This window comes from Nestor notabilis, unplaced genomic scaffold (assembly GCF_000696875.1).
Source record: "Nestor notabilis isolate BGI_N333 unplaced genomic scaffold, ASM69687v1 scaffold23476, whole genome shotgun sequence".
NCBI classification, from domain to species: Eukaryota; Metazoa; Chordata; class Aves; order Psittaciformes; family Psittacidae; genus Nestor; species Nestor notabilis.
Window position 1 is genome coordinate 1 of NW_009933646.1, and position 58,370 is coordinate 58,370.

At 38.5% G+C, this 58,370-nt stretch overlaps 1 protein-coding gene across 1 annotated transcript; it reads right to left on the reverse strand.

Moving 5' to 3' along the window:
- Positions 1 to 8,077: 8,077 nt before the first annotated feature.
- Positions 8,078 to 57,956, reverse strand: TAF1B (TATA box binding protein (TBP)-associated factor, RNA polymerase I, B, 63kDa; the record flags this gene model as incomplete). The annotated part of the gene is made up of 15 exons (XM_010016987.1): positions 8,078 to 8,243; positions 12,483 to 12,708; positions 14,918 to 14,988; positions 15,409 to 15,499; positions 15,839 to 15,844; positions 18,272 to 18,318; positions 18,638 to 18,815; positions 20,956 to 21,103; positions 43,201 to 43,300; positions 49,798 to 49,954; positions 54,177 to 54,309; positions 54,928 to 55,023; positions 55,316 to 55,413; positions 57,278 to 57,365; positions 57,858 to 57,956. Coding segments are annotated over 15 exons (1,704 nt in total), but the record flags the coding sequence as incomplete, so codon positions are not given.
- Between the last annotated feature and the right edge of the window lie 414 nt (positions 57,957 to 58,370).

The window sequence follows — 58,370 nt, forward strand, 5'->3', positions numbered from 1 at the left end:
GGGGACCGGGCACAGCGCGAGTAAGGGGCGAGTAAAACCTGTCGGGGAAGGTGGTCCCCCGCGGCTGGGGGCTCTCTGGGACGGCAGCGCGCCACGCTGTCAAAAGGCCGCTTTTACGGGGTGAAAAACAACACAAAACACCTTTTCTGTCCGGTTGCACCCATCCCCCGGCACGTGTTCACGGGACTAAGGCTACGGCCCGAGGTGGGACACGCGGGAAGCGCCCGGGCAGCTTTTTCGCACTATTAAAAGAGTTTCCCATCTCCCTCTCCCATCTCATACAAACTTATTCCTCCTGTACTAGCCCCATTTTTAAGAAAACGAAACAAGGCACATGAATTTACACCGCATTGAGTGCCATAGTACAGTAGACACTAGCATCATTACATGCCTCACAGGTGAACCCGGGTGTGCAGAGAAAGGGAGGTTTACGATGGAGTTACTGCTGGCAATATATCTAAATCCTCTGATTTAACAGCAGCAACATTACAAATACACCAGATATATCCAAAGTGACATGGATGAATTTGAATCAGAAAGCTCTTAAGTTTCTCCTTGAGAAATAAGGGTGGGAGGTTGCTTGTTTAAGTAACAAGTTGAATCCAACCCATACAGCAACAATGCTATCTATCGTATGTCAAGATGCTTCAGATGATAGCTACTGTAATTTAAAAGTATGCACACTAATAAGAGGTCTCTCCTTCTAGGTCAGAATCTCTTCCCTATTTGTACAGGATATACTCCAATGCAAAATTATAGAAGGACAATTCAAGCAGTCAACTGAAGGAAATACGAAACTGAAGGGAAAAAACTTTCACTAAGGGTCTAATCCTGAAAGTTGCTTAATATCCTCTGACTGGATTACAACTAGCATTCTAGAAACAAAATGTTTGTTTGGATCTGCAGACATTGCCACTAGGATGGCAAAAGATAAATATTACCAAAGTAGGATCCTGCTCTACAATGTGAAATGAACTGATGTAAACTGTTCTTTACGATGTGCAATAAAAGGTATTCTGTATTTTTAACCCTTTTTAAAATTCTAATTTGATATTACATAGAAGAAAATTTCTTATCTGCTCTCACATATGAAAAAACACTGTCATCTGATAAAGATGTCATTTTTCCAAACAAGTGTAACTTTCTCTGTTTCCAATACAAATAATAAAACCAGCTCAAAATCTCAAGTACTGGGAAGGATTGGTAAATTCTTGGGTGTTATTCACTGTGCTTCACACTCCCTGCTGCTGTTCGTAGAATCCTGGGATGTGCAGACACAATCGCTGCTTTTTGGCACATGTGCATACTTTCCATTAACAATAAAATAGAATACTCCCCTGTAGCTGTAAGTGACCCAGATGCAGCAGCTCAGTCACATGTTTACATTGCACCCAAACTGCTACCATCTTAATGATGTGCCACACTTGGTACTTCCACTTCACTAGAGTTCGCCATGATTTTGTTTCAAGTAAATCAAGGCTGTTGCCTCTGCAAAGGGGGATGGCTTTTCCTAATAGCCTGATCCGCTGATGAAAACTTAAGTTACCGACATAGCAATCGCTTCCACATTCAAGAGACAATGATATAAACACCGGATTGTGACACCACTGACTAATCTGCTGGTCACAATCTAGACTCTGTAACACCACTGGTAGGTGTATTTCTGTAATGTCACCAACTGGGTTGCATCATTGCTGAATAAAATCAGGCAAGAAGCACAAAAGGATTTAGCAGAGCTTTGGCCTGGGCATAAAGCCATGCCAGCCTGGTGCGGCAGCGCCCTGGCAGGTCTCCCCTTGCCCTGTGCTGACTGGCGTTCCCTCCAAATTCTTCCTTCGCTCGGCCCTTTCACCTCAATCTCACTGCTCCCCTCCACCTCTCATGCCCTTCCCTTTACTTTTGCCTCTGCCTTGGTCCTGCTGTCAGTGTTCTCCTTACCTTCTTCACTTACTTGTCTCCCTCTCAAAACATACTAGGAACTGCGCTGAAGTTACATGCGATCTGCAACTATGTGGCCAAGCACTGTCTCAGCATGCTTGTACCTCTTCCTAGTCCTATCTTTTGACATCGCTGTCTGGAGAAACTGAGATTTATTCTGGACAAGGAGTAGCTACTGTGATGACTTACCTAACAAATAAGGCTTTAAAATCTCATACATCTTATCATCTACATGCACTGGCCATTCACGCCTGTGCAATAAACAAGTTGCATCAAGTTTGTAGCAGTACTTCTGATGTCACAAAACGCAGCAGGGAGTCAAAACAAGATACTTTCTAACTAACCTGAACCCCTAAGATGCAATGGCCCTGAAGCAGAGCTTGCTGTGAGGAGCAGTGAATCTTCTGTACTCTCCATTACACAGCACACCAGGCAAGCTTTGCTTTTCCCCAACAGGCCCTTGGTCACTAACGACAGAGCTGGAAAAGTAAGCACGAAGCTGATCACTGACCCTCACAGAATAAGCCTGAAGTCATCAAAAGGGTGGAAAACCAGAGAAAAGCCCATGAAGATGTTCATGAACTCACTAGAGGAAGTGAGGTGAAAGCAGGCACAGTGGAAAGAAAGACAAGTGACAGTGGGAAAGGAAGCTGGAAAGAGAAGATGGAAAAAGCTGGGGGGGAGGGAGGGGAGGTAAAGAAATAAATGAAAGCACAACATGTGAAATATGGAACAGAAAAGTTAAAGAAACAGTTTGCTTTTCACTTCAGTCATGTGTAATCTTGCAGGCATTTTTAAAAATTATTTTAAAATTTATTTTAAAATCAAAATTCCCTTTTGATTCTGTATTTAGCCCTGAAGATAATGTAGACATTGTTCAGAGCATACAGACTATTCAGGGGCAGGAGATGCAGCTCCATCAGCCTGGGTACTCTCCAAAATCACTACAGTGTAAATTAATCAATCTTGCAGCAGCCTATATATTAAAGTTATCCTGAAGCCTGGAATTTTATCGACAAGATCTTTAGCAGGTTATCCAGCCTCGCTGAACATTTGTTTTGTCGACTCAGTATTGTGCTTCCTCTGGTTTGACTCGTGTGCACACAGGTCCCGCCACGCAGGCTGACAGCGATGTAGCAAGAGGACAGCGTGTGCAGCTTTTTCACTGCATGCTGTTCTCCACCTAATCCGCTTTGCTCCGCAGCACAGAAACCACCCCGTTGCCCAGTTAGGAGTTAGCAGCGCCACGGAGCTCATAGCGACGCAGCATGACGTACTGTGCAGATGAGATCCAGGGCCAGGTGGATGGCTTCACACCCTACCATCAGAGGAAACTGCAAGTGGTGGTCACAGGGCCACAGTCAAGGTCCTGCTCAGCAGCACAGGAACCAGCCTGCCTGCAGAAGTGAAGCCTGCCCAGCTGGTGGGGAGCTGATGGCTCACCAGGAACTCAGTAGCTCTCGAAGTCTTGACTTTGAGAGCTGGGGCACTTGGATATTGTTTAAGAATGCTCTTTTCTTCCCTGCACTTGTAAAGTGGCAGCATCTTCACCCTTCTCTTTTGCCCCAGCCTCTCTACTGCACCACTAGAGCAGCCCTGTCAGAGGCATGCAATGCTCCGTCAGGCCGCTATTGCAGGTGTCCTCCATGGAAAGGTGGTACAGAAGCATCCCAGGATCCAGAGCAAGCTATCAGATCACAACACAGGCACTAACACATGAGGTGGCATTCTCATGAGGCAATGGTGGAGTCTGCAATTAATGAGTAAAGCCACTGCTAGGACACAACAGGGTGGTCTATAAGCACAGAGTACTTCTACAATACAGAGCAGCTATGTGAGATTATCAAGTGGAATGTGCTTATATTTTCTTTTAGAACTCTCTGATGAACTGCCGGAGGCAGAATGTAGGTACTGAGGATTGGCAAAGAGTGTTCTGGCTCTGGAAATGCTGCCATTAGCAGTTGTACAAGGGTAGCTATAACCTCTCATGAGAACACAAGTATTCATCATCTCCTGCTCTGCCAATCCTTACTCACTTTCTTGTTCACTATTTCTAGCACAAGCAGCACTGAGGAAAGCTCTTTTACAAACCTGTTTCAACATCTTGGCATCCCCTTTATGCTCTCTCCCCCTCATCTAACTGACCAGGAACAAAGGAGCTTCACAGGTGAGAAGCAAAAAGACCAGTAACTGCAGAGGAAATACCGTAAAGCAAGCATTCTGCATTGTGTGCAGTGACGTGGGGAAAGGACATGGGGAAAGGGCAAATGAACCAGGGAGCGGACACTTTCCTTGGGGACTTAACATTTTCAAACCTCACCTCTCCCAAAAGCCCAGTGGGTTCTGGCTCTTTTGCTCCCAGCCCTGCAAAAGCATCCTCTTGACAACTTACTATAAATATCCCAAAATAATTTTTCAGGACCATCAGCAAAAGTCTTGTTTGTCCATAAAGGGAGAAAAGTAATTCTGAGGAAGGGTTTTTGAGCTTTCCAAAAAGTTGTTAGAAAGTGAGTTACTCATTGCATTGCCTGTAACATTGCATGAAGCTTTCTCAAATCTTCTAAACATGATTGTTTCAGAGGTCATGCTAAAAATGGGTTAGGAAATATATAACTGCAGTGGAGCCCATACAACACAGTATGCCCAATAAATTAGACTAGCGTTGCTTGCAGGCATTGGGCTTTGCTGATTCTCATTCTCTGGTTAAATCAGGTTCAGGGCCTTCTCTCTGTGTAAGAGGTTAAGGAGAAAGTCAAACACCTCTCCTTCATGTCTGGAAAATTGTAAAAGCTTTAAAAAGAAAAATATACTTTACTGAGACTATTGAGAATGCAGACACACTGAGGTAGCGTAGAACCAGTAAGGTAAAATATTCTGCTGAAGGCTGTACCTTTCAAAAGAAAAAAAAAGGAGACATCTGTCATATTTTCACATATATATATATTCATATATATATATTCATGGCCAGGTTGGATGGGGCTTTGAGCAACCTGGTCTAGTGGAAAGTTCCCTGCCCATGGCAGGGGGTTGGAACTAGATGAGCTTTAAGGTCCCTTCCAACCAAAGCTATTCTGTGATTCTGATTTCTCCACTGAAACAACAGAAAGGTTGCATTATTTGGGAGAATTGATAAATCAAGGTTACTTTTGCACTCTTAAAGATAGAGAAAAGCACTGTGTTAAAATATAACACACAAACTAGAAAAAAAGCCTAAATTCACTTCAGAAGGCACATCTGGGTCTCAAAATAACTGATTTGCTATTGTCCAAGTTAATAATAATTTACCTATTATAAGTCTTCTCAACATATATGGCTTTAAAAGTTTAATTTAAAATAACCCACTTGTCTTTATCTATATACTTAAGAACTCACTCAACTTTTAGAGTAAGAAACAAAACAAACCGAGTCTCTTTACTTAAAATTTCCATGGGAAGAAGTACAAAAAAGTAGCTGTCAATCAGAAAGCTGAGCTTTACCTGGACATTTTTAGCAAATAGTTACAGAAAGGAGCTGTAACTTGGAAGTAGATAGAGGAGGTGGTTGGAAGGGCTGGGCTGTGGCAGACACCCTACCCTTCAGCTATCCGCCAGTAGCTGTCTGTTCAACCAGCGCAGCTCCACCTCAGGGTTATATTAACTGGACTCAAAGTAGTTGTCCCAAGATAGCTCAACTACACTTCACTGAAGATAAGGCACTCTTGTGGCTCGTCAGCTTCTTCAACATCATTACCCCAACATAAGTGTTGATTGATTAAACTGGATAGAACTAACATTAAGTATTTTAGGGGCACACCCTTTACTTTTAAATCTGACTCTTAACCTATGTGTCCAGAAGGCACATGGCTCTTGATGATTAACTGCAAGCTTTATTCCAGTTTATTAAAGTACAGCCTTAATTTATTCTAACATCTAAGGGAGCTTTGTTACTTTTGTAACAATGTAACAATGAGCACAGTATTTTTAATTTATGAAGCTCAGATTTTACTACTACAGTAGTTTTAAAGGAAAGGTATACCTATAATTAAGTGCATAAGTCTTTCAAATAAAGACTTTTGAATTAAATGAATCCTTTAAGTATAACGAAGTGTCTTTTAGATAGTTAATTCAAACCTTTAACAGATATTACAGTAAAAAGAATGAGACACTTCCAGTCGCTTGAGCAAGCACTGTGACACTGTGTATTACCCTTCTGTATATTTTTAAGTCAAACACCCATCTAGAACAAGAACAGTGAGTAATTTTGCCAAATATTTACAAAGTTTAGCCATTCACTCAGGTGAGGTCAAACATAATAGATAATGGCTAATTTTAAAACACAAACACCAGACACAACATGAGCTTCAAATTGTATATTCCCAGTCCATTAATGTAAACGTCAGTTCAAGACACATCTCAGAAGTCTCAGGTATGGAGGCACAACATAGCGATAGATTTTACTAAACTGTACCCACTTACGAAATCCCTAGCACATCCAACAAGCAGCAAGAGAGAAGCAAAGGAAGTCTGCTTTTTCTTTTTCCACCATCAAGCACAGTTGAGCTCTGTATGGATAAAACTGTGCCTTCTCATCTGCACTTTACAATCACTTTTTAGGAACATTGCTCGAAATCCCTGTTCTACAATAATGATATAAAATATCTGAAAAAGTAAAAACTTTCACCCAAACTGTCTTTTCTGCCACCTTATATCAGGACACCATGCTTACTTACCTCCTGCCTCTACTGAGCAGGCAAAGCCTCCTGGTTTGTCAGCATTTTGAAGTAACTACGACAACTTATCTTTAATAGTCTTGTCCACTCTGCCTGTGCTTGGCATACTACTTTATCACTTTGTTCCAGACAGGTAGAGCAGCACATCTCTCCTATCACTCACCTGTTCCAAATTTTTAGACAATGGCTTCATGTATTGAACTGCAATAGATTTTAAGCACTTCCATTATACTCCGAGACTACACACTGAGCTGATTACCCTCCCACATTGCATCTCACTGAAGCCTTTGCTCAGGAAGGAAGACATTAGTCTTTGTAAAGTCTGCAGGCACCATTTTTCTTGTCTGTAATAATGCTTAGAAACAGCTACTGATCAAATGGATTTGGCAGCTTCTGTACTCTGTCCATACTGACGGCTGGAGTTGCTGAATTTTATTTCATTCAACAGAAAGCAGCATTATTCATCTGGGTATCTACTCAACATCTCTGTTCAACATATACATATCTTATGGTGTCTTTAATGTAGTGGCAGCACCCAACTTCATTTACACATTTTCTGGGACAGTTTAAAAGCACAGTGCATAAATAATACTGAGCATGAGAAACTGATAGAATGTCTGAGGTGCAAGCTGCTGAAGATGCTGAATTACAAAGCGGTCAGAAGAAATTTAAATGACAATAGCTTTGCAAAAGAAGAATGACAGGAGGACCTGGCAGATACCGTTGCACAAGAAAGAGGATGGGCAGTTCCAGGTATAAAAGCAGCTGCAGAATCTGTGACACCTGGAGTAAAACACGATCCTGAATGAGAGGCTCAGGCATATCAAGAGACTGGGAGACATGCATGGAGATGTAGAAAGTAGTGCCAGAGGTGCTCCAGAACAGCATGTTTAGAAACAAGGACTAAAAAACCTCACTGCAGTGAAAACATCAACCAACTGCTCCTTTTATTTGTTAACACACTATTTCAAAACAAAGTAAACATGACTTTCTAGAAATATATTTGCTGTCATACAACAGTAGGTAAAAAAAATAGGTACCTTAATTGCAAAGTCTCAGAATGTAATTAGATGCCAGCGTGCTGTCCGGTACACTCGAAGCATGTATAACTATGCCAAAAAACATGGTAATTTCATAGCTTCCTGTTGGCTCTGATGCAAAGTGAGGAAATAAATTGCAATAAACAGTTTCCTTGGTAACTTTCCCAGCTGGAAACCAGCAACTTCAATTATAGATAAAATGTCACTACAAGTAAAGTACAGCAGTAGGTCTCAGCAGTACAATCTCAACAAAAAATTTGCAGGCAGGCAGAAGGATCAGTTCCACCTTAGATGCAATATCATGGTTTGGGATCAAACCAACTAATTTACATGGTTTTAATAATGTTATTTTTAGGCCTCTTTATTTCCTTAGGCCTGTGCTGTATTTTGGCTTTTTATAGAGTTTTTTATTAAAAAGTTTGTGTTCTATCACACACACCTCGTCATGGATATAAGAAGGCTGTATCCTCAGAAGAAAGGAGAATAACCTTAGTACAAAATGGTAACTCTGGGGAAAGTCCTCTTCTCTGGAGTAATGAGCCAGATGACCACATGATCTGAAAAGAAAGGGGGGAAAAAAAGAAAGCTCCCTAAATTACAAGTACATTTAGTTAGTATTTCTCTAGCATTTCTATATTCAATTTTAATGAGAGGAAAACTACATTTTACAAATAGCATAAATCACAATTCTGGTCTTCAAAATCAATTCTTTGGTGGCACCCACTCCTGCAAAACCCTGAAGGACAGGACCAGACCAAGACATGTTCAGGGACGGTGCAGACATGGTAAGAAGGAAAAAACTGTATAGCTTCTTGCACTGTGAATCAGTATCATAACCAATACAGTCTTTGTCTTTCAGGACTAAATTGAACCACTGTTCATCCTACCAGCTTTTAGCAAAAGTAGCAAAATGGTTCCATTACCCTATTTTTAAAATTTGTAAGACTATCCAATGCAGACACCCCAGGCTCTGTTCTCTACTCCTTGCCCACACTCTCTGTAGGGTCCTCTCTCCTCTTGCTGATGCTATGCCATGGGTTTATAACCCATCATTTCTTGTCCATTTCCTTTTTAGTCCTAAATATAAATTACCTGCCTAGAACAAGAAAGAAAAGCGAAGTTCACGTCAATGGAGTAACATAGGAAAACACTGGGGCAAACATTGACCAGGTCAACAGAAAGTAGTGCGTGCTATAGCAGTCCTCTGCTTAATTATTTCGTAGCTTTCATGGTGAAAATGTTAATGAAAATGATGAAGTGATTTTATTGATGGAGTATATAATGGTAATAGCAGACTGAACTTGCTGGTAGCAGGTGTCAGACTGAACAAATGATGCTACAGAAGACAGATTGCAGGGAGACCTCTGTAAATGTTAAGTTCAGCAACTTAGGTTGGAAAAAACATCCTGTTCTGGGTTAACCTCAATTTTTTGTTAAAAGTGGTAAGTTTAAAATAGTAAAAAATCCAGCTGCTTCAATTTTGTTTTAAAGTCTTTTACATTGATACAGGGAATCAGTTGTTACTCCCCATAAATTGTATGCATCTTCTAGCTTACTAGGTATTGTATCGCCCTGGGATGTGGAGAAGCAGGGTTTAAAATTTCCCCTCTGTCTGATTCAGAGCAGCGGTCTTAAATATTCACCAGAACAAGGACTGGAATCTCTCTGACCCAATTTACGAGCAAGTGTGCTAATTACCAGACTATAGAGTTATTTGCTCGCTCCCCCTGGCTCAACACGCATTTACATTTTACCTCAAACTGGAGGAAGAGACAGACCCATCCTGCAGTGCCATGTGAGCTGCACTTCGGGGAACAGAGTCTTTGTTTGAAGCCTCCTGAAGTCTGGCAGATTGGAAATCTGAAACTAGGTCTCTCATGCCGTACATCCCTACCTCACAATCCCTGAAAGCTGCCAGCGACTCATTACAGAAACAAAATGAAACGAGACATTTCAGCAGCACCAGAACAAACCAGCTGTCCCCACAACTCAATGCACTGGCTGAATTCAAGCTTCATCGAGAAATTTTGGGTTGAACCAAATCTGCTTTTTTTTGGCTAATATGAATTAAGATACTTTGCTATGCCCTAATCAACCCTGAGATTCAGAAATTACAGCTCTTATGGCAATTTAGGTGTCAAATCTCAGTTTTCACTGGCGGGCAGATTAGTGATATTGTGTATTCTGGGGCAAATGCATGATTACATTGACATTGTAAAGCGCTTATTAACTGGAGATACACTTTTCGCAAGAGTACCTAAGCCTTTTTGCCCCATTTGGTGCTATTTTTGTGCTATTTACACTAAAAGCATCTCTGAAGAACTAAAAAAAAAAAAAAAAAAAAAAAGAATCCTGGTGATTTTAAATTTAGATGTACTAAAGGAAATCCATTTTTCTTAACATTTTTTACACACTGTAATACCTAATCATATATAGACTCATAATTCAGGTTGGAAAAGACCTTTAAGATCAAGTCCAACCATAAAACTCCTATCACCTGAAGACTTCTACACCACATCAATTTAGAATCCAGTCCAGCTTTAGCTGAAAGTTTTAAAATAAAAGAAAATGTAAAAGCATTTCACCAACCATATTTCACTGATCTCAGGTTTGCCCACACTGAAATCATACTTTAGCCCCAGGATTAAAGCATTTCAGTAGTCCCAGTTAGACCATGATGATTTTTAGAGACAGAGAATTTGTAAGTTTTGTTTTCAGTTCTATTATACATATACACACTTGCATACAATAAACCCTCATATTTAAGGGAGTAGATGTTGTTTTCCAAAGTTAAGTAAGTGTCAGATGTATAATTAACTACTTGCATTGCAAATGATATAATGGGAAATTTAACCGGTAAGAATTTTAATTCAAATCTTGTTTCATGAAGGCTATGACAGTTTGCCATTAACATTTTAATATATTACATATGAAAATGTAGGCTTAAAAACAGACTTTGCATGAAAGATTATTCACACAAACATACACCGAAATATCCACTCATTCAGTGTGTGCATAAGATTTACGCAAATTTGTGGTAAAAGGATTATTACCTCTCCTCCCTTCAAAAAAAAAAAAAAGTTCTTATTCATACAAAAGAATGAGTCCATACAACCAAAGCTCTTGTAATATAACACTGTGCTTACATTATTCCAACCCATTTCTGTCACGGTGGATATGTGAAAGGTAATGTGAAAAGGAAAATAAAGATAAGCAAATAAATCCACTGAAAGACAGAAAAGACTGCATAAATGTAAAGCGAGTTATTTTCAAGGGGCATATTTAATGTTTCAAAAATCACAAACGTACTGCTAAGACTCTGTAGAGGCTACTGCTCTCTTGAGCATGCCATTCAGAAGTATAAACAGATAAAGATTTAAGATGTTGTTCAATGCACTAATGAAATCTCATTTCACACTAATGTGACTTGACCTCCTTTCCAGAAAAAACCCTCCAAATGCATACATGAGAAATTCAGGAGAATCCAAGCCAAGTTCATATCTTTCACCTCAACGGTACATTCCTCATCTGGATTACAGTTTCGTGATACAACCAGTGGCACAACCAAAATCTGGTGCATGACCCAGAAGCCATATCTACATTACCCAGGGAGTTCAGATACTTCCTATTCCTTGGAGTAAACGCTGCTGAACTCCTACGGTCACTCAGCAGGGCTTTTACCCTCTGTCTCTGGCCATGGTCATAGAATCACAGAACAGTTTGGGTTGGAAGGGACCTTAAAGATCATCTAGTTCCAATCCCCAGCCATGGGCAAGGACACCTTCCACTAGACCAGGTTGCTCAAAGCCCTGTCCAACCTGGCCTTGAACACTGCCAGGGATGGTCCTCTGCCAGCACCCACCAAGTAGAAAACTCACCAATTTTTGCAGATTTATCACAAGAGGAGAAAGTATTAAAGGAAGAACAAGAAGTTCAACACAAACCAGACAGATACTTAAACATCCATCTAACTTTGTACAAGGCTGGATTAGCAGGGATATCATTCTCCTTTAAAGAAAACAATTTTAGTAACAAATAGAATTACTATTTTGATATAACCTTAATCGAAAAAAAAATCCCTTTCACTTGCGAAGGCAGGATTTGGGAACAGTTCTCTACTAAAGACAAACACTAAACTTCCTTAATAGCACAAAATGGTTTATTTTTCCCATGTTTCTTCTTTTACTTTTCCAGTGAAAGAAATTTTATCTTTTACTTTTGTGCTTCCAAAAAGTACAACTGTTGATTGCTGCTATGCTTAGATGAAATAGTGGTAAAGTCCTCACTTGCAATTACTTTTTAAAAAAGTATTCTGGAGACATTAATTGCTTATTTGAACTTTCATTTTGATTAAGGCCACCACAACAGCAGCATAGTGATTTAGAAAATTAGCTTCCTATGCCTTTTTGGGGACCAGGGAGGAGAGGAATGGAGCTGTTTTCCCATTCCCTGGAGGGTTGTGGCGCAAGTTTTGCCTAAAATACTATCAAGAAGGAAGCAAAGTGAGTACTTGTATCTAGCTGCTACTCTCGCCATGTGACTCTTGTTGCTGGCTTTGTCTCATGTCTCTTATCAAAAGCTCACTTTGATCACTCTTCACATTACAATTTGTCTACTACCAATCCAAGACTAACCATTCCACACACAACCCTTTCTACGAATGACTTTAACTATATATGAATACATACATAGCTGTGTACACACCCCGTATTTGTCATTTGTAAAAAATACATACATGCCACTTTATTTGCAGGAGAACTTTCCAAAGTGTATTTAACAAAAATCTGAATACTTACTTCTCAGTGCATAGTTTAACTGTACACTGCCAATAGTCAGGGTTCATGGGTTTAAGTAAACCACATTTTTCTTGCAAAACTCCCTTCAGGCTATGCCCGTGAAAACAACTCCCATCTGTGTTTTCTTCTGACCAACTTAACTGAAAACTTGAAGGATTTGGCTTTTCAGCAGGTCGCAGGGAACCAGACAGCTTGCCAAACTGATTTTGTAAGTTCACAACCATTTCTGTACAAATAGAAACAAAAGAAAAAAACAACTCACCAAGGCAAAAGTATTAAGTGTTAGAATACTGCTGAGATGCGATTAATACACTAAAACAGGGTATTCGTGCCTTTTTTCCTTTTGATTTCTTTTTTCTTTAGACCTCTGTGTGGAATACTGAGAAACCTTGAAGGGCTGTATATTCTTTCCCCATTCTATTTAAAATTCACCTCTGTCACATGTTTTAGCAAAAGATAGTGGAAGAGGATTCAAAATGCCATGTCTTTCATACATAATGATTTTAATACTGGGGCACTCCAAAAGCATTCCCCCAATTAAGACCTGTAAAATCTAATTGATACTGCTGGTATTTTTATGCTGATAGGCACCAGGATGCCTTTTGCTATATTTCCTTGATTGTATGCTGTCTCTCAGACTGACTAAGGTTGTTTGAGTAGTTTTCTGTGTATCAGAATTAAGGAAGCCTGGTTTCATACACATACAGATTTAAGGTTAAACTTTTCATAGTGCAATTTTTTACTGGGAAAAAAAACCCAAAACGAACAAACAAAACACAAAACCCCAACCAATCAAAAAAACAAAATGAAAAACCCCCAACCAACCAAAATCCCAAAACCAACACACCCCACTACACCTTTCCCTGCTGCTAGTGAAAGAGTGACAAACTTTCCTAAGTCACTGAGGCTAAGAAGGGAAAGAAGTTATGATGATAGATCAGCACATACAGTATGACTGCCTAAGCCTTGTTTCCCTAAGATAAAAAGCAGGTTAAAAACCACTGTTATTGGAACTTCATCTTCGTTTTATGACTTGTATCTGAATAAACTCATTGATAAACTGGAAAAATAAAAAAGGCAGAAAAGACATCCTAAATTATTCCAAGGACTTGTAAGCTTACCTTTTAAGAGGATACTAAAATCTACCATCAAAAACAAAGGCTGAGGAATGTTTCTGAAAACCTGTATCTGGCACGTGAGTGTTCTTTCTAAAGCACTCTTCGTTTCTATTATCTGAAATTTGTTTTAAGATGAATCTTGCCCATTTACAATGACAATATGTGATATTCCTGCTCACAAAAACCAGTAGTAAAACTCCATAATCTAAATGATCCTCTTCTAGCCTGAAGAGAAGCAGAGCCAGAAAAGGAATCTAGAGTGGCACAGAAATGGGGAACAATGAATCATTTTTCACTTTTTCTTATAAATGCAGGAATTAAAGGGCATCTGAGTAAATTATCAGCTTGAAATAAACAAACCTAAAGACATTTTACCATGGAACATGACTTGAACTTGACACCCGCCAAATTTTGAAGATTAAGAATATTCAAAAAACCCAACTGTATCCTTGAAAGAAAAATCCAACATGAGTTATTCAAACCAAATAGGATTATACAACTTATTTAGAAGTCCCTTAGCAAATCACTTCCAGAAAATGGAAGAGTATAAAGGGATAAAGGGGAAAATATCATTTGCCGCACTTAACGTATCTCCCCAGATAGCTGCTGCTTACTAGATACTGTTAAATATAGAATGAAGAACTCCGGAACTGATTTGGTTGAGTAAAATTCTGGTTTTCCATATTTCCACAGATAAGCAGGGGTTTGGTCATTTTTTCTGCTTGTTTTTATGTCAGAGTAAACCCCAGTAATTTCTCCCAAGTACTTCTAGAGCTACTAAAATAAAGTAGATGTACTTGCATCCTGACCACATATCGCTAGCTATTCAAGTAAAGTCATGTCCAGACAAGTCTTCCTCACTTTCTATAGAAGACTGCAAGAAGGAGAAGAAGAGGGACATGCAAGGTCTAGCAAAGGACATACTGGGATATCCATAATAATGGATATGAGAAAGTAAGGGAGAAAAGGGACAGGAAAGCTCCAGAATAGCAATAACAATTCACAAAGCTCACAGCTATAAAAGGGCAGCTGACAAACCAGTGAAGGTGGGGACAGACTACTCATTTTGAGATGTGGTTCAGTAGGTCATTAGGAAGACTGGCAAAGGCAGTTTCAGTTAGGCATGAGGAAAAAGTCTCTTTGAAGAATTCCAGCCACAGGTTGTAAACAGTAGTACAGTAATTGTACCCAGAGATGAAAGAGAGAAGAGAAAGTATTTTAAGATGTAAATGTTATCAGTCAGGGCTGCAGATTTTCTGTGGTGGGAAAAGTTAGAGCATATTTCTGCATTGCTGGGAAGAAGCAAAATTTACTCACGTCTTCTCTTAAGAACTTTAGATTTTTTCTTGGCTGAATAAAACAGTGGCTTTTCACATCTCCACAAATACCTACCAGTAAGAGACATTAAGAATTGTTAAGAAAGAAAGCGGAGCAAATAAGTAAAAGAATAGCAATTTCTTACAAATACTGCTAGAGCTATTAAATTGAAATCAAAATAATCTAATGGTTAGTGCTATTAAAAGCTGCTGCCCCCCAACACATCTAGAAAGTCTTTTTTTCAGAGTAGACAAACTGAGTGTTCAGCTGCATAAGCTACTTGTCACAGAAAGTGAGCATTTAATTAATATGCTGAATAAACACCATGAGTGTAAATAGAAATTTAAGATAGGGATTAATCACTCTATTCACCCAAGCTTGGTGGATGAGAATGTGGAGCAAAGTCCTAACCTTTTTAATTTCTGTGGGGGTCAGGATTTAATGTAGAACTGTCTACCTTAAAAAAGAAAAAGTACTTAAAAACCTCTTACTTGGCTCTTTCTTCATCTAATTTCTTTTGCTTCGCATCCAAGGAACATTTTATCACCTTGTACCACTTTTTGAACTCAAAATATGGGACACCTGAATAAAACATACACATTTTATGTTGGGAGGAAGTGAAAGAAATGTGTAGTTCGCAGAAGGTGGTCTCCACGCAGTTAGACTGTGTGCTTTCTGCCTGTTAACAAACCTATCCTGGATTTGATGTGCTCAAACAAAACATACTTGATCTAACAATTCTGTAAGAAAGAAATGCAGCAAAAGAACAACTTGTCATGAGAAGTTCAAAGAAGCCCCTTAGCTTAGAATAGGTGTCATAGATTTAGTGTAATTAAAGCCTTTTCCCTCCTTTCTGAAAATTAAGCCTAGAAACTACCTCATTTCTACCAAATGAACGAGATCTCCACAGTATGAAGTTGCCTTCACCTGTTTGAAAGCTGACTTCAAGTGATCAATGAAACTATACATCAAACTTAGGCTTAAAGAAATAAGATCTAAACAAGCTCAGATGTAAAATTTCCAACATATCTCCCCACTGTTTCTTCTACTACCTGTGACACCATACAGGGCTGGAAAGATAAACTGAACAACTGTATTCACTTTGTGTCAGCCTCCCATGTTTTTGAGCACAGGAAAGTCACCCATTGATAGGTGAACCAACATTCGCCAGCACATGCAAAACCATTAAGGCATATGGTATTCTAGCAGCACACTTATCCTCAATGCTCCGAAGAGGCACAGGGCTGAAGTAAACCAACTGGATACAGCACCAAGAATTCCAAATAGAACTACGGTGTAGATTTATATATTTAAAATATAATCAACTCTTATTACCTGTGGGTGGATTATGTGCATTGTGAATTAACTGGGTTTTGCATTTCCCCATCACCCCAGCTGCAGTGCATGTGATGCTTGCATCACGCTTAGCTTTGCCAGCTAGCTGTTTGAACTGTTTTAAAGGTGAATATACTGTTCTTATAATCAAGCTTATAGATGTTTTGTATTGTCTGCATTTTTGCTATTTGGGTTATCCTGCCAAAGGTTGTCTAAGATGCTAGAAATTTAGATGAACTCAAAAAACAACAGACAAATGAAGGGAGGAAAGACCCTTAAGTAGTTCTTAAAATTCAAAGGTGTGGATGCAACTTCTTTTATGAACTCCCTAAACCCAGAGGTTACAGTAAGTACTCCTAAAGTGCTGGGAGTGCAATTTGGGGGGTGGTGAAAATTTTTATTAAAATTCATATGAATTATTAAGCATCTGTTTCAAACAAAACCATTATCAGAGACATCATGCTACACTATAACAAGTGTTTGCCTAGCCAGTATTGCTAATCTGATGTTCATAGAGCTGAGTGGAAATCGGACAGCTCTGTGATACACACATACTTATATGCATCTCAATCACGTTTTAGTTGAACATAAATTGTATTGTGTATGCGTGGAGTTCATAGAACATACACAAACTCACTGGGTAACTACAACTATCTACTGCACAGCTTCCAGCCTGTCTTGAGAAACTGTAGGAGCTGAAATACAATTTTTTTAATTAAAAAAAAAAAAAAAAAGACTAGGGAAAGGATAGTTAAATTGAGAATGGAGCCAACACAAATTGGATCTTTAAAACTCGGTGTTAACAATTATTCGTTTCGGCATGCTAACTTTAGGAAAATGCCAGAGGCAGTTTTGAGCTCCGGCGCTAACCACAGCTCTAACAGAAATTCTCACCTCAGCTCCTCTGTGCAGCTGCTCACTATCACCCCAACATTTTAAGGATAGGGGCAACATAACAAGGCATATGGATCATTTTGCACCAGCCGACTTTAAAGTAAAAAAGTGGGCAAAGACTGAGCTGTTAATTCCCAAAGGCAATGAGACTTGTTATTAAAGGAGAAACCCCATTAAGACATTAATGGCTCTGAGCCTCAGCTTGTAAGTGGTTGCACAACTTCTGCTCGTGTCACTATTACGTACTTCAAGTTTTCAAGGTAAATGGGGGGGGGGGGAAGGAACAAAACCAAATTAAGTTTGTGTATCCACTAGAAAATGAGAATTACTGGTTTTAGTTAACAGTGATGCCTATCTCTAGATACAGCAGTAATTGCGCTCACGCATGGCTAACACCGCTTTTATGATTGACTTAAATTTTTAAAAGTAACAGAAGGGTCAAAATGGACCCAAACCTGGATGGAAGACTTTTAAAAGATAAACCACTGTAACACGTCTTTAACCTTATCTTCGGCTGTGATCTGGATCAGGCCATGGAACATCTTCCTGAGGATTTCTAATCTTTGATTTGGTCTTTCTGCCCTCCAAGAACCATGTTCACGCCATTATCTTCTCTATCTTAATTGCTGCTAGCTTTTCCACACTCTCTCAGGATTATTTGGACTAAGAAAATAGATTACATCTGAAATATGTTACACACTAAGACATTTTATTTAACAAGACTAAACAGGTTTGGATTTTATCATAAACATGGTTTGATGCCCCTAATAAGTATCTGCTATTTACGATCAAAGTGTGCTCCCTCTTTACTGCATATCCATTCATCTTCATCTAGCACGCATAAAATTCTAAAACAAGAGGCACACATGCACAAGGAGAAGCAGAAAGGCACCAAGCAAAATGTGTACCAAATGCCCCTATCAGTAGAACAAGAATTATGCAGGTAAACTGGGGTGATTTTACATGAACAGGATCTACCGTTTTCTTTGAATAAAGATTTGCCCTAAAAGAATAAATGACAAAAACACATTTTAATGATCAATAAGACAACTCTTTCTAAGCCTGATTACAAATTTATTTCATTTACAAAATCATAAGACTGCTTCTATTAGAATATTTATGTACCTTCTTCGCTATTTTTATTTCTTTCTCCAGCAAAGTCTGAAAGCAACCTGGAAAAAAAAAAAAATCACATCCAAATACTGCACTTTTCACATGAAGTTCAAATACAACCGACAAAAATCACATCCTAATTTTATTCCAAGTTTCAGATTCAAACTGATGATTTTCAAAAATAAGTGATATTTAATGTCTAAAATGCCTTCAGGTGTATGTTTTATGCTACTGAACTTAATGGAAATTCAAATACTGTAAACTTAATATTACCAAATAAATTAATATTACTAAATAATACTACTAAAGAATGATCCAAGACAATCATTTGCACTATTTGAAATCTGGGCTTTGCTATGGATTTGCCTGCACACTTACCATTCATACTTATCATCTAATAAAAACAATAATTTGAGCACAACTACAATAACTGCTGCAGCAAGAACATCGTATTTCACTTTTCTTGTTGACCTATTTCCAGGCACAAGAGTCAGGAAATCCGCATCTCCAATACCGATCTTTTTCACCACTCGACAAGTCCAATTATGCAATTCATCTGATTCACGTAAATAAAAACACAAAATTAGTAAGTTGAGACAAGCTAGAAATACTTTTACAAGTGCAAATATGTTGGTCATGTGAGGAAAAGAATGCTTAGGTCTTTTAGGACAGCATTAGACAGCATTTTTTTAGGCTGAGAAGTATTTTGGGTATTTTTAAAAATACTAGCCAACCTTCATTATGTTTGCATGGAAAACAGACAATTTATCATATAGTCACATGGAGGGGGGAAAAATATCAAATTTTTAATAGTGCTTTGATGTTACTTGAATGATGTTGTTTGTTAGACCATCATGAACATTCTTAGGGGGAAGCATATCTTAAGCTGCATAAATATAGTTTCAAAAAATACACAAAAGCCAGAAACCTTTTCCTGCATGTTGACCACTCACGTAAAGATGGATTCAGTAGTGCAAAGAGGAACAGGGGCTAGTTTGAAGGAAGCTAGTTGAGTATGAACAGCAGCCTCATCATGGCAGGGCAGCACTTGCTGTTACCCCAACAAAACCTGGCTGAGGTACAAGTAGTCCCAGCCTAGGTTAAAGCTGGTTTTACACTGTAGAGCCTCATCGCACCCACTGGTGTGGGTTATGTCAAAAATACACAAATACAGCTCCAAAAGCAGCAGTAAGGTGTCTATACAGTCTCTTATTACTCTATGCTTATTTTTCACAGATACAAATCCCCCAAATTTCTCACCTTTCCTGTTCAGCAAGAAATACAGGAGTTGATTACATCACCATCAGATTCCACAAAGGTTAGCAATGTATGACTAAGTACAACCTTAATCCAGCTATACTTTATACTCTCTTACTGCTTACAGAGAGTTCAGTAGGCACACATTTTTAATCCTTTTGTACATAACAGTAAAAGCTGAACAAAATCTGGAAACTAATTTTTCTTATAAACACTGTCAGTACGTTTTCTTTCATTTCAGATACGTAAAATGGCCTTTTCATTAGTACTTATTGTCCTAAAAAACACTGCCAATTTATGGCTTGCTTTATTTTTTTAGGAGTTGCTAGACACCAACAATAGTCCTTTTTCAATTTGTAAAAAAAAAAAAAAAAAACATAAAATGCTCCTTCATGATAAAAAGCTTAGGTGCAAGGAAAAAGTAAAGGACAATATATTCTTCTACAATAATTTTCCAATAGTACCGAGCTTGGGATTTTTCTGTAATAAATCTGAAAATGCAAATTTCCTAGCCTTTTCCTTGATTCAACTGATACTTCAAAATCTGGAAAATAATGTGATCTTCTATATGATAGGACCACTGGTGTAAAACTTCAAAATCAGAATTTCTGGTATGGAATTTTAGCGCTAAATCTGTTGGTTATCTTCTCTTCATTCAGCTGTAAGTAAACAGAAAAGCCAAGTAGCTTTACTCAACATAACTAACTGAAAAATAAGACAATACCTCCCCCCCAAGACTACTAATTTTTGGAATGCTTTCGAGGGGTAAAAAGTAATGTCAACTTAAAAGCTATTTTTCTGTATAACTCATCTTCAGTGACAGTGGTATTTGAAGTATGGTAGCTCAACAGACAGTTCACATACTAAGACTGACTGGTCTTCCTTTGGCAATTCAACATTCAAGACAATTTCAGGATAAACAGAACAGTTCAATATTTATGCAATATATGATTTCAAAACTAAATCAGAAATCAAGTGAGAACACAGCTTATCTGTCACACAGCATCACTTGTTAATGTTTAAATGAATGCTAATATGCAATATTATAGAATATACAGTCAATATTGTATATCACACAATTCCAGTACTAAGCAATCAGGTCCCAACTTCATGAATCATTTAGCTACAGTTAATAAATCACATGAATTCAACTAGTGCCTCTTAGTTTACATGGATACTAACAGATTTGAAAGGAAGTATCCACTCCACAGCCTTGGAGAGCCTGCACCGGAGTGCCCTGCGTATCTGAGCCTATAATACGTACTCTAAATGTTTGATGAAGGTGCTTTCTACAGAAATTATCTTTCAGTTCAAGCTTAAATAGGTATAAATTAGAAGGAAAAGAGCAGGCACTTTTAAAGTAGTAATTCAAGTCTTTTTGCCAGAGTTTAATAAACCAAAGAAAAATTTTATCAGTTCGGGTTTGGGAAAATATTTACCAGGTAAATTAGCTTCCATCAAGTACTTCATGCACAACATGTCTGGATGAAGAAAGCAGCTGTCTGTTATATCTGGAAAACGAGGCAGTTCTAAAAACACTGCAAGTTCAAGCATTTTGTTGTATACTTCTTCATATGCAGGCCATGACTGAAAGAAAGGGTTAGAGGATGTTATACATTTGCTTTATTATCATAGTTGTTAATGATTTTAAATTATTATTAAGTTATTGATGATACAGACTCTTTTAGCACTCTATGATTACGCACTCATGCAGGAACAGAGCAAGACTGCAGTACTGCAAAAGCAAAACGTGCTAGTTTTAAAGCCCAGGAAATAATAAGGAACAAACAGGAAGTTGCTTCAGACCTGCAACCAACCCATTATTATTTTTTTTTTGTGAAGAGATCAGTATGTCTCCAGACACTCCAAAATTGAAAAAGCATTGGAAAAAAAAAAACAAAAAACAAAGATAAAACCCAAGAGCAATCGGGGGTGAACTCTCTAAAGAGCTCAGAGATCACAGAACCACAGAAGGGTGGAGCTGGTAGGGACTGCTGGAGATCATCGAGTCCAAGCCCCTGCTTGGGTCAGCTAAAGCAGGCTGCCCAGGACCATGTCCAGTCGGATTTTGATACCTCCATGGATGGTAGCTCCACAAGGTCTATAGAAAATCTGCTCCAGTGTTTCACCACCCCCACTGTACAAAAGAAAAAAGGTTTTGTTTTTCCTTATGTTTAAATGGATCTTGTATTTCAGTTTGTGCCCACTTCCTCTCATCCTGTCACTGGATACCACTAAGGGGGATCTGGTTTTCCTCGTTTGCACTCTCCTGTAGGTATCACATAGTACCCCACATGAATCTTCTCCACCTCCAGGCTGAACAGTCCCAGCTCTCTCAGCCTCCCCTCATTTATCAGATGCTCCACTCCATCATCTTCACAGCCTTTTACTGGACTCAGTCCACTATGTCCATGTCTCCACTGTACTGGGGAGCCCAGAAGAGGACCCAGCACTCCAGATGTGCCTCACCAGAGCTGTGTAGAGAGCATCACGTCCTTTGGGCCACTAATCATCTGCCTAATGCAGCCCAGGATGATGCTGGTGGTCTTTGTCACAAGAGCACACTGCTGGCCCATGATGCATTTTCACAGCATTTTGTCCACCAGAATTCCCAGGGTCTTCTCTGAAAAGCTGTTTTCCAGCCAGTCAGACCCCCGGCATGTGCTGGTGTCTGTGGTTATTCCGCAATGCATTGTTATGTATTCATTTATCATATTTATCAACAAGAATGCGATCAATAGAAGGCTGACAGGCCTTTAGTGCCCCAGATCCTCCTTGCTGCCCTTCTTGAAGACAGGAATGATGTTTGCTTTCTTCCAGTCCTCAAGACACTCCCCCAGTCACCATGACTTTTCAAGTTATTGACAGTAGCCTTGTGATGACACCAGCCAGCTCCCTCAGCACTTGTTGCAGCATCCCACCGTGGCCCATGAACCTCCATACATCCCGTTAGGGTGTATATTCCATAACCTGCCCCTTCTCCACCACGGGTAACTCTGCCTTTCCCTAGACTTTCCTATCAGTTTCAAGGACCTGGGATTGCTGACGGCTGCTCTTATCAAAGACTAGGACAGAAAACTCATTCATCACCTTAGCCTTCTCCTCGGTCATTGTGACTATGTCCCCATTCCCATTCAGCAGCAGGACCATACTCTCTAGAACCTTTCACGTTTGAACATTTATTCATGACAATAAATCTGTGATTCTCTTTTCAAAACTATTGACTGCATGAAGAAAGTTCTCCCAATTTCTACTGAGGTTTTCCTGCTAGAGGAGAACATAATTTACAGACAGATTTTGACATGCTTATTCATAATGAACTCAGCAGGACCTGCAGTTTGCGTAAGTATGGACTGTAAGATTTGAGCCTCATTTCTTAATGCCTAAACTGTTTTATTAAACATTCTTAATTCTCTGTATTTTATATTATTACTTCATTTATAGGGGTAATTTTCAGTTGTTCAGGCTATTTCACCATTTTCAATGCTTTTTCTGCTCTAGTTGGTGGTTCTAATTCAGCAGAGCACTTTATCATGCATTCATATTTTATCAAGTCAGTTTGTGCATAAGGCACTTCGCTTTAATAGGATTTTAGCAGGGGTTTACACTTTGTACACAGGTTCAAAACTTTCCTGAACAAGACTGAATTCAGGCTTCTGTTTGGTTGGTTGTTTTTTTTTTTTTTCCCTAGACCTGATTAAAACCAGAACAATCATGTTTACAACAACAAGAGGACTGAAATAACGTGGCTTTATTCAAACATTTGGTTTCATCTACTTTAACATAAGCTGTGTAGCCAATGCTCAAGTTTTATTGTTTTGAATGATTCCCAGCATTTCCTTTTCTTTTTTTAAATGATCTCCCCTCAGACTGCAGTTCAGACTTGCTTAACTGTGTGAACACATGCTTAAGCAAATGAATAATTCTGCTGTCACTTACTTATGATTACACATGCAACTTCTTGTAACAGTTAGGAAGTTGTATCATGTTCATTATATGTTGTTCTAAACAGTGTTAAAAATTGGCTCAGACTGCTGCAGGACTATCTTGAGAAACAAGAAAAACACGCATTACCAGACTTCTACAGAAGACCAGGCTCACAGTACTTTCCATTCCTCTTAAAAAGCAGTGCTAAATTGAATAACAAAATCTTGGAACAAAACCTGAATCATATGTAACTTCTCTTGAGCACATTTGGAGAAAAATTGAAGTCCCAGATAATTCAAACAAAAGCATTACATAAACACTATTCCTAATTAGATATAAAGGAAATATGTTTTTCCCTTTAATGAAAAGCAGTTGAATTAGTAGCTTCTTAATAATATATCACAGATGAAAATAAATTAAGACACTGGGAATTCAGTCATTTTAAGCATTCCCATCCTCAAATGTTAAACTATCACCAGTGAAGTTATCTGAACAATCTAATTTAGCACAGAGTTACTTTAAGGAATATAGCTCTTAATTGGAGAACTCACAGTAGACACCTATATCACCTTCTACCTGAGCTTCTCTCTCTGTCAGGGTAGGTAGACAGCTTTCTTATCATAGGCACTAGTGAATCATCCTTTCTTCCTCATGCCCAGCACTGACTGTTGTTTCAAAGCTTTGGTTTGGAATTTAGATAAGGCAAATACAGTTCTTTTTCAAAATAGCTAGAAAATGCTTCTGCTTTAAAATGACAACTGATGTCCTTTTTTTATATAGAATCATAGAATGGTTTGGGTTGGAAGGGACCTTAAAAGCTCATCTAGTTCCAACTCCCCTGCCATGGACAGGGACACCTTCCACTAGACCAGGTTGCTCAAAGCCCTGTCCAACCTGGCCTTGAACACTGCCAGGGATGGGGCAGCCAGAGCCTCTCTTTTTGAAGAGCAAACACAAGTGGTGTAAAAACTGCAAATAAAATACCAAGAGCTATCACTTGGCTTATTTTAAAAAAAGTGTTAACAGACAAAAACTGTTCTTCATGGATGTGTGTTTACACAAAGATGTAAACACTATTGGGATGTGCAGATCCAGGCAGGGGATACTAATCCACCATAAAGATCTACCAAATCAATTGCTACTTCCAGGGCTTACCTCCCTAAGCTCAAAAACATTCTCTATAGTACTCATGTTTCTACAACACAGCGCTGAGTCATGACGATGCAAGTTGAACCAAACACCACGCTTCCAGGACTATGCAGTAATCTCTTGAACTGTGAACTGCAAGCGTAAGCTGGATCCAGCACAAGATCACATCTCGGTCAGATACACCACGGCAAAGGGTGAAAGTTTAAGGACTGAGAAGACTTACTTCAATAATCAAGCACTGGTAATTTTCCCCAGTCACTACATAGCCTGTTCATACTCTAATTCTGAAAGAGCTCTGAGTTCACAGAGCAAATCTCTTACTCTGCGAAGTGTCACAGATACTGGGAGGGTTAAAACAGAAGAAAACCCAAATTCCACACAACCAGCACAGCACGTTAGGACAATGTTAAGAAAAAGCAAGATAGAGCAAACAAGCAACCTCAGAATTAATAAAAAATACCACCTTCCACCTAGCTCTGTATCTCTGCCAAAAGAAAAGAACCTGATAAAACAAGTTGCACTGAAAGTCAACCAGCAAATCAACTAGGAAAGCCAGATCCAGAGCTGTGGCCTCCTTCCTTCAGGTGAAAAAACTCTGCCTCCAGCACCCCATGATTAAACCCCAAGGGAGGAGTACTTAGACAAGAGAGGACAGTGTTAGATCATACGCCACATGCTCTCCAAGCACAACTTTCACTCATCCAATCATAAATCAAAAAATTCAAGTTGTATTTCTGTGCTAAATATTAGGACAACTCCCCTGTCCATCAGCACATAGTGTTACTGAGCTCTCACCTTGTTTCGAGAACCTGGGAAACACTCTACGTATAAAACTCAGTTACAAACCCTTGAGGGCACTTAATAATTTCAGGAAGACTGACAGACAATCCTTTTAAAGTTATGCCACCTGCTAGTCTTTTCAGATGTTTCGCAAGCTGGGACTTCTTCAAGCCTGATCAACAACACTGACAGAGTCTATAACTTTTCTAGATTGGGTACAGAGGTTACCGAGAACTTTTCTTAACAGCTTTGTCTTTAAAACCTTTCTATCTTATTCCCACATGTGACAAATAAGGTAGCTGCAGGTCTTCTCCAGAAAGCTGTACAGAAGAGTCATACTACTTGAGAACACTTTTTTCTTTTCTTCCCTTCCTCACCCCCACCAACTTCAACTGAACGTACAAGGACAAAATACACACTGTTGAGTTGGTGAAGAAGCGTCTAGAACAAGATTTTCATTATGATAAATATTCATTAGACTATTTAAATTGGTTGCCTTTATCTTTCAAAGTTACATGGCATTTTTCACCTGTATTAGAAAAGAACAAGCTGGTTTTCAGAAGCAGATGAGCCAGACTATTAGCATGATAATCAGATCAGAGTAACAGGTAATTGTTCTAGGTAAGCCACGATTGCAGCCTCTCCTACTTGTTTGGACAATATCAGAATGTTGCTGGTCAACAAGTAGAAAACACTATGCACTGGATGGCTGTCTAGATTAATTTGCAGGCTTCATAGCTTCTTGTTTTATATGTGGTCTGACTGACTCTCTTCTTCGATGACTGTATAGGCCATTTCCTTCTCCTGTATCAGGATAATATCTCAGCAAGCATTACTTAAATATTCACAGTTCAGTTTATGATGATACTATTCTATCCTTTCTGAAAATAATTAATTACAGAGTTGTTTTAAATTCCCCCTTTCATATTTCCCCTACCTCCACCCTCCTCTCCTGTTCAGCACTCTTTGCAGCACAGTTCCCTTCATCTTAATCCTTCTACCTGTGAATTTTCACCCTGGGAACCCTTTCTTCCCATGTCTGCACATTCTCTAAGGCTCTGCCTTCACCTGTGCTACTCATGTTCAGCAGTGGACATCTTTCCCAAGTGATTCTTTTAATGGCTGTTTAATACTGGAATCTAATAAGGTCCAACTTAATATTTTTCATTTTTGGCTTTTCGTAGGTCTCTGGGAATCTTTGACATTTTGAGTTTGGATATGCTTGAAATTATCCAAAACCCAAGTAAGGCTCCACCATTTTTAAGATAACAAATTCAACCTAGGTTAAGTTTGAAAAAGAGTCTACCAGACTTCTCAGGAAATGGACTAAGAAAACAATTTAACTTGAAGGTTTGGCAAACATCAAGTTACGAGGGTTGGAGAAGGGTTCTTTGCATCACAATGCAGAATTTTGGTTCAATCGCTCCATAAAGCAAGTCATATCCATAAACCAACAGATATTTATTGTAAAAGTAATAAACCAAATGGCTGCCCGATGTATGTAAACATCTCTGAATGCAGCTTGCACTGAAATACACATTCCCAGGAGCCCAAGCTAGCTTTAAATTCACTTAAGGTAAAATTAAGTGCCAACAACAAGCACAGCAGTCAAGTGCTGTGTGGAGCCTGGTTCACCTCACCTTGCTTCTGCTGCTCAACTGGTTCAGATATATCTGGTTGTCTGCAACGTAACAGTGGGTGGGATGACGCCAGCCACAGTGCATGCAGGTTACATAAAAGAATTGACAGTAAAGACAATAACTGTATCAGCTGTGAAATTTACACCCAAATTAGTATTTAAACCTTAATGAAATGACCTTGTGAACCAATTGTTACGAACTAGATCCTTAATGTGGTCAGCAAGCCTAAACACCTACATTACGAAAGATCTGGGTTTTTTTTTCATGTTTTGTGTGTACTCGCATGGTACTACCAATCTTGCTACCTCCCATACAAACACACACCAATGAACCCTGCTGATGGATATTTTTTAAACAACAGTTTTTCTCCTCCTTTGCTTAACCTCCATCTACCTCTCAGGGACCATCAGCTGCTTGAATAGCAGCAAATCAACGCAACAGCCATCACACACAAATTAAGTGAGCTTTAACACTGTGTATTACCATGAATACAAACTTTAAAAAATAAGCAACACTCACTAAACCTAGCTGGAAAAAACCCCAATGTAGTCGACTCTGTTGCACAGTTCAATTCTGAGTAGTCTCTTCATGAATGTCTTCTTTGCCAAAGGATAGAGTACACAAAAAAGACATAAAAATGTTTAAAGGGAATCTTCAGAATCTTCAGGAGTCCCTTCCAACCCAAACCATTCTATGATTCTGTGACATCTTAAGCACTGTTACCACGGCACCCTGCTCCTAATCCTATCCTAGGTCACTATTGGAAACAGGAGACCAGGTTCAATCAGCCTCGATTCTGACTTGGCACAGCCATTTTCATGTGGACTAAACGAGTGGATACGTTTCTCCAAACCCTGATATCCATGAATCACATACAGATGCTGATGTAACTGCGAGAGAGTGTGCCTGGAATTATTAAAAGGTAACCAAATGACAAAAAGAACAAAGACAGGTGAAACTGCTTCAACTCCATATAGATAACTGCTAAGAAATACACAGCTTGTGAGACTTCTTCCACTAGAAAAGACACAAAAAGGCCAAGTGCACAATTAAAGTTGCTGCTTTACAGGCCTGCCATTGAGCAGAAAGGGCAACCGAAGGTTAAGACAGGAGAATGAAATCAGTTTGTCCACCTTGAAGACAGGCAAAGAGGTTGCCCAAGTTATTTGTTTGGCAGCAGATGGACAGAAGAAAATATGGAGGAAAAAAAAAAAGTCAAGATACAATTAGAAAATCATAGAAGAGTTCATACTGGCAGCATCTCTCTTCTGCTCTCCTTTGATAACCGTTTCAGCTGAAACACCTACTACACCTTAAAACACCAAATTACTCCAGATCATTGTTGCAAGGCACTAAAAAGGACCTTTGTATAGAAAAAAATAAAAGATTAACTTTAGAAGATGACTCAATAAACAATGTACATGCAATTTTGAGAGAAAAAAATCCAGGTGTGCTGGGATATTAGATTGCATTAAATTGTCACAGGCAGGTTTTACTGAAGAATTCAAGATGGCATGTGGATGAGCCAGCAGCCCAAACACAAGAGAAAAACCTAACTGAACATCTAGTCCAGATCTACTTCTTCACTAGGAAGGAAAATTAAAAAAGATAAAAGACAAAAAAAGATAAGACATTTTCATTAGATGCTCAGCAGACCTTCTAGGAGGCTACTTTCAGAGGAAGACATCTTTTTCATTACATGATTCCTGACTAAAGTGGTGTTTGAATAAATGAGATTCAATATTATTAAACCAAGAGACACGTGCTTGAGCATTAGACTGCTCGTGCTCTCTGACAAATAGCACTTTTCTGAAAAATATAGTCTTTCCAAAAATGGAGAGAGTCACCCAGCAGGGAGCTGAACTGTCATGACATGTTAAGATTTAAGAGTTTGGGAACTAATTTTATTGAATTTCATAAATATTTTGGTAGGTTTGTTTTCTTTCTTCATTAAGTAATGCTTAAAGACAGGTATGGACAAGCTAGAGTTTCTGTTACACAACAGCAAGCTCCCATGATAAACTTGATTACAATAACCCTTTCAGCAGCGAACTTCCTCCTCAGCTATTTTTTTTTCTTCCAAATAAAAGCCTCGCCCATGCTTCTTTTCATTCTGCACTACTTTCTATCCTGGACAAGTACTGCATGCACCTGTTAAAATGCACTAAAAATTACAGAGTTAGACAGAAAAAAAAAGGTGCCACAGATAGAAAGGCAGCCACCCCACAAAGCTAAGATTACAAGGTATCTCAAAACACCAGCACCCAGAGCAAGGATCACTGCTTGTTTTGCAAAGTAAAAGCAGCATAGCTGATGAGCAGAATTTGTATGGCTAGAATTTTGTACCTTTTAGGAGATTTTTTTTTTTTTTTTAAAATGAAACAAGAATGACCAGCTTGTGTCTTAATTTGAATTCTTTAAATAGTTACCATTAAAAACCAAATAAATCACACGGCAATTAAGCTCATCCAAATTTTCATCAGGAAAAGAGGCTCTTATACATCAGACCTTGAATGCTTTGAGAAAAGGATCTCAGCAAACAGAGGAACGTGTCTAAAAGCCAGTCTAGTGGATACACTTTCCAGGGAAGCAGAAAGCCATTGTTCCATTCTGAACACTCTGGGAGAAAAGAGAGCAAACAAACTGACCAGCATCCATGAGTTTATGAATAGGTTTAGTCAGGAATTACTTTGTTTGGATCAAACCCAAACTAAAATATAAATATGCAATCCACCAAACCTAGAGTGTGAGGCAATCCAAACAGCAGCAGTTTCCTGTGAGCTGCATGATGACTTGAAGACATTGGAATTAGCCAGAAGAAGATTATAAAGTGATATGAAACCCTCTTGAAAAGCCAGTGTGGAAAAAAAAAATACAGGGACAACTTGACAGGATTTAGGAAATCTTCAGGTTTCCTCATGATGGCTCCACAAACCCACCCCTTGCCTCAGGCAGGTCTCTTTGTCCCAGTTTTCCACCTTGTGATACAGCAGCACACCACCACCCCCGGCAGCCAAGCCCTGGAGGAGCAGCCACCAGGTACTGTCGGTTGCATGACAGGGAATGACCAGCATCAAAAGCAGAGACAGACCCAAATATCTTGCAGCTGTGCTGGCTTCATGTGGGGTGCACCAATGCAGGCTTAAACTCCCACATGAAATGAAGAGAAGGAAAAGATACATGGAGCAGCTCGCTACTTTCCGGATGCTAACCTAAAAGCTATCTTGGTTTAGAAATAACATGAGATGAAACAATTAATGACTACATCCTAGCACCTTATACACCAGTCTCAGCTAAAAGCAAATTCATTCCAGTAATTCAGAAATTCCATACACTTAACTTTAAAACCTTAATCGTTATTCAAAGACATGAAAAGAAGATAGCATTAGCTTAATGTATTCACAAATCCAAGACCTGTGCTTGCTTTTGGGGACAAAAGAGAAATGCATAGAACTTAAGGCTGTTTAGAAATATTACGGGTAAAGTGCAAAACCCCTTAAGCTGCCATCTCTGCCATTCCAGGATGGCTCCTCCATGACCTAGAAATTATCTACTCTTACAGGGCTGTTCACATTTCTCCTCTTGCCACATTTCTAGACCAGACTTCTTGCAACCACTCCTTCCTCCTCCTGGTGTTGGGATCATCACTACTACCCAACAATGAGAAATTCTGCATTGTGAGTTTTTAAACAAACAATTAGTTTACTTCCTCCACCAAAACAAACTAAAGGGTCGCTAGAAAAATTACAACTGTGAAAAATCTCTTTTCAAAAGCACAGTTTTTGCTTAAGGAAACTGTGTAGTTTTCATTGCTTAGGATTCTTTGCCATAGGCTAGAGATACCCTTTTTAATCATTGATTTTGTATACTTTTACCATTTAATGATTCTTCAACATTTTTCAAGTTCACTGAGAAACATCCCCAGATCTCTAAATCTAAAACTTTAAAGGATGGTATTTAGTTCACCTAACTTAAAAGCTTGAACTATGACTTTAAAAAAAACCAGTTATTGTGAGATAACTAGTTAATGAAAAATGAAGTTTTATGACCTTAAAAAAAAAAAAAAAAAAGTCTCCCCAGCACACAAAACCCACAAACTGAAACCCTAACTGAAATCCCAGAGCAAAAAAAACCCCAAAGTGGCTGTACCACATCAATCCCAAAAGATCTCTTTAGCCTTGCATCCAGCAGCGAGCAGGAGAGATGCGTAAGGAGGAATTTATTATGAACCAAGTAAGCCACAATGATGCTACCAAACATCTGTCCAGCTTCACCCCATTTATGGCTTGCTCAGCAGCGAGATCTCTGCATTTTTCAGTTCCAGATCCCTTTTCCTTTATGTCTCTTGTCCAGTCATTATCTGGCCCTTTAAACATCCAGAACATCCTACGCAAGAAGTTTCACCAGTCACCCACAAAACATACAAAACCACATTTCCTGCTGCTTGATTCTGAACCTGCAGACCAGTTCTGACCTTTTCTGACACCTCCCAGTCCTTCTATTGGAAGAGACATTGAACAGTTGCTGCCTAAACACATTCTACAAACTATCACCACATCTTCCTCTTAGTCACCTCTTCTTCAGAGGTTGAAAGGTAAGTAGATAATATTAATTGTTCCTTGTAGGAAAATTGTCCCTACATCTGATGATCCTTCTTGTGACTCTGAGCCTCGTAGTTCTTCTGCAACTTTGAGAAGAGGGAAAGTAAGAAAAGCAAAAAACTCAACCAGAATTCCACATAGTGTTTAAGATATGGATGCATGATAGATGTATACATTAAGTAGATTCGATCTCCATTCCTTTATTAGAAGTCAGGGAGTTATTAGAAAATAATTCCGGTGTAGCTGGGCTACAACAACTGCATATTTGAAAACAGTATCATGAAGGGATTACAGAAACCTGTATAATTAAGATCACACAGATATTTAAATGAAGGCTGGTACATGAACATAACAGCATTGATAACACCAGCTTTCAGAGAACGATACAAATGGTATTCTTTAAAAAATAAATTCACTTCCTATTTCACAAACATAATAGCATGGACAAATCTGTTGATTGACATGTACTTCATGGGTGTGCTTGGCCACAAAACAGACATAAGTGGAAAAAAAAAGTGTATCTCTGTGTTTTAATAGCAGCTCATGGGTCAATGAATTATAATCTTTAAATAAAGAAAACAAAAAATGAACATAGAATCATAGAATAGTTAGGGTTGGAAAGGACCTCAAGATCATCTAGTTCCAACCCCCCTGCCATGGGCAGGAACGACTCACCCTAGACCATGTTGCCCAAGGCTCTCTCCAAGCTGGCCTTGAACACCGCCAGGGTTGGAGCATTCACAACTTCCTTGGGCAACCCATTCCAGTGCCTCACCACCCTCACTGTGAAGAACTTCTTCCTTATATCTAATCTAAACTTCTGTTCAAGTTTAAATCCATTACCCCTTGTCCTACCACTGCAGTCCCTGATGAAGAGTCCCTCTCCAACATCCTTATAGGCCCCCTTCAGATACGTGTTACCCACTGTAACAATGCCAGAAAAAAGAAAAACCCAAACTTGCATTGTATCTGTCTTTTAAGGTTGTCTTCTTTCCACTCAATTTTTCTTTAATTACTATTATTTTCTCCAAGTATACTTAAGATTTTTTTTTTAAGTCAACTGTTGGACAGGAAGAAAATTTGATAAATTTCAAGCTGTATTTGCTCCATTTTATTCTCATAACTGTGAAGCTCAGAGATTATACCTTTCAGTAGATGCAGAATGGGGAAAGTGTGCCCTTTTTTTTGTTCTTCCTCCCCAATAAAGCATTTTTTTCAAGATTTGTCCACACTGCTCATATCAGAGGATTAAGAATTTTACCAGGAAAGAAGAGAATAAAAGTGAAAAAAACCAAGACTAAATAGAATGAAGACGTCTAAGCAACTTGTGGTATACTTTTGTTTACACTGGGGTTTTTTATTTCAATTATCATCCATCTGTAAAAGTCACTTCTGCAAGCATAGGTAGTCTTTACTTGAATCAATGATACACATTTAACCTTTTCTTGTAAAGTTTACTCATCAAAAATGGTCAGACCATTTTATTTTAAAAACCATCTTCAGACTAGAAAATGATTTAGCATATCAGCATTCAAAACAAGGGTGTCAGTTTAAAGAATGCATCGTTGTCATCTATCAAACTAGCAATACCGAAGCAGTCACCAAATGGTATAAATCATTTCCACCGTAAGAATGTCAGTACAGTGACCTCCCTCATGGAATATTCAGAATACAAAGGTGTACAGAGGAATTTCACTCCTCCTTAGACAGCGGGACAAAAAACATAAAGCCCTAGAACAGTGATTCACTTCATCTGCCCCTCCTAGAAGAGTACTATAATTAGGAGGCTAAATCCACACCCTCAACTAAAGAAACACCAGCACTTAAGAAATACTGTCAAGTTTATAAACTTCTATTCACATACCCAAACTCTGTAATGAAGCAAATGCTAATCCTTCTGCTTTTAAGTTTATGAAATTATAGTACCATAAATAGAATCTTTGATATAAAACAATCACAAAGAATGAAATATCATTTGCTGTACAAAAGCACTCAGCCACATTGCATCCAATTTAGGGTACAAGTCAAGGAATGATACCAGCAAACCTAAGGGAGGAATCAGGCTGAAGAGTAGGACAAATACCTATATTTTTAGTGATGCTAAAAACAGTCATCATGAGATTTCTAAGGATTTTCAGTGATCAATATTAGAGCTTCATACAAGCTTATGCTATGTAAGCTTAGAGTTTACTCAGAATATCTAGCCCCTGGCTCTACCATTTGGAGAAAGGCAGGCATGAGCAGTGTGCTCTATAGCCATTCCAAAGCTCTTCCCTGGTTTGAGTACAGACGTCACTCTAACCGCTCATCTGTGTTACTGTGTGAGAAGCTACTCATGTTTTCTGTATTTGAGAGAACGATGAAAAGGTACTCAGGCTTTGTCCTTGGTGCAAGGTGGGAAGAATTACCACTGTGAGTGAAAGCAACATGCAGACTCTACAAGCTTGCCCAGCCCTACAGGAAAAGAACCGAGCGTAGGCAAGAAGAGAGAAGCATCAATACTCTAATAACAGTTCCTCTGCTAATCTCCATCTATCCTTCTTACTATCTACATGTAAGCTAATGAAAATGTTCTCAGTGAGAGAGATAGCTACTCTTCAAAGCCTCCCAAGGAAGCCTTGGAAGCTACTTTTCAAAGCTTCCTATCTGTCTAAGTTTAGGCACTTCAAACACAGTAAAATATTTTAATGAATTTGTGATATGTCCTGACTGCAGGAAACAAAACAGAAGAGGCTTAAAGTATCTAACAAGAAAATGCAAACAGGTGTTTCCAACATGAAAAAGCCAAGCAATACACCTAGACAGAGAAGTGATAGACAGTTTCCATGTGTTATTCAGTACTGTAAATTCAAAGAACTAGTTTTCAAGAAACCTGTAATACTGATGCTACTTCTGGTCAGAACATAGCCAAACTATTCAACCAATCCTAGCAGCATAAATTACATGAACCCCCTCACACTTTATAACAAACTGGCAGAAATTATTAGAAATCGATGAGGACTGAATGCCAAATTACTTCTAAAACAGAGCCATTAGCCTCAAAAGCTGAAGACTACAACCAAATCCTAGTTGTGGTTGTGTACAGCAGGTAATCGTCAAAATACTGAGCAACAGTCTTAATCCATGAGAAACCCTTCAGTTTAATGTTTTCCTCCAGGCTACCTGACGGTTCTTCTGCCCCCAACATTCACAAGGAAATCAAAATCAGGAGGTGTCTTAAACTACTTAAACTTGTCAGCTAAATTTACAAAACAAAATGGCTTTTACTATGCTTGAACAATGTTGAATTGATTCAAGTACATTTTTGTGGCACATCCCCAATTAATTCAAACCAGTTTTTACAGAGCAACTGAGTTGTTAAGATGGTCACAAGGCACAAAATGTTTGTACAGCTCAAGTATTAATAACCATATTCCAATTGTCATGTTGCCTATAATTAAGAGAATCAGACACCTAAATCTGAGGTTTGATATATTTAACCTTCCTGCCATAGCAAAACTCCGCCACATTCAGCCAGATTGTAACATAAATGATTAACACTACATCAACATTTTGAACCTGGAAGACAAGTCCCACACTCAGTAACACTGTAGAAGGACTCAAGTTCTGAGTTTAATCCTTGTTCTCGAGTAGGATAGTAAATGATACAAAAACGTGTAGCTCCTAGATATGAAAGCACACACTTTAGACCTCTCCAAATACAATCCTGGTAGGTCACTACACTTTTTATCGTGGGACAATGGACTAAAGGGAAAACCACAAATAAAAGAACCCTCTTTTGAAGCAGAGGGGGGATTTGACTGTGTAGTGCTCTGGGACATTCTCCTGGATACAAAACAGCCGAAAAACAGCACTACAGATACTCTGAAATGAAAGAAGACTAAGCAGCAGGGAAACAAAAAAACACCCAAACCCTTGAATTTCAACCTCACAGTAAGTAAATGGGTAAGTCACGAAACAAATGTGAAGAAAAGGCAAGACTGCTCTATAACTAGAAAAAGAATATGAACCCATCTCGTTAAAATTATATGCAAGGAAAAGAAAAATTATGTCTGAAAAAAAGCAAAGCAGTATCTGATAAAACTGAGTGTTTTACAAAGGAGAGGCCCAGATAATTTACACACAAGAAGCTTCAAGGAAGTAACTGAGGAGCTCTCAGAAACACAAATGTTGGTTTTTAAATAATCTTAAGAAACTCTAAACATCAAAGGACAATCCACATTAATATGCAGTATTTTTAAAAATGTAAAAGGGGAGATTCAGTAACTCTAGAATGATTAGCTTGGCATGAATCCTGAACAAAATAATATGATGGTAATGGGAAAAAAGGGAAGCTAAAAATATCCTGTCAGCCAAGCAAAGGTCAGGAGAGGAGAGAGCTGACTGAAGCTCCAGCTCCCACAAGGAGCTGCTCTGAAAAACCTTTTTCCTTCTTTATGGGATAGCTAAAGGGGACCTAAATCAAATTAACACGAAGTCTCAGCAGAGAGAGGACTGTAACTCATAATTTTACTCAAAACTCAAGAGCTGCTCTGCTGGAAAGCAAAGCATGCAGAACAAAGGAGCAAAACACAAGCATCCTTCATAGCAGAGGAGTATCTTGGCAAATTCACCTCAGAAATCGGATCTCTCAAATCCTCAGCAGAAGTGAGACTTGATTGAAGCTGACATCGAAAGACGGGTGGCAGAAGGATTAGTGGCAGGGAAATACGGATACGAAAGTGCTGCCAAGAATAAAACCAAGCAAAATAGGAAAAAAAAAAAAAAAAAAAAAAAAAATTGTAAAGAAAGAAACGGAAGAAAAGAACAAAAGAAAATACAAGCTATGGAATAGTGTAAAAGAAGAAACCAAAGAATTGGAAAGTTTCCAGACAGCATAGAGATGATCATCTCTCAATGTTTAAAGCAAGCCTTTCATTCCCAAATAAAAGAGGAAAGAAATTTAATAATCCAGGCTAGGGAGGGGGTGTGTGTGAATGCATGAGTGCAAAGTATATACTGCTCCAGCTCAAATAAAATAAATCCAAAACATCAAATAGAATAAAACACTCTGCACTGAAGTGGCACATTCTCAAAAGGGCTGAAGTTTTTCAGTCTACTTTAGAAATAAATTATACTGACTTCAACACCTATCCCAGCTTATTTTAAAGAAAAAGAAGGCTTTGGATGAAGTAGACCTTTTCCTAGGGCAGCAAATATTTCTTTCCAAATTCTTCCCATCAAAGTCAACATCAGTTCATACTGGACCATGAATTAAAATTCTTATTAAACTGAACACAATGCAGAGCTGCTCAGAGCTATTGCCTTAATCTGACATAGATAAAAATAGACGTAATTTTAAGGTAGAATAATAGGCTATTAAGCCTGAAAAAAAACCCCCAAACTTATATATCAGGGAGAAGAAAGAAATAAGAAGCCTTTCAGTTAGGCGAAAGGAGAATAGGTGGGAGAAAATCCTGACATGTGCTTTTTAGTTTCATGATTCTTCTCCACAACACTGATTTGTGACAAGCACCACATATTGCTCACTTTACCAGAACGCATTCAAGAATTTTCCACATGCAAAGGCAAGGAGGATGCTAACATCCCTCTCAGCTGGAAGCTCAGAAAGCATTTCTGTATCATAGAAAAATCTTTAGAGTAACACTAGGAGTTATTTAAGAATCAAGATATCGAGGGATGGAAATATGTGAATTATGTAGAACAGCATTCAAACTAAACAGAGCTTCTGTTAATATGGCTAAGTTGGAGGAAACAAAAGAGGAAACAAAAAAAAATTACAATGTACACTTAGCCAACCAAAAAGTAACCCGGGTTTTAATTTTCTCACTTTGCAAGGTTAAAGGTGTCTAAATAATACATTTCTTGTTATAGGAAGCAATACTCAATGGATTATTTAAAAATACCAAACAAATAACAAAACTACAATGAAAAACCACAGAGGAAGACAAGAGATAAATGGAATTAAATTCTAAAACAAAAAAGGCAGCATTTTTAAGATACAGGTTCCTAGAGAGCAAGGTATATCAACAACACTCTCAACACTGAAGCATTCAGTGGCCTTGTAGAAGACAGGAGGTTTCAGACAGAATTGTGCAGTGACTTCTAAGACTGAAAAAATCCAAGAAAAAAAATGAAAGGACTCTATGGAGAAGCCTTTCCATGACCACACTCCGGGGCAGGCAACATGGCAATGACAATTTGGCAAATGCCCGTTCCTTTCGTCTTCAAGGGCAGATTGGTGGACAATTCTGAACAGAACTGATCTGACACCTACCAAGCTCAACTGTCCCCTAGTTCCTCATTCCTGAGGGGAAAAAAAAAAAATAAAAAATAGAGATTCTTAATAACTTTATGAAGAAAGGCGTTATTTTAAAGTTGGAGGAGAGATTGAGAGAAGGGAACTTCACTGAGGTCACACATGGGGCTCCTCGCCAAGTCCAGATACTTGTGTGCCAAAAAAGACGACCATTCCCAAAGCTCTTGAGAACAACAGGATCTGAAAGATATTTATGAGACTACACCTATCCTGTTGCACACAGCACATACTCCAAAGTGACGTGTTTGTTATCTTCAATACCTTAGTAAATCATGTTGCCCAACAGCCATGGGAGTGACCTGCTTACCTATATATACACATAAATTTAAGTTTGCATGTGGATGTGAAGAATGTAAGAATAAAAACCAAAAAGTATTTTTGTACAGTAAAAAAAAATAAAAATCCCCCAAAACAGTCTACAATGCATTAAGAGTAAAATACACCAAAAAGTAGCGAGTTTTACAAGAAGTAATGAAAGTTAAAGGTAAACTTGAGACAGCAAAGCAGAACCAACTTTAAATAAACAAAATAATTACCTAAAAGATAATTGGGTATACAGTCCTGAGACAAAAATGTAAGGAAAAACAGATCTATGGCAAGGACAAGCTATTACTAGCTCAAGAGCAAAGGGATGCTTGAGTTAATTTTGTATAAGGATAAAGATAAATCCTAAAAGCAAACTAGAGAATATGTATCTTAAGGATGTATCTATCCCTACTTCAAGCAGAAATGGAAGGTGGAATTTGTGTGTAGCTCCACTGGATGACAGATACTATCAAAAAAAATAAAACAAGCTGAAAGCAAATTAGCCATGAAACTTTATATATACCACTACTAATTTACAAATTCATTTTAACGCCTACACCAGCAGGCTTTTAAAGAAATAACTATCCCGTCCAATAAAAAGGAAACAAAGATGGCCCCCACCCAAAGAGAAAAGATGATTGTGCTCGTCAAAGACCACTGGCTACTGGCACAAACCTCAAGGTCAGCAGGGATTTACTGTAGTTAAACAAATCGCACATAGCAGAAAAACCCCACAAAACCAAACCAACCTCGATATCCTGCATAGAGCAAAACCCAAAACTTAAGTATCTTATTTTTTCTTGAGGTATAAAAAAAAGTTTTAATGAAATGGAATACTTGTTTTAGGAAAAGGAAATTTTGCAGAGTAAGATGAAAACTTGCTTTTCTTCTTTTGTATTGGGAACTTAGAACTTCTGAACTAAGAACTAAGCAGGAGCATCCTGCTACTGCTGCTGTTTGCCCTGTGAACCCTCTGATGGTGCATTTAGGTAAAACCCATTTACCAAAGGCTAACTTCTAACATACACGATTTTAATAGAGGAAGGGATAAATAGGATGACTAATCAAGTGAAGGCTTAGAAAAGAGACTTCGAGCAATGGAATGATAAAACACATATGGAAGATAAACTACTCACTTTACACAGAGATCTTCTTTGTAAAGTACTTTTATCTTTTCTAAGTTACTTGTGAGGTAGTACTTACCTCCAGCTAGGACCTAAAACGTGTCTAACAGTTACGCATCATGATAAAGATTATATGGAGAGGTGGTGGCTCCTTTTTATTTATGAAGCAGTCATACCCAAAGCTCCCAGGCTGCTGGACAGAGGTGTCCAGATACCATAACACTTGTGGCAAGTATTTTGAATTCAGTTTGGCAGAGTGAAGAATTATGCTCTTCTTATTAGCTGTTCAATTACTAAAATATGAAGGGCTTATCTGCCACCTACACTGAAAATGTGAAATAGAATACAAGGCATACTATACCATTTGACTCATAGCATACTTGAGGTTGGAAGGGACCTCTGGAGCGTCCAACGCCTCTGCTCACAGCAGGGTCAACTACAGCAAGTTGCTCAGGATTGTGTCCAGTCAGGTTTTGTGCATCTCCAAAGATGTGGAGATGCACAGTGGTTCAGGGCTGCCTGTTCCAGCATTCAATCACCCTTACAGTAAAAAAACATTATGTTTAAATGGAATTGCCTGTTGACGCCCGTCCTTCCATTGTGCACCACTGAGAAGAGAGCCTGACTCCATTCCTACTCCTTTCTGTCCAGGTATTTATACTCATTACTGAAATCCCCCCCAACCTTCTTAGTGACAAAAATCCCAGCTCTCCCCACTTCTCCTTGTATGACTGACACTGCAATCACCTCTAATTGCCAAACTGTACACAGGACTGGGAAAAATTGTCAGTAATATGGACTCAGTTCTTGTATTACATAGCACAGAATTCATCAGCTGGAAAGCCGGAGACTAGTCACATACAGATGACGAGGCATAAAAAAACCCTTGTGCATGTACATATACACGTCATTACATAGAAAGATAGAAAGTAGATGTGACTCACCTTGTAATAATTACTGCATTTATTTTTTTAAACCTATAACAACTCAAACTTGTACAAATTCAGTATATTTTCAGTATCTGGGAAATAGTTACTTAAAAAACAAACAAAAAAAAATCAACTTTAAGCCACTGAGAATGTTTTTATACAAGCTGAGCTTTACCAAGTTAAGCTTCACCTGTACTTAATGGATACTTAGAATGATACTTAGTACGACTTTAAATCCTTCAAGCTACTATGAAATAAGTACTTCTCGACTCAAATTTGGGCTGCAGGGTATTAGCACAGGACACGACTAAACGCCCTAAAAATCTGTTCCAAATAAAAATAAAGGAGACATGTTGAATAGTCCTGTCAGTTATCAAGGTTTTTGAACATTTTTGTAGCTCATATTCACCAGACTTGAAGCACAACATGGCATTAGGGCATCTTACCTGCGTGGTTCTTAACAGTCATAATCCCATAAAGGTTTTGAAGATAATTGTCTATAGATTATTATACTCAGAACATCAAGGAGGAAAGAATGCAGGCTGCATTTTCAGGATGAAGTTATTACACAATCTGACTTCCTGCTCCAGGACAATAACCTCATCTCTTGAATTTCTCAAAACTCAGATGTCAAAACTAGATACAGCAAACTATCGGTAATCTCAGAGCTGCAACGAGCAGCAAGATCGGTTCTAAAACCATAGGAAACAGCCAGTAAGGTCATTGCAATTATCAGACCAATGATCTAGTAAAAAATTTTAAAACTAAATAAACCTGAGGATGCATTACTAAAGGAACATTGAAGGTAAAGCAGGGAGCAGATATTCCTAGAAAGAGGAAGCCACAGTAATACTGGAGTGGCTGGAAAACAAACTATACAATCTAAATGAAAACAAATTTAAGAGATGACTTGATTAGTACGAGTATCTACTTTGTACTTTGGAAGTGAAGGGTGCAGGTGTCAGTATCACAAACACGATGGAAGTCAAAAGTTATACAAATTCAGTTTTTAGATCACAAATTTCCTGTAAGCTAAACAACAGACCACATAAGGTACAGATTCGTCATAAGCAATATGATTTGGGGGGTTTTATACCAGTTTGTGAAAAAAGGAAAGTGCATATATGCTATGTAAGACAGAGGGTGAAGTTGCAAGACTGCCTCTTTTATGTAAAGTTGGGAAGAGATTAAATTGACCAGCTTGTGGCTCTCAAGTTGTGAAGTCCAGCTCCCACACTAGGACATGCTACAATCCACAGTGGAAATGTGCTTGTGGAGGGACAGTAGAATAAACAGAACCAACAGCACTGGGAGAAAGTAAGCTCATAAGGACTGATGACAGAAGGATGCCAGAGAGGGACTTTTCATCAGGTACTGTAGTGATAGGACAAGGGGTAATGGGTTCAAGCTTAGACAGGGGAAGTTCAGGTTAGATAAAAAGAAGAAGTTCTTTACAGTGAGGGTGGTGAGGCACTGGAATGGGTTGCCCACGGAAGTTGTGAATGCTCCAACCCTGGCAGTGTTCAAGGCCAAGTTGGACAGAGCCTTGGGCAACATGGTCTAGGGTGAGGCGTTTCTGCCCATGGCAGGGGGGTTGGAACTAGATGATCTTGAGGTCCTTCCCAAGCCTAACCATTCTATGATTCTATAACCATTCTATGACATCACCTTCAGCATTGGCATCAGATCATCCTGCATGCCAGAAACAGCTCTATCCCAAAAGAAAGCACTAGGACCCTCCAGAGGCAATTGTCATCTCCTCTCTGCAAACCAGATCTTCCACTTGGAGGTATGGTACAACTTTTACAGCTGCAATTCATGTGAATTGTGTGATGTGTAGGATGGGAGGGGGAGTATTTTATTTGGTCTGGCCAGAATACAGCTTCTATGTAACCATTTTTGAGAGACAAACACCCCTCCAAAGGATGGAGGTAAAGAAGGACAGAGATATTGCAAATTAAGAGTTGTGGGGTTTTTTTTAAAGTTTACACCCACATTTTAATAGATCTTTCCTTAACAGAAAAAATACAAGACAGAAAAATAAATCAAGAGGTTTTATATTAAAATTATGCCCTGATTTTTAACAGTTGAGGTCATCATTATTATTTATCCAGACAGGAAAGCAGTGGTATTAAAAATACCACTTACTGGAGAACGGTAACATTACTTGCAACATCATCACTGAGGGCTTGAGCTACAAACACCTTATAGCAGACCAAAACCTAGCTTTTCCTGTTAGCAGAACTGCTGCTTTCTTCTCTTAAAAGCTAAAATTTTATTTAAACACTTCAAATATCCATAATAAACTTCTTCTCTGCAACACAAGCACCAGTGGGCAATCTTTACCATAATACATAATAACCTTAAATAAAGGAAATTTACATTTTACTCAAGACTGTCCATCACTGTTCAGCTTCTAAAAGGGCCATAACCCCTTAAGCAGATTTTAGGTTTGATATATTTAAACCAGTACAGGAAGAACGAAAACAATTTTGATAGCATCTAGACCATATTTTATGAAAAGAATATGGAATTAGAAACAAATTCAAGAGATATTTTAAAGAAGAACCAAAAAGGATAATACATTGCCCCTACATGTGAAGCCAAGTCCTATTTCTGAGTGTTCCAAGACAAGTTCTGAATACCTTTTCCTCTAAAAGTATTTATTGATTTTATTTTAACTTACGTAATCAGCTTAATAAGACTGGTTAAAAATTAAAGCATTCCAAGTCACAGGGGGCACTGGTTTCTACACAGGCTCCAATAATGTGAAACATCAACTGTACCACAGAAGAACAGATTTAATCAATTTATTAGTACAGTGACAAAAAAAAATAATTAAAATACCATAAGATAACTGAGTTTTAGTATTTTTTTTTATCTTTCCCTTGAAGAAAAAAAAAAATTACCTCTACAGAAAAGATCTTAAGATCAAGTCCACATAATTTCATCTTCTCTGGAAAATGCTGGAAAACATTCAAATACGGAATATGACCTTCAACAACAAACCTGCATTAAAAAAAAAAAAATTAAGTCCAAAACAAAATAGTATTTAGTATGACAAATGCATAATTTATTCTAGAATTAATATACACATCAACTTCTGATTTGAAGTAACATTGCTATTGCACTGCTTAAGCAATTTTATCTGAAGCAACACACCCCTAAATGTTCCATCAATCAAAAACCAGCTCAATCATTTAACAGGCCTTTAAGTTCAAGCTTGGATATGACTGACAAATGGCAATGTTATGGCAGAAAGCTTACGATCAATGCGCTTACATTGAGTTTGCTCTGCACATTCTTCAGCTACTGCATTTCTGAAACTGCCTTAAGCCTCCTCTGAATGGCATGGAATTTTTTTTTTTTTTTTCCAAAATTCTAAAGCTTTAAGCAAATTTTACTTTTAAAACACACACTTTCTCCTGGAGGAGCTTGAGGGGGAAGGAAAGTAATCGAATGATGAGCAGATATGCAGAACTGAAATCCCATTAATTACATTTGTATTCTAACTTTTTTAAAGCATTATTTTGTGTATGAATAGAAACTATTTTCTATACTAATAAATACAAAATTATTATTTTCTATTTTCATCTAAATAAAGCTTTTTTTTTGTTAAAAACTGGTTGGCAGTGTTATTTAGGATTTTTTTTTACTTTTTCATATATATATGAAGACTTAACAATAGGTACCAATAAAAAGCCACCACCACACCAAACCCCTGCTCTCATCTAGCATCTTAGCTGACATTCACACCAGGCAAAGCAAGCACCGAACACCCATGAATCCTCACAAGGGAACCAATGCTACTGTCATTCCAGATTAAAGCAGATTAATGGTCTCCCACAGAGCTAAACTAGAACTGCCTCCTGCCTCTTCTCCAAGACAATCTTGATAGAAGAGGATATTAAACTTGAATAACTTAACATTCAAACAGAGAAACCCCTGTTCTTTAAATCATATTAGAGATTTGATAACTATTTTGTCTCCTGTTGGCTGTGTTCCCTGTGCATTATCACCCTGATCTTGCTACATATATTAGTCACTTCTTGGGCCTAAGAAATCTGCAAGTCTCTTCTGGGTTCCGGCAGTGCTTGCAAGGCTAGGGTCTGCAACTGCTCCCAATGCAGGGCAGTACCTAAACACTTCAATTACTAGCTAGATCCAATCCCACACACTGAAACACCAAGTTTCATGAAGCACAGCAACCTGCCACTTCCATTCAAAATTCATCCTAAGGTCCTTTCCAACCCAAACCATTCTATGATTCTATCATTCTTCACAGACAGAGCAGCCACTCTTGAGGAGGATTCACCTCCCTCCCGAGGCCATAGCAAACCACAAGCTCACCTTCCCTCTCCCAGTGCAGTGCCCCCATCACCACTTGTTGCATGTTATGTTGTCTATTGAAGTTGACTAAAATTCTATTAAAAGGCCACAAACTTTACAATTACATGCACATTTTTTAAACATTAACTGAATTTTCACTTTAATTAGAAAATTGAATTCAAACCAGATTCAAATGAAAAGTGTATTTCTTAATCAAAACTCTCTCTCTTATTTAGAATTAACCCATCATTTATAATGACTTCTGAAAAATAACAGCAATCTGAAAAATCACATTGCCTGATACATTTATTCTGAAGCTCTATGTGTTGGTCTCTTAAATGAAGTGGTAAAAGTCATTGCACAATCCTTTCTAATCAAATTGTGTGGTGTTAACAAAATTTCAGTAGCTTTCCTCAACCAGGGTAAATAGCATTTCCCCACCCTGAGTGGAGATGTGCACTGGTCCACACACTCGGTGAGGTTATCATCCAGACCCAGCACTGGTTGCTTGTCCTTGCCATCCCATCTGATCTGCCAAGCAGCTTGCATGTCAATTCCTTAGCTAATTTTAGTCAAGGTCATACACACTAAATTGAAGAACTTCAACTTGAGGTATGGTTTCACAAAATGCCCTGAGCTGTCCTAAAAGCGCAACACAACTAGTAGTACTGCCCTCCTTCTCATCTGGCTGTGTGCTCCTATTGTTCGTCATCCTCTTCCACAAATGTAACAACAGCAAGACTACCCATTACCCTACTGCCAAAAATAGGAGTTTCTTTAACATCACCTGACCAACTGAGGAGGCTCACAGATGGCTCCAACAAGTGCAAGAGTTGGCAGAGGGAAGGGAATGCATCACACAGGAGGAGGAAAGAAGAAAGGGAAGCGAGACCTTCCTCTTTCAGCAAGAGTGACCCATTACAGGCTCAGCTGATGATAAGCTTTGGCTGACACGTGTTAAGGTGCAATCACACAATTAGCTGTCAGATCTGAAGAGCTGGTACCAAGACACAGCAAGCTGCAACCTCCTGAGCCAGCACAGTAGCAGCTGGAAGAGGACAAACAATCAGGACCTTCCTTCGGGTGTGGTGTAGTGGTGATTGCAACTGAACCACCCTAACAGCTTGCTGCCTCTGAGATGGGAAATCCCACCCGCCAGTCCTCTGCCTCACACTCCTCCCTGCTGACAAAAGCACTTGTGTGACTTCTCAGACAGAGGATTAGATTGAGAACTAGTCTTGTTTTCCAGGGTTTGATTCCAACCAGACAGATTTCCAAACTCAGCTGACTGCAGCAGCATTACTGCCAGCACAAAGCAGAAAGGGATTGCAATGAACCAAATTAACGTGCACTAAAATGTCTCGTGAAATTTTATTTTGCACTATTAGTTTTCTCCAGATCTACTTCTTTCAACTAATATACCATAAACAAGATGAATGCTGGTACCCATGGCAAGAGAAAGAGCAGGGATGTTTATGCAGGACCACAGTAACAGAAACTTCAATCATCTTAAACTGATGCTGGAACCACATCCTTACACTGCAAGAGACAATAGCAGTGTCCATCTAAATGTTGTGGGTTGTTGTTTTTTTTTGTTTAAAAAAAAGGTTTTCACTAACTTGGCTGTACTAATTCAAAGCACTGCAATTATTTAAAAAATAATGACATCTTTCCCAGCTTGAAATCACTGTCTCCATACAAAATAATGCTATTCTGTCGCAGGTTGAGAGTTGTTTTTACATTCTAAAAATACATGAAACAGTGTAAATACCCTGTTACGAATACAGTGTGCTGATGATTCAGGTTTTTAACACTCACTCCAAAAGTCCAGATTTGGAATAGCACTTCAGAACAGTTTCTTCTTCCAAATCTTTCATTTAACAGGCAGACAATCAAAACACTTGCAAGCCTATGCTCTACCAGTGAAGTGCTTGGAAACCTGAGTGGCAGATACAGTACACAGTTTGTGTTCCTTTAATTACAGCAGCAGTACACTAAGGACCAAGTATGAAAAAAATCCCAGGTCCTCTGCATGCTACAAGGAAATGATGCATCTGTTAAAGCCACAAAGTAATGCCACAAACCGATTACAAGTTTAGTCTTGCCAGCACACCTAGGTATAACCTCATTTGAAAAGCATTAGTTCTCAGAATCTCAAAGTCTAGCATCTTGAAACTTCTCCCACAAGCCAGCAATTTTATTAATTAGATAAATAATCTACAGTGTATGGAGTATTGTGAGACTATTCACAGTGAAAAAGGATTTAATGTGTTGCATAGACTTGAGTAGCAGGTTGTTAAAAATGTTATTTTTAAACTGAAATGTCCCTGTCAGAGGAAGTAATCGTAGTGTTTTTCTGCTAAGTGTGTCAAGTAGCAAGGAGGAGTGTATTTTTGGTGTTGTAAATCCTTTAAAAGCTGGCAGATTGCCCTACCATAGTGCCTAAGCATGTATCACAAGGGAGGAGCAGTAGTCAGCTGACTTCAGGGTACCGAGAAAACCAAACTAAGGAAAAAACAAGGCAGAACTTTAAGCCCAACTGTAATTCAGGTGGTTTAAATTAGGAAAAAAAAAAAAGATTAAAAAAAAAAAGCCTACACAGATTTAAAAGCTAATGCTGAATACTTAATGTTTTCTCTGCATAGTTTTCATCTCTGGTCTGTCACTATTTTCATCTGTGTATCTTAATGCATGAAAAAATGTCTGATTTTTTAAAGTTAAATATTCATAACTTTGCAAACAAGTATTTTATCATGGTTCATGCAATTTAAAATTCTTTTCTCTTTTTCACGAAGCTTGTGAAAGAGACCTTAAGGGTAGGGAGGGAAGCATGATAATGTAATTACGGTCTTATATAACTATCGTATCATGGTAAAACTTTGCAATACAAATTATATTCTTTTAAACATCACTTTCTGCATTTAATCCAGTTCCTATGTTCAGTGCATTTAAAGTCACTGAATCATTTTGATTTATCCACTTTCAAGAGTATTGCACCCACAAATTTTATCTAATGAAATGATACCTTCTCATTCAAATCATCTTATTTCAATTTCCAATTACTAGTTTCTGATTATGCCTTTCTGTGCTATTTTTGGTACTTGATTGTTTTTTCCTCTCATTTTCCAGCTCTTTTTACTGTTTTCATGTTTCCCCTAAATCCTTTCAAGCAAATATGCTCATCTCTTGAGGATCTTAGTACAAAGGATGTTCTCCACGTTCTGAATTATTTCCCTAGATCTTTTCTGCAGTTGCCAGTTTTTAAAGTGCCAAATACCACATTATACCATTCAGATACAAACAACACAATCTGCCTTTCCTCTAAATAGTTGACTTTGGCAGCTGATTTTTGTTGGTTGTTTTTTTTTTTCAAACCAGACTATCATCCTAAAACAGAAACTTGTGAGGATGTATTTGCTTCATATGACGCCGCATTCTTTAGTGACACAGTTTCCAAGATAAAGTAACCAAATAATAGATATATAATAATTTATTTTTCTCCCCAAACAGGATGGGCTAAGCAATAATTCTTTATTATGAACCATTTTGTCCATCCCAGTAATAGTAATTTACTACTTGGATTTTTTGCCATATTACAAACATTTTATCAGACAGGATTTATATATTTAGTTTTTAAATCAGTGGCAAAAATACAGAGTATGCTATGGTTGTTCTGACTCCTCCGGAATTTCCTTAGGAAGACAGTAGTCAGTCATACATTTTGTTGTTGAAAACTACTTTTGAGTTCTACTGGTTTTTAACCTACTCAATAAATACTTCTGTATGGCAGGGTGCTAGTTGGAATTTTGAATACTGTGGCATTTTGCTGAAAATTTAACAAGTCTCTTTTTATCTACTTATGCAGATATGATATTGTGCAATTCTGGTCAACGAAGGCAACAGCCAGCCCCTAACGTTAAGTCAAAGGGTGAAACACTGTTCTGCATAGAAATAAATTCACTAGTATTAAGTACTGTACTTGAGCACATACAAACCTCCCCTTTTAAAAGTACTTGCAGAATAGCATTCTTCAAAACCCACCCTCGTTGGAAAGCTTGTACAAAGGTAGGAAACTGATGCTGGAAGTTGGCACTTCAAGGGGAGAGAGGCCACAATGGAGTATCAGGCTCTGGTGTACACTTTCCTTGCATTCATCACACTTTCAGCAGCAGTATGAGTTATATGCACCACAGGTGGGGGATGATGTACTCATTGCCTTGCCTTTTAGCTCACAGCTTATATATTTCAAAAATAAAAATTAAAGAACTGAACTGAATTTTTAATCAGTTTTTCATTTATCTTGCCTGAGTTTTCAATTTGATTTGCCAACATACAGTCACTTGAGTCTTTCTGTTCCTTAAATTTTGGCAAAGTAACGTTTTTCTCACCATCTTTTTAGAAATACATACTATTTCAGCACTTGTTAAAAAGGAGTATCAGTATACAAAAGGTCTTGCAAGGAAAATCTAAGAATTCCTGAATTTAACCTATTTGGGCTTGATTTAAAATATTTATGGCTAACAAGAAAAGCTGATGAAGAATTTTTCATTCTTTAAGTAAATAAGGAGTGTGTTCACAGCCTTGTTGTAGGGGGGAGAAGGGAACTGCATTGTCAGCAACAGTTTGGCGGTCTCCACTTAGCATCAAACCCTATTATTAGAACATTTTATTTCTACTACATTAAAAGGTGTGTTATTCTGAACTCTAATAATTACAGATTAAAAGATATGAAGACAGAAAAGGACTTCCTATATTAATTTCTGTGCCCAAGCTCCACTGCATGAAGTTACTTAGGTACCTTTCAGATCACTACATGCTAGTGCTATCGTTTGTACGATGCCACTGATGTAAGCCCTGGAGAATGTTTACTCATTTAATTCTGCCATGCTGACAACAGCACATATAGTGCTGGTGAATCTTAAATTTTGAGGGAGAAGGAGAAAAACCTTCTTTAGCTCCAAACCCTTCTCCCTTACAGCTCTTTGATATTCATTGCAATCAACAGAGGACAATGTTCTCCAAAAGCAGCTATGTGAATTGTTATGTCAATGAAAAAACAACTAAATGCAGAGAACTTCTCACTATTACTGAGCAAATTGAGAAATAGTACAGATCTAATTTTTTAAATTATATTTATAAAAAAATACAGCAAATATTTCACTAGAGACTGTTCATACCTTAAGAGATCAGATAATGTCATTGGTTCTCTCAGCCAGAGTAATGCCATGTAACAGAACGAAAGGGTCATTGGCATTGTCATCCTCAGTTTCTCCTTTTGGTTCTTCTTTAAATACAAGCTACCATCAACTGATCCAGAGCACGCAGAGGTGCTTTCTTGGGTTTATGTTAAAAAGAAAAGGAAAAAAAAAAAAAGGAATTGATATGATGTACATGTATTCATGGTATACAGAAAACAAGATACAAGGCACATACAAGGACCCTTGTTCAGCAAACTAGTAACATTTTGAAATCACTGCTTTGAGTAGTGGGTAGTTTGTGCACTTTTCTACTAAACAACTTAACTCTATTTGTCTACCACAATATGAGATGACACCCTGTTTCATAAACCACTATTCACTTGACTCAGACACTGGATTACATGAAGAGGCAAAACTCCCTCTGGTACCCATCAAAACAGACCTTTTTTGCAGAGCTACACTTAAACCTGGAGTTCTAGAAGGACATTAACCTACACAACATATAACTAACAGTACGTATGAGCTGGAAATACTATTTTCCCTTTGAGCAATAAGGGAACAGTGGGGAAACAAGGGAAAATTTTATGTACTTAAATCAATACCTCAGAGTTAGTGATTAAAGCACAGAGTTTTAAACTTCAGCCCAGTCAGGACTTTAACAAGAGAATTATTTACATTGCAGAAATTTTACTGAGGTTAAGGTGTGTATCCATCTGCTATAGAATCCCTAACTGTGGAAATGTAGATATTCTTTTAAAAAAACGTATCTAAATTCAGTGAAAAAGAAACACCATCAGAACAAAAATGTAGCAAATGGTGAAGAGGGTTGAAAAAAAAAAACCCCAGCCAACCAACAACAAAACCTCCCTATTTCATTACTGGTATGAATCACTAAAAATTAAGAGAAGCAGCAAGAAGAAATTTAATTTCATAGAGTGATTTGTGAGTTGGAAACCTCTTCAGCAGTGAAACCTGGGAGTTGGGGGAAGAAGTAAGAATAAAAAAGAAAAGCCTCTCTTCCCTACAGCATCACCCAGCCAGGACGAAGGAAAATGAATTTAAAGCACACCAGCACAAAACATCAGCATTGATTCTGTAGAGATTTCCTCACTGTTTCCCCACAGACCGTTCACCTGTTCAGACAGGAACAGCGAGGGCTGGATCTACAGCTCCCCGGCTGGGAGCTGCAGAGACATGGCAAGCAGCCTGCAAAAAACAGCTTAAGACTTCGGAGAGGTTGGCAGCTCCGTGGTCATGCTGGCAGGTGACAACCAAGCCCATAAGGAGCCAGTGGTCAGCGGCAGAGGTCCAGCGCCCACCGACATGCAGCATGCAGTCACGGCAAACACTGCGATCCTGAGCCAGAACTGGTCTTTGATGCCACCTACCGGCTCCTAAAACGGCGGCCAGTAGCGCTATGGACATAGCAACAGGTTAGAAGAACCAGTGCAGGCGTACAACTTGTACAGACTAAGACAAGGACTAGATGAGAGCACCTTATGAGGTCTATCACGTAGGTGCGTCAGAGAACAAAAGGAAGAACATCAGTTAATCCTTTTAGTCAACAGTTTCACCTTTTACACGGATACTTTGTGCTTAAAGGCAGCTTCACTGCTGAAGCTTCATTATTAATTTCACATTCAACTCAATTTAAAATAATCCTCATTATATTTGTGGCCTTAATGATGGAACACAATTTCCTTTTATTTCTTCCAGATTATGCAAGGCATGACAACACACAGTCACACACATCTAATAATTTAAGAGTTTAATAGGCTTCTCTAGCAACATCTCAGTGCTACACTCAGAATTTGCTATTACCCTACCGAAAAATAACAAAAAAATCTTGCTAGCTGGACAAGCCTCTTAGGAGGAAAAAAGGGTGTTGAGGTTTCCAGTCTATAGCAATACCAGCTCAGTAGAAACAGCACAGAAAAGGAAACTTACGGATCTTCACAAGAATTTATAATTGACTAGAACACATTTAGTATTACTTGTGTTAAATTTGAATATACAAAACACTTTCTATGTTTGTTTGATTTCACCAAAATGTACTTTTAGCGTTATCGAATGTGCAGAACTCTTAATTCATTTCAAGTGCTTTTATTGGTATGACTACTTAACAGCTGAATCCAACCTCTGAAACAACAGACCAAGAACACATTAAATTATGGCCTTTCTTAACACTGTCCAGCGATCCTGAAGTGCTAAACAGCATAACTAGAAACGGCACAAGCACCAAGGGAGAAAGGAGTCCCTCTAGGCATCTAAAAGGTAAGAAAACTCAATGGAATATTTTCACTAGAAATTTTTCACTCAATTCTTTCCTCTTTATGTAATACTCGTGTAAAACCCAAGATCTGCTACGTCTACATACAGTGACTCTTTATCTGGAAATTGTGTTCTTCTAATATATAAGGCTGAGAGGTGCTTGCATTATATTCACAAAAATTTGTGTCACCATTTTCTCACTTCTTTCCCCGTTTGGATATTGAAAAGTTTATTAATTTCATTTGCTGCAGATCATGTTTCTTACCCTATTACTGTTTCTGGCCTTTACAAATGAAGAGAATATTAAACAAGAAGATCGCAGTCTTCTGAGGGTAGACAGGCAGTATCATAGAAGAACAGAAATGGGACATAAAGAGGATAGATGGTAAGTAACAGGGGAAAAACAAACACTGAAACAGACAAAGAAGAAAAAGGCAAGCAAAGAATAAAGCAAAAAAGAAAAACCATCAGAAGTTTAAAAAGCAAACAAAAGCTTTCAAATGGGCCTTCAAATGTATTTCCAGTATCAGACATTGTAGTTTTGTCTGGCATTACACTTGCCCAGTAGTACCAAAAACCCCACACTTTCTAGAACACTTTTTAATTAAAAGTGTTTAGCATTCTATAAATATTTTCAAGTTGATACTGTGAACAGAAAAGAGAAACTGACAAAATAGAAGGGGTTATAAGGAAAGTAGAAAAAATAAAGTAGTAAAAAGTCAAGGTCCCATCCAGAGGGACCTTGACACGCTTGTGAGGTGGGCCAGTGCCAACCTCATGAAGTTCAACCAAGTGCAAGGTCCTACACCTGGGTTGGCACAACCCCAGGCACAGCTGCAGGCTGGGTGGAGAAGAAATTCAGAGCAGCCCTGCGGAGAAGGACTTGGGGGTGTTGGTTGATGAGGAGCTTGACATGAGCCAGCTTCAGTGTGCGCTTGTAGGCCAGAAACCAACCGTATCCTGGGCTGCATCAAAAGAAGCATGACCAGCAGGTCAAAGGAGGTGACCCTACCCCTTGCCTCTGATCTTGTGAGACCTCACTTGGAGTATTGTGTACAGTTCTGGTGTCCTCAACATAAAAAGGACATGGAGCTGCTGGAGCAAGTCCAGAGGAGGCCACGAGGATGATAAGAGAACTGGAGCACCTCCCGTATGAAGACAGGCTGAGAAAGTTGGGGCTGTTCAGCCTAGAGAAGAGAAGGCTGAATGGAGACCTCATAGCAGCCTTTCAGTATCTGAAGGGGGCCTACAAGGATGTTGGGGAGGGACTCTTCATTAGGGACTGTAACGACAGGACAAGGAGTAATGAGTTTAAACTAAACCAGGGGATGTTCAGGTTAGATATAAGGAAGAAGTTCTTTACTGTTCAGGGTGATGAGGCACTGGAATGGGTTGCCCAAAGAAGTCGTAAATGCTCCATCCCTGGCAGTGCTCAAGGCCAGGTTGCACAGAGCCTTGGGTAACTTGGTCTAGTGTGAGGCGTCCCTACTCATGGCAGGGGGGTTGGAACTAGATGATCTTAAGGCCCTTTCCAACCCAAACCATTCTTTGATTCTATGAATGTAGAGATAGAAGACACAGAAGTACCAAAACATACTGTAAGGCAAAAATTAGGAAGCTAAATATATCTATGGGGTAGAAGAAAAAATCCCAACCAAGCAACAAATAAACAAAAAACCCCAAACAACCCCCCCTCAAGAACCAAATAATGTTTTTTTAACATCAAAGACATGACTGACAAAGCTGCTATGTTTGTGAACATCTAGCTTTGCAAATAGCAATTTTTTTCCCACTGCAAACAGGAGTCATGGCACAAACTTGTTATAAAATAGAACTTCCTCCTGCATTTCCCATTGTATTTCCAGGTCCTGTTCAACTTTCATCTCCTTGGGTGGGCTTTGGGAGGAGGCAAAGTCTTCTATTTCTGGTAGAATACAAAGTACTCTAGTGGCAAACAGGACTGAAAACTCTACCATTTCCAACCAGTTCCTCCAATTCATTCTACATGAATATATTTTATATCTATTTATTTCTATTAAAAAACTATATGAAAATTGTTTCCAGATAGTTGTGTTCCTTGCTCCTACCTGAGACCTTGCTAGTTGACGAGGCAAAGCTGTTATCGGTCTGCAGTTCCCCCTCACTTTCAGAGAGGGACAGCAACTGAAGAAAGCTAGGTCTCTCTGGATCACTGTCCACATCAGTACTGCTATCACATACCTGGGGTTTGTAAATAAGTCATTGTATTATTGTCAGTTATCGTTTCAATCTGAAGAAACCAAGTAAAACATGATAGATGCAAGTTCAACGGTAAATGAAGTTTACACTCCAACAGCTCACATTTTTACTTTTTCTATGGATCGGCAGTATGGAAAGAAACCCTGCAAAAAAACCCTTATTTTTAAAGGATTTCTCAAGATAAAAAGATTTCTAGTGATGACATTACATTTCTGTCTGGTACAGTGACCAAAAAGTTGGCAGTACATAGAATCAGAGCTTCATGAAGCACGTGACTTCAAGAAAGCAGACAGGAAAGGATGGTAGCTGATGATACATTTTGTGTTGTATCTTCTGCTCTACCTACTGACTCTCTGTCAAGACAATGCAGTATTTTTAAATAAGCAGTTTTCCATACTCAGACAAGTATCTGTCTCTCAAAAACCCAAAAAAGCCAAACCAAACCTAACAACAAATGGGCATATGGAACCCTGTTTAGAAGACATCCTTCATACTGAAGTGACATGAATGGCAGCTAGATATGTAGCTTGAGCAAACAAGGATTCTGTTGTTGATTTCAAAAAGATACCAAATGTCATGGGATTTGAGCTTTTCACTTACTGATAATGCTTTGACAGTTTCCCCAGCTGGTCGGATGCAGTATGCCTGTTTGCTTTTCTGAAGGTAACACCTCCAAAAATTGCACAGAACTTCATCCTGATAAATACAAATGGATAGTGATTAATACAAAGTTTACAAGGTCCTTGATTGCTGAGAGAACAGAGCATAATTTCTAACTCAGAGATCTGGATAATGTTCCAGTTTTAATTTTATAACTGTCATTTATAAACTATGTTTTAAAATTGCCAGAGAAGCAAAGTTTGTTTTCATATGCTCAACGTTTTTAAACAGGGAGTTGTTCCATTTACTTTAAAAACTACAGTCTTTTAAAATTACACCTCCTGTAACACACACCCAGCGTGTACAACTCACACTGGCACCTACATACCTTCATTTGTGGACATACTCCTAATGCTTCTAAAGCATCAGCTTGTTTCTTGAGTACAAGCTGAAAGCCTTCACAAACATACCATTCACAGCCTCCATCTAAGTTAAAAATTAAAAAAAAAAAAAAAGAAAAAAGAAAAAAGTTTCATTTTTATTGTTTGTAATGTTTTGTGGGTCTTTTTAACCTTATGCACATTTGGTTCTACTTAATATTCTGTTATCTTGGTATCAGGACAGAAACGTATCTCTCTATTTAATAACTTATTTCAGATCCTAGAGTATAGATCAGCCACACTGACTACACTCCATTAACTCCCATTTATTCCCAGTCTTAATCAAGAAGAAAAGCTACTGAACAAGCACTGTTCTCCACACATTTCCCAAGAACAACATATTTCACTGTAACCTCTAGTGTGGCATTTGCAACCAAGTGGAGAGTGGTTAAGTGACCAGTTTTAAAGTAACTGAGAACCTGTCATTAAAGTGAAATACAACTTCTTTCCCATCCCTGGGCACAGAAAGCTGGAACACATTACAGTGGTGAGTCAGGAAAAAATACAACCAATATCACCACAGTCTTCACCATTCTCTCCCACCCAATCATACACATTTAAATGAAAGAAACCTTTTCAGATATTCTGAGCTTCTAGCACAACATGAATTTCATAAGGGGCAGGCCTGCTCCAATCTATCCACTCTTCCCTTGGACTGCATTACATTTACTTTTCATCCTTACCTCTCTATATTTACAACTCTTTTTCTACAGGCTTTTGTTTTTAGAGAATTTCTCTGCATTTCTCAACTTCCTTTTCGTTCCTTCCGTGCCTCTTTTTCATTATTTTTTCTTCCAATCATGCCTTGCATCTCACCATCTTAGAAGTTAACTACCCAAAGGTTCTGCTCTGCTTTAATGATGTTGGCTTTAACTGTTAACCACAGATACAGCTGACTCCTATAAATGCATGAAAATAAGGTGCCACAGCATAATGTAACTGCGCCCACAGAAAGGAGTGTGTGAAGCTAAGGATTTCTTTCTTAAAAAGCTTGGGGGATGGCTAATGAAATGGTGCACAGCTCAGACTTCAGCAGTAATACAGGATAAAGACAAGTGGAGGTGTTATGGCTGTTCTGCTTTTCACTCTTCACTTACGCACAATTGTTCTTCTCAAATGAATGTAGTAACCCACTGTCACCACAGCAGAGGGAAGATAGATCAGCATATCAGAGACAAAGATAACCCAGCGCTTCATTTAGCACTGCAATGCATTTTTGCTTTTTGAAAGTGGCCACAACAGTAAAACATCTACCCAGCCACCACAGGACACATCCAGCTCCAGCAGCAGCCTTACCATAACTTATCCTTATGGCATATATCATCATACATAATGACTACTATTCTTCTGAATCATTGAAAGTATAGAAATTACTCTGGATAGAAGATGTAATATTGCTTTAGCTATTGTAACTACATGAAATCTTTTCCATGTAGGTTTGTGTACAGGTTACAGGGCCAAGTACCTGTACTACAAGCCAGACTAATAGACATTCTCAGAGCTGGACCACCGTCACATCTCACTTATGATGACAGACAACTTTTCTGGTTTTGTGATAGCCATCACAAGGAAGGAACAAAGGGATGACCACATCTGAATGCATACCAACATTATCTTTTCTGAGTATTGGCTTCCACACATCAAAGTGACAATAAGAAACATAGAGCTGTTGTATAAAAAAAACCCAACAAAATCCACCATCAGGCTCACAGAGGTCACTTGTGGCTCATGAAGTCACCAAAATGTGACCACTGAAGGTTGTGACAGCATCTTGGGTTTGTATTTCGTTCCCGCTCTTACAGTCTCTCCTAGCTGCCTGCTCTTGGTCACCATCAAAGACATAATGGTCTAGGTGAACCCTGGCTGAGCAGCCACTCTTACATAAAATACAGAGATAAATTCATACATACCAGTTTCTTCCTGCTTTCTTGAACCTTTGGAGATTGTCTGGACTCTTGTGTTAGTAGTAAAATCAGTGTTTACAACTTCTCTATTTCTCTGCAAAACAGGACTATACCTTAGCAAGAAAAAAAAAAACAACCCAGGCCTAACTTGCGTAGATTCTGAAACATCATAAAACATAATGGAGGAACTTGTCCAAATTTCCTAAAGTAAAGGGAGACAGAACATTCTGAGCTTCTCATTCAGAAACTGCAAAAATAGAGAATTACTATCCTAGACATATAGGGGTTTGCCTACCCTGGTACTGTACTGAAGTGCAGCAGTACCCAGGCAATACACCCAAGGCACCTAGACAGCATGCTGGCACTATGGCTACAGCAACACAGCACCTGAAGATGGCTCATTTTAAATTTTGTGATTTCAAGGAAGATTAGTTTTAAACAGTGTCAAGTAAAGCACAAAAAGGAATAATTGCAATACTGCTTTCAACTTCTAATGCCAAGGAGAAAAATCTAACATTTTCTTAATATAAAACTGAGAAGCAATCAAAATAAACTTTTTTCAAGACCAGTAGTTTGTGGTTTTTACCTCAGTAACATTGTGGCAAGATCTGCAATAAAATCCACCTCCATCAGTGAGACCCCAGTTCACTTCTGAACACTGGGCACAGCGTTCTTTAAAATCTCTCTAAAACGGAAAAACACGAACTGTTTCACATGTGTTTAAGTAAAACAAATGGTGTTATTACTAGGATACTGCACAGCTTTGGAGATTATTCATACAGAATATATACGCCCTTTGTGTTAGCTCTGGTTGATAACAAGTAATCATAGCATTTGCTATCAGTCATAGATAACTGCGAACAAATAATTTTATACTGGCATCTGCTCTTGTGCATGGAAGCATTACAACAAGGGGAGTAACAATCACACCTAGCACACACATGACATGGCTTGAAAAAAGCCACCCCTCTGAAACGGAAGCAAAAAAGTAGAGAGCGGGGCATGAAAGGGAAAACACATTTCTACAGCTGTGAGGAAACGCAAGCGGTGAAGAAAGCCTGCACAAGCGGGTGAGGAGACACGCCGGGAGAGACTTCAG